This window comes from Lotus japonicus, chromosome 1 (genome assembly GCF_012489685.1).
Source record: "Lotus japonicus ecotype B-129 chromosome 1, LjGifu_v1.2".
Classification (NCBI taxonomy): domain Eukaryota; kingdom Viridiplantae; phylum Streptophyta; class Magnoliopsida; order Fabales; family Fabaceae; genus Lotus; species Lotus japonicus.
Window position 1 is genome coordinate 42088932 of NC_080041.1, and position 72089 is coordinate 42161020.

The 72089-nt window shown below is 38.6% G+C and overlaps 3 protein-coding genes and 1 long non-coding RNA gene across 17 annotated transcripts; 2 read left to right on the forward strand and 2 right to left on the reverse strand.

The window, feature by feature from the left end:
- Window positions 1-23528: 23528 nt before the first annotated feature.
- On the forward strand, window positions 23529-24110 carry LOC130731845 (uncharacterized). Its single transcript, XR_009016846.1, has 2 exons — window positions 23529-23585; window positions 23678-24110. It is a non-coding gene; the product is annotated as an uncharacterized LOC130731845 (long non-coding RNA).
- Window positions 24111-25402: 1292 nt separating this feature from the next.
- Window positions 25403-26125, reverse strand: LOC130736027 (uncharacterized). Its single transcript, XM_057587888.1, has 2 exons — window positions 25694-26125; window positions 25403-25588 (listed from the first exon to the last, which is right to left on the reverse strand). Exons 1-2 carry the CDS (start codon window positions 26123-26125, stop codon window positions 25403-25405), a joined length of 618 nt encoding a protein of 205 aa, XP_057443871.1.
- Window positions 26126-29219: 3094 nt separating this feature from the next.
- On the forward strand, window positions 29220-45976 carry LOC130733987 (transcriptional corepressor LEUNIG_HOMOLOG). Of its 13 annotated transcripts, none has more exons than XM_057588010.1 (19): window positions 29220-29584; window positions 29688-29745; window positions 29873-29970; window positions 30041-30067; window positions 30279-30388; window positions 30503-30783; window positions 30868-30943; window positions 31037-31151; window positions 31992-32041; window positions 32121-32384; window positions 33129-33206; window positions 33352-33579; window positions 36262-36403; window positions 36477-36586; window positions 39632-39781; window positions 41959-42114; window positions 42204-42320; window positions 42432-42629; window positions 45422-45976. In XM_057588010.1, exons 2-19 carry the CDS (start codon window positions 29714-29716, stop codon window positions 45563-45565), a joined length of 2376 nt encoding a protein of 791 aa, XP_057443993.1. In that variant the 5' UTR covers window positions 29220-29584; window positions 29688-29713; the 3' UTR covers window positions 45566-45976. The 13 variants fall into 13 exon arrangements, with proteins under 13 accessions (XP_057443993.1, XP_057444391.1, XP_057445246.1 ...); XM_057588408.1 differs by having other exon boundaries at window positions 33129-33200; window positions 36256-36403; XM_057589263.1 differs by having other exon boundaries at window positions 33132-33200; window positions 36256-36403.
- A 12865-nt stretch (window positions 45977-58841) lies between these two features.
- On the reverse strand, window positions 58842-66136 carry LOC130741130 (amino acid transporter AVT1A-like). 2 transcript variants are annotated; one of them, XR_009021127.1, is made up of 13 exons: window positions 65851-66136; window positions 65072-65325; window positions 64462-64676; window positions 64032-64055; window positions 63759-63939; window positions 63464-63677; window positions 63237-63372; window positions 63116-63139; window positions 62870-63011; window positions 61342-61413; window positions 60635-60678; window positions 59936-59998; window positions 59112-59132 (listed from the first exon to the last, which is right to left on the reverse strand). XR_009021127.1 is itself a non-coding variant. In XM_057594301.1 (12 exons), exons 1-12 carry the CDS (start codon window positions 66036-66038, stop codon window positions 59040-59042), a joined length of 1578 nt encoding a protein of 525 aa, XP_057450284.1. In that variant the 5' UTR covers window positions 66039-66135; the 3' UTR covers window positions 58842-59039. The 2 variants fall into 2 exon arrangements, 1 of the variants encoding a protein (XP_057450284.1); XM_057594301.1 differs by lacking the exon at window positions 61342-61413 and having other exon boundaries at window positions 58842-59132; window positions 65851-66135.
- Window positions 66137-72089: the final 5953 nt, after the last annotated feature.

The following is a 72089-nucleotide window of genomic DNA, read 5'->3' on the forward strand; positions in this document are numbered from 1 at the left end:
TCCAAGAACTGACACCGCTTAAGTCAGGAGGAGACGTTGGCTTTGGAGGAAACCAGAAGGGAAAATTATTGGAAAAGGTTCCATAGGAGATGGAAAAACTCCAGTTATCAATGATGTACTTCTGGTGGAAGGATTATTTCACAACTTGCTCTCCATAAGCCAAATTGCTGACAAAGGTTACGATGTGATCTTCAATCAAACTGGATGCAAAGCTGTTAGTCAAACAGATGGATCTGTTTTGTTCTCTAGGAAGAGGAAAAATGATATTTACAAAATCAGATCCTCTGAACTGCTATCTCAGAAGGTCAAGTGTCTCATGTCAGTTAATGAAGAGCAATGGATCTGGCACAGACGTCTAGGATATGCAAGTCTCAGAAAAATCTCTCAACTTAGCAAGCTAAATCTCGTCAGAGGATTGCCTCATCTGAAGTACTCATCAGAGGCTCTGTGTGAAGCTTGTCAGAAGGGAAAATTCACCAAGAAGCCTTTTAAAGCAAAGAATGTAGTATCTACAACAAGGCCCCTTGAGCTACTTCACATTGATCTCTCTGGACCAGTGAAAACTGAATCCATTGGAGGAAAGAAGTATGGGTTAGTCATTGTAGATGATTATAGCAGGTGGACATGGGTAAAGTTCCTAAGGCACAAAGATGAAACACATACTGTGTTTACCAACTTCATTACCCAAGTTCAGAAGGAGTTTCAATCTTCCGTGATCACTGTCAGAAGTGACCATGGTGGAGAATTTGAGAACAAAGCTTTTGAAGATTTATTCAACTCTCAAGGAATCTCTCACAACTTCTCTTGTCCTCGCACTCCTCAACAAAATGGAGTAGTTGAAAGAAAGAATAGAACTCCTCAGGAGATGGCTCGCACCATGATGCAAGAATCAAGTATGGCCAAGCACTTCTGGGCAGAAGCAATCAACACTGCATGCTACATCCAGAACAGAATATCCATTAGACCAATTCTGGAGAAAACTCCTTATGAACTATGCAAAGGAAGGCAACCGGATATTTCTTACTTCCATCCTTTTGGAACCTGCTGCTACATGCTCAACACCAAGGAGCATTTGGGTAAATTCGATTCTAAAGCTTTAAAATGTTATTTTCTTGGTTATTCTAAAAGATCTAAAGGTTTTAGAATTTATAATATTATTCATCAAACTGTTGAGGAATCTATTCAAATTAGATTTGATGATAAGCTTGGCTTAGAAAAGTCAAAGCTGTTTGAAAGATTTGCAAATTTAAGCATTGATTGTTCAGAAGCAAATCAACAAATGAAAAGCCCATAGGATGTTGCTTCAGAGGCAGAAGCATCTGAAGATGTTCCAACAACTTCTGATCAACTTCAGAAGAAGAAAAGAATAGTTGCTTCTCATCCAGAAGAACTGATCATTGGCAACAAAGATGCTCCCGTCAGAACCAGGTCTATGCTCAAACCTTCAGAAGAGACTCTTCTGAGTCTGAAGGGATTTGTGTCTCTCATTGAGCCAAAATCAGTTGATGAAGCTCTTGAAGACAAAGGCTGGATTCAAGCAATGCAAGAAGAGCTAGATCAGTTCACCAAGAACGATGTATGGACCTTAATGCCTAAACCTAAAGGTTTCCATGTCATAGGAACCAAGTGGGTGTTCAGAAACAAGCTAAATGAAAGAGGAGAAGTAACAAGAAACAAGGCAAGACTGGTGGCTCAAGGCTACAGTCAACAAGAGGGAATTGATTACACTGAGACCTTTGCTCCAGTAGCAAGGCTTGAAGCTATAAGGCTACTGATTTCCTTCTCAGTAAATCACAACATCATTCTTCACCAGATGGACGTCAAGAGTGCCTTCCTCAATGGCTACATTTCAGAAGAAGTGTATGTCAAGCAACCTCCTGGATTTGAAGATGGCAAACACCCAGAGCATGTCTACAAGCTTAAGAAGTCACTCTATGGATTGAAACAAGCTCCCAGAGCGTGGTACGAAAGGCTCAGCTCCTTTCTTCTACAGAATGAGTTTGTAAGGGGTAAAGGTGACAATACTCTCTTCTGCAGAACCTATAAGAATGACATTCTTATAGTTCAGATTTATGTTGATGATATCATTTTTGGTTCTGCTAATCCCTCCTTGTGCAAGGAATTTTCTAAGTTAATGCAGGCTGAATTTGAAATGAGCATGATGGGAGAACTTAATACTTCCTGGGAATTCAAATAGATCAAAGACCAGGAGTCACCTATATCCATCAGAAGAAATACACCTTGGAACTTCTGAAGAAGTTCAACATGAGTGACTGCAACATCTCAAAGACTCCAATGCATCCAACATGCATTCTTGAGAAAGAGGAAGTTTCCTCTAAGGTTTGTCAGAAGCTCTATCGTGGAATGATAGGCTCTCTTCTTTACTTAACTGCATCTAGACCTGATATATTGTTTAGTGTGCATCTCTGTGCTAGATTCCAATCAGATCCTAGAGAGACTCACTTAACTGCTGTTAAGAGGATCCTCAAATATCTGAAAGGAACCACTAACCTTGGCTTGATGTATAGAAAAACATCAGAGTATTCACTTTCAGGTTTTTGTGATGCTGACTTTGCTGGAGATAGAGTGGAAAGGAAAAGCACTTCTGGAAGCTGCCATTTCCTTGGATCTAATCTTGTCACGTGGTCAAGCAAAAGACAGAACACAATTGCTCTATCAACTGCTGAAGCATAATATGTCTCAGCTGCCACATGCTGTACACAAACCATATGGATGAAGAATCATCTAGAAGATTATGGGTTGTCTCTGAAGAAGATTCCTATTTATTGTGACAACACAGCTGCTATCTCACTCAGCAAGAACCCCATTCTACACTCAAGAGCAAAGCATATAGAGGTAAAATATCATTATATTCGTGATCATGTTCAGAAGGGCACTCTATCACTAGAGTATGTTGATGCTGACCATCAGTGGGCAGATATTTTCACTAAGCCCTTAGCAGAAGATAGGTTTTTATTTATTCTTGAAAACCTGAACATGGATTTTTGTCCAGAGTAAGGTTTTCTTCAGAACTTCTGACCATGGTACCTCTGAAGTCATCAGATGTTACCTCTTTCAGAAGTTACTCGATCAGAAGCACTTAACCCACTGGTTAAACTTCTGTGGTAGACAACAATACACGTGTCACTTCATTTGTGACATAGTTCCTTGTGTCGCGTGGTATATCTGCTATAATGATGATGTCTACTCTCCTCTACTATGCTATTTTCAGACTATATACTTTATAACCGTTGATTTTGCCTTTAATTTCTTAGAAAAACTGTCAACGGTTACCATTAAACCCACTATATGCACTGTCACACACGATCTCCCACTCACTTACACTTACAGTTTTGAAACTACCCGTGTGCATTGCATTCATTCATACTTCTCCCTCCAACATTTCCCCTTTCTCTCTGAACCCTAAAACCTCATCCTCTGAAAATCATGGGCAAATCGAGGAAACCTAAGGCGAATGTTTCTGCTTCTACCACACAAACTGCCAAAGATCAGGAGAAGCAAAGATTCGAGGAAGCTCAGAAGATTCTGAATGCACCAAATGTAGTCACCTGTGCAAAGAAAGTGGAAGAACTGAATGTGTGCTGCGAAGCAAGAGTTGATTTTGATAATCTTGCTCAACATGGGTTTGATATCAGGAACCAAGTCGAGTTGCAAGGATGGTCTGGGTACTTCAACAGGCTCGTTGGTCCAATCTATCACAAATTGGTTGTCGAGTTCTGGAAGAATGCAGTTTGCAATTACTACTACGTCGTCTCCCATGTACTGGGCAAGAAAATTGTGATCTCTGAAGAATCTATTGCAAAGCTGCTGGGTATGAAGTTCCAGGAGGGAAAAAGGATCAAGAATGTTGAAGCAAATGTTGCTAGAATGAGGACCGTTGTCAACAAGGCGCTCTATGATAACTAGTCTTACGAGAAAACCAAGTACAGCTTTAAGGACTTGAAGTCTGAGATGAAGATTTGGCAAAAGATCTTCATGCACTGCATTCACCCTAGAACTGGAGGAACTGATTACCTGAATGCAACTCAGAAGGTAATCATGTACTACATTTCAACTGGTGAGCTTATATGTCTGCCATTCCTTCTTTTCAATTATCTGAAGGAGTGTGTTGAGAAATCAAGGACCACAACTGGTTCTGAGAACAAGAGATTCATCTCCTACATTCCGTATGGAAGGCTACTGTCAAACATCTTCGTCCAAAACAAGCTTGTTAAGACTCTATCAGATCTTGAACTTCACGAAGATCTGGCCACGACAGTTGGTGATACCCTCAATGGCACAAAGTTGAAGAAAATGCAGATCATTGAGAAGATCAAAGTTGCTCCCAAAGAAGACACTTCTGATGAAGTTCGTCGGAGGAATTACCCCATTGATGACTTCCCCATTTGGTCCAAGAAGGACAATCCAGCATGCATTCTGGAATATGTAAGGATGCTCAGAAGACAAGGAGATCCTATCACCCTTACAGAATTTGTTAACACTCTTCCTGAAAGTCCTCCTAATCTGGCTACCAGGAAATCCAGGAGAGCAACAAGCAGCAAGCCCTCAGATCCTAAGGGCAAAGGAATTCTGATAGAGGAACCTGCAAAGAAGAAGGTTGCTTCCAAGAATGTGATCATCAGGGAACCATCTTCTGAAAGGTCTCTGAAGAGAACCTCAACTCAACAACAACAAATGTCTGATTCTGAAAGCTCAGAAGACACATGGGAAGATTCCTTAAGTGAGGAGACTGAAGATGAAGATGAGCAGGATGACCATGAGATCATCCAAAATGTGATTCAGGGTATAAGAGACTCTTCAGATGCTGAAGAATCCACAGATTCTGATGAGGTCCACTTGGTAAGAAGAAGAAAGCTGCCTCTGAAAGGTCCCCTTCAACAGAAAAAGACAGTTGCAGAACAAGCATCTGAACCAACTTCATAAGTACAGAGAGAAAGAAGATCTAAACGCACTTCTGATCCAGCAAGGGCTGCAAGTCTCACCAGAACCTCACCCATCAGAAGCCCCAGTAAGGTAATTACTGAAAGCATTAATTCCGATTCTGCTTTAGTAGTTATACCTGAACAACCCCTGCCTATATCTACTTCCATGCCTACCTTAACCCAAACAGCACCCACTCAACCTGAAACACAACCTCAAACACAAGCTGCACCTCAAGCTCCTACTTCATCCATCCAAACAGCTACCACAGCCATCCCTTCCACTCCAATTTACACTTCAACCACATCCATTTCAACTGAACCAATACCTCCCTTCAATTCCTTCATTCAAGGCATTATTCAAAGTGAGGCAACTCTAAAAACCTTAGTTCAACAATTCTCTCCCAAGCCTGCATCCACTCCACACACCTTTCTCATAACCCAAACTGGTGAGATCCCTGCTGAGAAAGAGAAGGAAGATGATGATGTCCAGATCCTTGAGTCGCCTTTCAATGTGAAGCCCCTTCAACAAATTGCTTCCAATTTTGAAGATCGGATTCCAGACGCTGCTGAGACCTCCTATGTATCCTTGTCTAACTACTCAGCAGTCAACTCACAGGATCTGAGTTTCACTTCACCTGAGAAGACTGTCACCTCAAGGCAAAGGCCAGATACTATCTCTGAAGCTGAGCATATGGATGAATCAGATCACTCAGGCGTCGAGAAGGGTCATGAGATTGATTCCATTCCTTCTGAGCACATGGAAGAATCAAATGCTTCGAGCTCCAATGCTGCCAGAACTCCTCAGCCTGTTCTGACCCTGGCCACCTCCTTCCTCCCTCAGAGTCTTCCTCAACTCATTCAGGAGTTTTCTGCAGAAGCAATCAGAAGGGTGAACTGGCTGTATCAGTTAACTAATGATCAGTTTGATGCTTCCCTTGTTGATAGTCTATGGTCTGCATTTGAGAAATGGTCAGAAGGCAAAGGTCATGAACTTCAGAAGCAACTTAGCAGGGAGAAAAGACTAAGAGTTCATGATGCATCCGAAAGGGCCTATGAGCAGAGGCAGAGAGTGCTACACAAGGTTTGTGAATCTTTGAGAAAAGCAATGGCTGAAAGACCATGTGTTGTCTCCGAATGTACCTTAGAAGATGCTGTGATGCTCTCAGCAGAGGAAGAAGAAGAAAGCACTGATGGTATAGTCATTCTGGAAGATGCAGGTGCTGATGAAGTTCAGCAGCAAGGGCCAATTCAAGTTGACATTGCAATGTCATCAGAGGCTGAAGATGCTCTTCATGTTCAGGCTCCAGAAGTTCCTACATCTGATCCAGCTCCAGAAGTTGAAGTTCTTGCTGCTCGAATTGACAGAATTCAGAATGATCAGCAGAGATTGTTTCAGATGGTTGAGAAACAAGGACAAGTTCAGACTGAGCAAAGCAAGCAGATTGCAGAGTCCTCAAGCAAAATGGAAGCCATCATGAAGTATCTTATGGACAATCTTCCTTCCACCTCCAAGCCTTGAATCCCTCATCTCTATCATGCATACATTTAATTGTTATGACTGCATTTATTTTATGCTGACTATGCTTAATTATTCTTATCTGATTCAATGCACCGTCCATTTAGTAACTCACATGTCTTTATGATTTGATAAGTTTTATGCATGATTTTCTGTTACCTTTTCTCCTTATAATCTCCGCAATCCTTCTTCTCCATCACAACGCAATTCACTTCCTCATCTCTCTGTTTCATTCCTCCTTGTTCAAGAATGACTTCTGTCGACTTAATTTCTGAACTCAAGACTTTGGTATTTGACCAAGTCTTTCCATGGAGTGTTAATCTCTCTTCCTCTCAGATCTCTCAAGCTCTTGAGAAGATTGAGCATCTTCTGACCTGTTGGCTCACTTCTCATCAGACTCACTGTCTTCAGAACCTTCAAGAAGTTCTGAATGATCTTCTCTGCCTGACCAATCGCCAGGAGGACATCGAAGCTCAGCTCCAGGGCATTTGCATGCTTCTGGAATACGAGGAAGATCACCATGAAGCGGATCAAGAGGCTGTCCAGGAGAATGTTGCCCTCAAGGAGGACCTGGCTACTCAGTTAGCCTCAATTGATAAGGACATTCGTCCTCTCCACCTTCAACTTCTCTCCATGAAGAATTCTCGAGCTTTCCTGTTTGTCTAGGCTTAGTCTTCTTCCTTCCTCTCGATCCCTTGTACTTCTTCTCCATTCAATAATAATAACCTATCTTATTTGCATCACTTCTCTGTTATTGTTATTGTTGTTTGCGTTTTTCACTCTTTTTGATTATGACAAAAAGGGGGAGTACGTAAATTGGTTTTTGATAAATTTTTATATTACATAAAACCAGTAGAGGAGAACAAGTATCAATACTTATAGCACATAGATATTGTCAAGCGTCTCAGATAAGGAATACATTTTGAACTAATCTTGCTTCTGACGCCTTATTCCAATTATATCAAGACAACTCTATGTTATTATGTGATATACGCTAAGTTCTGAACCATCACTTCTGATGAGTATACATCCATTCAAGCGTAAATTCTGATCACATAACCAGACTCCGAATCTAGATTCTTCACAAATTCATCAAGTCATAGATTCAGGGGGAGTCAGGGGGAGACCCTTGCTCAGAATCCGGTGTTAACTCAGATTCAGAAAGAGCATTGCAAACCGTTACACAAGGATAAGTTTAATCTCTGATCCTTCCTTTCCTGTGTATTCAGTTTATTGTGTAAAAATTGTTCATCAAAATACTTGTTTTGTCATCATCAAAAAGGGGGAGATTGTAAGAACAAGGTTTGATCAGTGGTTGCATCTCTATGTTTTGATGATTACAATTAAGGTTTGTGATGATGAACAATTGTGGTACCCTAACGTTTGTCTTTTTAAGTTGTGACAAACAGGTTCTGAATCTGACCCAAGCCTATTCGTTCAGAAGAAGAAGAACCAAGGGCTACTAAAAAGAGAGCTCATTAACCTACCATGTTCGTTCTGAACAGTGGCAAATCCTTCAGAAGCTCTGAAGATGGAAGCTCTCAAGAAGATCTGAAGAACTCAAGTCAGAAGTTCTGAAGACCAGATGTTCCAGTGGAACGGTCCAGAAGCAGAAGACTCAAGTTCTGAAGATTTACAAGAAGTTGGTTCTGAAGGCCCAAGCTATTCTAGCTCTGACGATCAGAAGTTCTGAGGAACTCGTTCAGTAGCAGAAGTTGCATGGTCAGAAGAATCCAAGCTTCAATCTGACGATGATCAGAAGCTTCATCAACGTTCATCTGAAGCTCCTTCATCTCAAGTCAACTGGTGAAAGGACAGGTCGCTATCACAGTACAACGTCGTACAAGTCTCAGTCTGTCCGCCACCTACCTTGTACAGCCTAGCAGTCTGATATTACAGAATTGCCACTCAAACGGATGAAACCCTAGCAACGGCTACATCACAAGCCTTGGAGTATATAAAGGCTGAAGGAAGAAGAAAGAGGCTAAGAAACTGTGCTGAAAATATTCAACATATACGAACCATTCTCTTAGCATTATTTCTTCACTGTTCTTAAACATCTGAGTTTACTATTCGCTTGTTAGAAGCACTCATTGTAAACCCGAAACCTTTTACATCATATTGTAAAGTTCATCAAGAGACCAAGGTTGGTCGGATCTTGAGAGGACTGAATCAAGGCTGATTCAGTATTTAGCTAGTCTTAAGAGGATCGGTAGATCAGCTTCTTAAGAGGATACTAGTGAGAAAATCAGTGTACTGTTAGTCACTTAGCAGGTTGCAAAGTGCAGTTGTAACACTCATTGATTTTAGTGGATTGCCTTCATCAGAAGAAGGAAGAAATCACCTTCACAGGTGGACTGGATTAGCTTGAGCTTTTATCTCAAGTGAACCAGGATAAAATACTCGTGTGCTTTACTTCCTATCATTCAGCACTTAGTTTTTATCTTTGAGTTTTGAAAAAGGCCAAAAGTTTACCCGAGATTCAAAAACTCTATTCAAACCCCCCCTTTCTAGTGTTTTTCGCACCTTCAGGATTAGTTGTTATAAATGCCGTTAGGATCAAGCTTATCAAATTTATTTTTCGAAATTCCAATTTTGAATTTCCGAGCTAAAAACACTGACCAAAATACCCCTGTTCTAGTTTTCGACCCGATAATTTTTCTGAGAGTTTCCCTGGCCTAGGTGTCGCCTAAGAATACCTAGGAATTAAATTAGATCGAAGAAAAAGTTCGGAAACCCTATTTTCTAAAGTGGCCGAAATTTAGTGTTATGGTGCCTTGTCCAAAAATAATTTTTGGGTCAGTATGGCCTGAGCTATATCGTAGCTCTTTCAATTGTCTAAATTTTGGCTTTGGTTTCGTGTCATTCCGAGTTCTGTAGCTCGAGTTATGCGCGTTTTAGCAAACGAAGTCTCCGTTGTCCGTTCGTGCCTAAATGTCGAACTCTAGAGCTTCGAAAGCTTCTTTTCGGGTTTTGATAGTGTTATTAGTTGTATTGTTTCTTAGCGACCAAGCAATGATACTTTGCTTAAGGTTTGGAACGAGTTGAGCTGAGGAAAGAGACTTTGGAGCAATTGGTGAGGTTTCACAACTGAGGAGGACGCCCGGGGAACTTGCTGAGTTCGGGAGTTTTATTTTGGATTGGACTGGGATGTTGAGCTTGGATGGAGAAATTGGCAAAGGTAATGGTAACTCAGTTTTAGCGCGTCTTTGAGTCTTGCATGCTTTTATCGCACTGCATGCGTTTGAGATGAAGGTGTTTAATTTGATTGGCAATTGATTGAAATATTTGCATGTTTTGCAATGTTGTATGTGTAAGACCCAGGATTTTAGAATTAAATAAATAATTAATTTCCAACTCACGCATATGATTATGTGTAAGCGTGAGAGGAACTTAACTTGTGTGTGATGTTTGGATCAGTATTATGAAGAAGAAAATTTAGGAAAAGACATAGAATATTACTAAATCCGCTATAGGTTATAGCACGAGTTTCATTCACTTCCGCCTTAGGGCGAAAACGTTAGAAAAGGGCTAATCTGCTCTTAAAGCACTGTAGAAACGATATTCAAAAATATTCAGAGGAATATAAGAATTTCTCTTATTCCTTTCCACGACAAGTGTTTCGACACGAAACCCTGAAATGTACGAATGATCGATTTCGATTCTCGGAGGTTTGCCGAAACTGAATCCCTGATAGCTCAAGAACCTTAAAGTAAACTGTCGATGAAGACTTTTTCTATTCGGAGCTTCAAATGAAGATTCCACACACGTACACCCATTTCTTTCGATGTTTCCAATCTTTCTTCAGAAGGAAGTTTTGTCATCCGACATCAACTGCAAAAAGTAACTTTTCGGGTTAAATCGATTAACACCGTTAGTGAATCGTTTGCTTAAATTCTGAGAAACCTGTTTCGAGTTCTGAAATTCTGTCGCCGGATTCTATCTTATGATTCACAGAGGAATGTGCAGGAAAAAGGGAATCGCGAAATATTCATTTTCCCGCGTTTTCCATTTTCTATAAATAGCTTGAAAAATAAAAAAAAAATTAGGGATTGCAGAATAGTCCTTAGACTTTGTTAGGTTACTTAATGTGATTTCTCAGTTGAGAAATTGGGGCGTTACAATTGTGGTATCAGAGCTTTGGTTGAGAAAACCAGAGCTTTTGGGTAGAGTGTCTGCTTAAGATGTTTGAACTCTGAGACCGATTGATGGGGTGTCAATCGGAGGAAGAGTGTGCTTGATTACTGTTTATATAGATTATTTTTGAAGGTTGTTCGTAAGTGAATAACCTTATGCTAGTTATTGTTAATTATACATTTGATATAAGTATATACATAGTTAGTTATTATAGAACTTTGTGTTGTTCTGACCTGAGTGTCTGTTGTGGTCTTTGGCTGTTCATGAAAACAGGAACAGGAGGTTTCCACAACTGAGCGAGATTTAAGGTTCAGACAACATGAATCCGATGGAGCAAGCTATTGCTAATCTGACTGCCCTTATGGCACAACAAGTTACCAACTCCGCTGCAAGGGAGGAAGCTGAAGCTCAACGAGCTGCTGCTGCTGTTATAGTGACTGCACAGAACCAAGCTGAAGAGAATGCTCGTCGTGTTCAGCGTGAGGAGTGTGAACTAGCTGCTGCTCAGACCAGGGGTCTGAACGATTTTAAGCATCAGGATCCACCGAAGTTCTCTAGAGGCTTTGATCCGGAGGAAGCTGACCTTTGGCTCCAAGAGTTGGAGAAGATCTTCATCTTTCTGCGTACTACTGCTGAGATGAAAGTAGATTATGCGACCTACCTGCTGACTGGTGAAGCTGAGTATTGGTGGTGTGGGGCTAGGGCTATGATGGAGGCTGACCATCAAGCCATCACTTGGGAGTGTTTCCGTGGAGCTTTCCTGGACAAGTACTTTCCTAATAGCGCTAGAGCCGCTAAGGAGGCACAGTTTCTGAGACTTCGTCAAGGAAGCATGACCGTTGCTGAGTATGCTGCAAAATTGGAGTCGTTGGCGAAACATTTTCGCTACTTTAGGGGACAAATAGATGAAGGCTATATGTGTGAGCGCTTCATTGATGGGCTGAGTTATGAGCTGCAGAGGGCGGTGCAATCGCTGGGCCTGAATCGCTACCAAGTGCTGGTGGAGAAGACCAAGGGGATTGAGGCTATCGACAACGCAAGGGGCAAGTACCAAGGAAGTGGAGGTCCGTCTAGGGCTAACCAAGGAAGAAATGACAAGGGCAAGCACTTTCAGAAGAAGTCGTACATTCGCCCTCAGGGTAGGGGGACAACTTCTGGGTCCTTTTATCCCTCGGGCGGGAATGCAATTGCACCGAAACCCATGTCAGTGAGTTTGGAGGGTGTGACTTGCTTCAAGTGTAACCAAAAGGGACATTATGCCAGCCACTGTCCCGAGGGTCCTCTGATGTGCTGGAACTGCAACAAGCCAGGCCATCTCGCTAGGGATTGCAGGATTCCTAAGGTTGAGGTTGCTGCACTTGAATTTGATAAAATATTACTTGTATTTCATTGATTAATACTTGACTATAGACTACAATATATATAGACTAACAAAGAGATAAAAACAAACTAAATCTATCTAAACCTATCTCTAATTAAATAGATATCATCTCTATTTAAATAGATACTAATCTAAAATAGATAAACAAATCTTAACAATATCTCTATGAGATAAGACTAATAATAAACTAAATCTTAATAGATATTCAACACTCCCCCTCAAGCTAAAGCTTACTTAGCTTTAAGCTTGTAACAAATCGAACCCAAGAAGAAAAATTATCTTAATAGATATCCCTTAATAATGACAGTCTTGGCAAATCTCTGAATTGAATAACTTTTCAAACTTTTAGTAAATCCATGGCAGCAAAAGACAACTTCTCATACTTCAAATTGAATAATCTTTTGAACTTCTGCTAAATTCATGGGCAAGACAAAAACCAATTCTTCTGGAGTGTCGTAGGGTAGCTGAGCCAGCAAACAAGGGCGAAAAAAACCAGCAACAATACGCCCGAAAACAAAACAAGGCTGAAGCAACAACTCACCAACAACAACCACACAGAAATAAAACATACTTGAGGTCGATCGATTGATGGCTTCTAAGACAAACAATGGTGTCAACTTTGACACAGACAACTCTCAAACATTAGAGAGTGGGCCAGCGCAACTCGCAGCTGAAGCCCTAAACCAGAATCAATAACTCTCAACTAGGGCCAGCGCAACTCGCAGCTGAAGCCCTAAACCAGAAAACCAAACAATCGAGACGAAACAAACGAAGGTGACATTGTCACCTTCAAAACCAAATTGCATAAAGTCAGCCAAGAGCGGTATTATAAGAGCATCTCGATCAATGAGACGCAAACAACAACTCAAGTCTCAAAATCCAATGCGGAACCTGAGCGACAAAACAGAGTTAAAACTCTAAACCAAACCAAACCAAACTAAAACAAACTAAACCAAACCAAACCAAACCAAACTTGGCCAACAATGAGAGATGGCACGAGAAACGTCCAAACAGGGTCAAAATAGCAAACCCACAAACCAAACAGGGAGAGGACGACCGGATGATCACAACTGTGACGACACAACACACGTCAAAACAGAGGATCCTTAAAACCAAACCTGGCTGATACACAAAGAGGACCAGCTAGAACAAAGCAGCGGAGAGAGCGGCGCGTGGACTTTACACGCAGAGAGATGGGAGGCACGTGAGGGCGCGTGGCTTGAAATCCGACAGTGGTGGCTGACCGTAGTCTCTAATAACACTTCCCCTCAAGCTATAGCATATATGTCATATGCATAGCTTGTAACAAATATAATTAAGATTTAACAATATCCAGATCCTCCCCTCAAGCTAGAGCATATATGTCATATACATAGCTTGTAACAAATATAATTAACTTGAGAAGTTGCTGCTGCCGGAGAGAGATATTCCCAATAATAGTCCAAAATTTATACACCAACAAACCACACAATGCAAAACCAATTCTCCACTTTAATAGAGAGCAAAAATCTTTTCCAACTCCAAAACCACACTGTGCCATAAAAAAAACAAGAAACCAAAACAAGAAACTAGAGCCAACCATGTTCTGAATCTTGAGATCCTTAAATTTAGTGTTGAAACAAGTTTTTGAGTAATACGAGCATACTTCCTTGCTGCCAATCTGGACCAATGGACTTCTGGAATGGAACAGGGAGGAGAGGAAGACTGGTTCTGGGCAAGAACCGCCAAAAACCGAGAACTGAAATTCTTATGCCTAAGAATCTGGAGAACATGTGGGCAAAAAGGAAAGAGAACAAGCGTGAGGGCACCATGTGTCTTGCCACAACTACACCAATTGTAGTTTTAAGTCCTCGTTTAGACTACCAAGAGTAACCAAAAGTGATAACTATTGTCCACCAAACCACTGCTCCATCAATAACTTGCAAACGAAACCCAAAGAAGCAAAAACCACAGTAATAAAATCCCACAGTAGCATGGTTCAGACACTTTAACACGAGTCACGGCCACAAACGACACGCAAGAAGGGCAGATATGGAGAAACCAACCGCTGGAACAGAATCAAGAGAGCATGGCGAACCTTTCTGTGGAAGCGGCATCACGAACGATGGCTGGGAAGGCGGCACAGCGAACCGACCGTTGATTTGATAGTGGTTGAACATTACTAGGGCTCCAAGAGAAAGGGAGCCATAATCAGAAAGAAACGAGGCCGTAAGAAAACGGCTAGAACTAACAAGCGGAAGCAAAGTAAGAAAAATAAATCCAAAGAGATTTGGAAAGTCACCATGAGGGGGCTCACGGGGGAGGAGCCCCCTCACAGCGGAGGGATCAAAACTAGCTCTGATACCAACTTGAATTTGATAAAATATTACTTGTATTTCATTGATTAATACTTGACTATAGACTACAATATATATAGACTAACAAAGAGATAAAAACAAACTAAATCTATCTAAACCTATCTCTAATTAAATAGATATCATCTCTATTTAAATAGATAAACAAATCTTAACAATATCTCTATGAGATAAGACTAATAATAAACTAAATCTTAATAGATATTCAACAGCTGCAAATGTTGCTGGGGCTAGGAGGCCTACTGCTAGTGGAAGGGTCTACTCGATCAGTGGAACTGAAGCTGAGGAAGACGATGGTCTGATCCGCAGTACCTGCGAGATTGCGGGTAATTCCCCTATCGCGCTATTTGATTCTGGTGCTACGCATTCATTTAAAGACATAGCTTGTGCGACAAGGTTAAAGCTAGAAGTGTCAAAGTTACCGTTTGACTTGACAGTGTCTACCCCTGCATCTAAGAGCTTAGTAACTAACACTGCATGTTTGGAATGTCCTTGGATGTACCTAGATAAGAAGTTTGTAGCAAACTTGATATGTTTACCTCTCAAGGGATTGGACGTGATCATAGGCATGGATTGGTTGTCCCACCATCATGTTCTTCTTGATTGCGCCAATAAGGTAGTTATCTTTCCCGATGCTGGACTCGCCGAGTTTCCGAACTCGTACTTTTCGAAGCTCTCTTTGAGGAAAGGAGCTTTGAGTTCTCTTTTGTCTACAACCGTGATGGAAGCTAAGGAGAATGGAGTACAAAGAATAGCTGTTGTGCAAGAGTTCGAGGATGTATTTCCCGAAGACGTACCTGGAATACCTCCAGTCAGAGATATGGAGTTCACAATTGATATGGTCCCAGGCACTGGACCTATATCAATCGCACCGTATCGTATGGCACCGGCAGAACTGACTGAGCTGAAGAGTCAACTCGAAGATTTAACCAAGAAGGGGTTTATTCGACCTAGCGTTTCTCCATGGGGAGCGCCAGTGCTACTTGTAAAGAAGAAAGACGGAAGATCGCGACTTTGCGTGGATTATCGACAGTTGAAAAAAGTCACGATAAAGAACCGTTATCCGTTGCCAAGGATTGACGATTTGATGGATCAGTTGAAGGGTGCTGCTGTTTTCTCGAAGATTGATATGAGATCGGGATATCACCATATTAGAGTCAAAGATGAGGATATCCAAAAGACGACGTTTAGAACACACTATGGGCATTATAAGTACTTGGTGATGTCGTTTGGAGTTACGAATGCACCAGCTGTATTCATGGACTACATGAATAGAATATTTCATCCATTCTTGGATCGCTTCGTTGTGGTGTTCATTGATGACATCCTGATCTACTCCAAGGATCAGAAGGAACACAAGGAACATTTACGTCAAGTATTACAAGTTCTTCGGGAGAAAGTGTTGTATGCTAACGCGACAAAGTGTGAATTTTGGCTCGAAGAAGTAAAGTTTCTAGGACATGTCATCTCAAAGGAGGGCATTGTTGTGGATCCTAGTAAAGTGGAAGCGGTACTTGCATGGGAGCGTCCTAAAACTGTGACAGATATAAGGAGTTTCATCGGTTTAGCTGGATATTACCGACGATTCATCGAAGGTTTTGCTAAGATTGCAGGACCATTGACGAAACTCACTCGAAAGAATCAACCTTTTGCATGGACAGAGGATTGCGAGCAAAGTTTCCAAGATATGAAAGAGCGTTTGACGACCGCACCAGTTCTGACTATACCACAAGAGGAGGAACCCTACGAGGTTTACTGCGATGCTTCGTACCAAGGTTTGGGTTGTGTGCTGATGCAACACCGAAAGGTTGTGGCTTATTCTTCAAGGCAGTTGAACTACATGAACAGAACTATCCTACGCATGATTTGGAGTTAGCGGCTGTGGTATTTGCGCTCAAAATTTGGAGGCACTATCTTTATGGGAGCACTTTCACTGTTTTTAGTGATCACAAGAGTCTAAAGTACCTGTTCGATCAGAAGGATCTGAATATGAGACAAAGGCGTTGGATGGAATTTATCAAGGACTATGATTTCACTTTGTTGTACCACCCAGGAAAAGCAAATGTTGTAGCAGACGTTCTGAGTCGCCAGACAATTCATGTTTCATCGCTGATGATTAAGGAATTGGAACTTATCGAGACTTTTCGCGACCTCAGTTTGGGTATGCAAGTGACACCTGGAAAATTGAGCTTTGGGACGGTGACGATCACTAGTGATTTTCTGAACGAGATCAAGGTGAAGCAACTGTTAGATGAGGAGCTGATCGAGAAACGGAACTTGATCATTTTGGGAAAAGCGCCGGGTTTCGAAGTAGGAACCGATGGCATTCTATGTTGCAAAGGACGTGTTTGCGTGCCATGTGACATGGAGTTGAGAAGGATGATTCTTGACGAAGGCCACAAGAGCAGATTGAGTATTCATCCGGGATCGACAAAGATGTACCAAGATCTAAAGTTGAATTTCTGGTGGTCAGGAATGAAGAAGAATGTAGCAGAGTTTGTGGCGGCATGTCTGACATGTCAGAAGGCGAAGATAGAACATCAAAAGCATGCGGGTATGTTACAGTCACTTGATGTGCCGGAGTGGAAGTGGGACAGTATCTCTATGGATTTCGTGGTAGCTTTGCCAGCTACAAGGAAGAGATTTGATTCCATTTGAGTCATTGTGGACCGCTTGACGAAGTCAGCACATTTCATACCGGTGAAGACAACCTATAACGTGGAGGCACTTGCAAAAGTGTATGTCGCTGAGATTGTACGACTTCATGGAGTACCCTCGAGTATTGTTTCTGACAGAGATCTGAAGTTTACTTCGCATTTCTGGAAGGCCTTGCACGAGGCGCTTGGGACGAAGTTGAGGTTGAGCTTTGCCTATCACCCTCAGACGGATGGGCAGACAGAGAGGACGATACAGTCATTGGAAGACTTGTTGCGAGCCTGTGTTCTAGATAGTCAAGAAAGCTGGGATGAGCTGTTGCCGTTGATCGAGTTTACTTATAACAACAGTTTTCATTCTAGTATTGGAATGACACCTTATGAGGCTTTGTATGGAAGGAGATGTAGAACTCCTCTATGTTGGTTTCAAGATGGTGAACATCTTCTCGTTGGACCTGAATTAGTGCAACAAACTACTGAGAAAGTAAAGCAAATACAAGAGAAGATGAGGACGTCACAGAGTAGGCAGAAGAGTTATGCTGACACACGTCGGAGAGAACTAGAGTTCGAGGCGGGAGACCATGTGTTTCTTCGCGTGACACCTACTACTGGAGTGGGAAGAGCGATAAAGTCGAGGAAGCTGACACCGAAGTTCATTGGACCGTATCAGATTATCGAGCGAGTCGGTAAAGCAGCTTATCGGATTGCATTGCCACCATTTCTGTCCAAGATTCATGATGTGCTACACGTGTCACAATTGAGGAAGTATATTCCTCATCCCTCTCACATCATCAAGGAAGATGACATCCAGCTTAGAGACAACTTGTCTTTTGAAGTGGCATCAACGACGATTGAGGAACGTAGGATCAAGCAGTTGAGGAACAAGCCGGTTCCTCTGGTAAAAGTGATTTGGAACCAAGTCACTGGCGATGTTACTTGGGAACTAGAAGAGAAGATGAAGGAATAGTATACGGAACTCTTCAGTGAGCCTTAAGTTTCGAGGACGAAACTTTCTTTTTGGGGGGTAGTATTGTAAGACCCAGGATTTTAGAATTAAATAAATAATTAATTTCCAACTCACGCATATGATTATGTGTAAGCATGAGAGGAACTTAACTTGTGTGTGATGTTTGGATCAGTATTATGAAGAAGAAAATTTAGGAAACGACATAGAATATTACTAAATCCGCTATAGGTTATAGCACGAGTTTCATTCACTTCCGCCTTAGGGCGAAAACGTTAGTAAATGGCTAATATGCTCTTAAAGCACTGTAGAAACGATATTCAAAAATATTCAGAGGAATATAAGAATTTCTCTTATTCCTTTCCACGACAAGTGTTTCGAAACGAAACCCTGGAATGTACGAATGATCGATTTCGATTCTCGGAGGTTTGCCGAAACTGAATCCCCGATAGCTCAAGAACCTTAAAGTAAACTGTCGATGAAGACTTTTTCTATTCGGAGCTTCAAATGAAGATTCCACACACGCACACCCATTTCTTTCGATGTTTCCAATCTTTCTTCAGCAGGAAGTTTTGTCATCCGACATCAACTGCAAAAAGTAACTTTTCGGGTTAAATCGATTAACACCGTTAGTGAATCGTTTGCTTAAATTCTGAGAAACTTGTTTCGAGTTCTGAAATTCTGTCGTCGGATTCTATCTTATAATTCACAGAGAAATGTGCAGGAAAAATGGGAATCGTGAAATATTCATTTTCCCGCGTTTTCCATTTTCTATAAATAGCTTGAAAAATCAAAAAAAAAAAAAATATACCCTTGAATTTTAGGGATTGTTGAATAGTCCTTGGACTTTGTTAGGTTACTTAATGTGATTCCTCAGTTGAGAAATTGGGGCGTTACAGTATGCTTGCTTATGTTGAATGTTTTCTGAGGCTTGTGCCAAATGTTTTCTGTAGGCTTCGGCCGAGTGAACTTACTGAGACGTGTGTCTCCGTTTTTTGAGAGGCTTCGGCCGTTTACTGGTTTCTGTCATTACTGATTTCTAGTGGATAAGACATGGTTATTGTTGATACCTTGATTGTTGTTATAATAAAATAGTGAGGTGAGTTAGTATGCATTTTGATGAGACGTATGTTTGTTGATAATATGAATGACATGTGATTATGTTGATTTGATTATTGAATTTGAGATTGTTGTTTGAGTGACCACTGAGTAGGCATGACATGTTTTGAAAATACTTTAAAGAGAAAAAAATATATATATATACTCGTGTTTACGAATCATTTTGGAAAATATTGCATATTTATTTGAGCAGGTTGTTACCGTGACCCCTGAAATTCGGGGCGTTACAGGCATTCAGGAGTTATCGTGCTCCGTCTGTCCCGTATATCTGGGCGTTATTAAGTGGCAGTTCAGTGGTTATCGTTTCACTTCTGTCCCGTCTTGTGAGACGATATTGATCGATCCATTTTGGTGGCAGCATATAGTTGCATTTTAGGGCACCAACATTTGATTCCGTTGATTCGGTTTATAACTAATTTAATTCTATGTTGTTGATTCGGTTGATATCTGAGTTTAGTTGTTGATATCTGAGTTAAGTCCATGTTGTTAAGTTGTTGATATCTGATTTAAATCTATGTATTTAAGTTGTTGATATCTGATTTAAATCTATGTTGTTAAGTTGTTGATATCTGAATTAAATCTATGTTGTTAAGTTGTTGATATCTGAGTTAAATCTATGTTGTTAAGTTGTTGATATCTGAGTTAAATCTAGGTTGTTAAGTTGTTGATATTTGAGTTAAATCCATATCGTTGATTTTGCTGATATATGGTTTGATTTCATGTTGTTAGATATATGTTGTCATCAATCTTGAATTAAGTTGCTAACTTATGTGCCATGTTATGCACTTAAATTTGAATAGCATGTTTTTCTCTTTTATGTGAGGTAGTTGTATGGAGTTAACCCTTTCTGTTTGCTACTTGTTGTTTGGGCGCTTAACGCTATTAGGCGATGACGAATCTTCGATGGAGTTAACATTTGTACGAGTCGGAGAGGAGAACTTGAAGAATAGTGGAAGACATGAAGAGTAGAGTCGGGTGTAAGGCTAGAACCTTGAGATAGAGAGCTTACCATTATTGGTTAAAGCTTGTTTAAGGATTTTATGGATTTATATTTGAGATTCCAGGTAGGTTCCGGTGCAATTCTTTCATGCGGTTCCTTGATGTGGAAATCGTAGGGAGTATGTCAGATTTATGGTGTCATTGCATAATAGATTCTTTGATGAATCTAATTCTTGTTAGGTTTTGTAGGTTGTGTGCTTTCGTTTTTACCCTCGGGTACTTGCCTTGTTCAACGCTCGATGTAAACGTATTTACAGTTGGGAGAAGGCATGACATGTTTTGGAAATACTTTGAAGAGAAAAAAATATACTCGTGTTTATAAATCCTTTTGGAAAACATTGCATATTTATTTTACTAGATTATTAACTGTGACCCCTGAAAGTCGGAGCGTTACAATGGTGATTGGAGTAGAGCGAGCTTGATGTCATAGCTTTGGAACCCTACTTCAGTGAAGACGCATCTAACAATTGGGTAGTCGAGGATTGAGAGGATAAAGTGTTTGAGCTCAGCTTTCAGCAACGACGTCATTTGGTTCCGATTTTGATTCTCCACCATTTGGAGGAGATGGAGGCTCTCCAGGTGGCGCCGCTGGTTGGCCTGGGCACAACTGATGGCTGCCATGAGCGAGTTCGACACCAAGGGGGGCCCTCATAACCTCCGTCGTTGGTAGTAGGGAAGGTGGTGGAGAAGTGAAAACAATTTAATTTTTAAATTTAAATATTTAAAAAAATCAGAGAACATGTGATAGGAGGTGAAATGACCCTTATGAAACTTGCGCTTAGTAGTGAGTTCCAATTTATAAGCACTTACTTCATGAAAGGCACCCGAAGGGGATTACGGGAATTGGGTTTAACACCCCAGCCCTTAGGCTTCCCGCCCCACTTAAAGTGGGGAAATTACCGGAAAGCCTCTGGATTAATATCGGTAAATGATTTTCCGATACGTATCGGTTTATCATTTTTCGATTCGTATTGATATAACAGCATCAGATAGGTTTTGAAACACATAATTTTCAAAACCCATTTCCCTCCCCAAATCACTCCCTCTTCAAATCTCTCCCAAACTTGCGTTCCACCACTCCAAGCTTCGGTCCCATCATCATCAAAGCTTCCTCAAAGCATCGGAACTCCCATTCCATTACATTCAAAAGGTAAGTTTGATTTTTATTGATTCTCTCACATTGATTGATGATTAGAGGTAGTTGATGGATTATTAGGTGAATGTTGAACACTAGGGTAGTTGATTATTGATTAGAGGTAGATTTTATTGACTGAAATGGCATGAAACGGTCATGGGCACGAGTGGGTCGTTTCCAGTTCTGGTTCTGGGTTACTGTAAAATCGGAAAAACATTTTCCGATTCTGTAATGGAAAATGTTTTTCCGATTCTGTAATGGGAAAACATTTCCCGATTGTAAACCAGTTGAAGCCAGTTTTTTTAAGCCAGTTTTTTTTATAGTTTTCCTCCATCTATTGGGCTGAATATTTTGTACAAATTTTCAAATATTTTAGTGTCATGACACTAGGAAAGGGTGTTGATGGTATCGACTTATTAGAACTAGGGAACTTCCTTAATGTTGCATTTTAGTTATCTAGATTGACAAATTAGAAAGGGTGTTGATGCTATATGAGAGATGTTTGTTGCTATATGAGAGATGTTTGTACAAGTTGTAACTGTTAAAGTTGTTCAAGTTGTAATTTGATGTTAAATTTGTTTGCTTTTCATAGGAGAATGAAGGGCGGGAGGAAGAGGTCTCGATCTTCTACAGTCGATGATGCAGAGGATCGCCACGAGTGCTTGCATGCTTCTACGCGGCGCGGCGACCATCGAGCAGCTAGTCAGGCGGTTGAGGCTTCGGCCCCGTCTCCGTCTCCGTCTGCTTCTCCGGCCGGGGCTCCGTCTCCGTGTCCGTCTGCTACAGCTCCGTCAGGTTGTCCATCTACTACAGCTCCGTCAGGTACTCCGGCTAAGCCTCAGCCTCATCCTACTCCGGTCTCTCCGATGGTTGAGTTACCTCTTGAGGAGACATCTGGCGAGCAGTCTTCTTCGGAGCCCAGTGGCGAGGAGTCTGCTTCTGAGGCCAGTGGTGAGGAGGAGGAGCCTCTTATTCTCCAGGAGGAGATTGATGCTGCTGATGTGGTGCCAGAGGAGGGGGCACAGGGCGGTGCGGATGACGACCTCATCCAGAGGGTGGCACCGTTTCCCGGGGGGCCTGAGGATCTTTCGCTTCTTGCGCATTATCCTGACCACAAGGCTCCTTGGACGTGGCAGGCACTTCTTCGCACAGACCCGCGGTACGTGGACCGTCGGACATTGAGGGTGGCCACTGTTGGGGAGAAGGTATGGAACCTCCCCTGTAATGGCGATTCAGAGGCCCACACAGATGTGGAGACAGACCCAGCTGTCATACTGGCCCTTGTTGAGAGATGGCATGAGGAGACGAGTAGCTTCCACATGCCGTTCGGGGAGATGACTATCACCCTGGACGATGTGTCGGCTCTTCTCCATCTTCCCACAGGGTCGAGGTTCTACACTCCGGGCAGAGGGGAGCGAGATGAGGTTGCAGCGCTCTGCGCCCAGCTCCTGGGAGGATCTGTTGCTGATTATCTGGTTAAGTTTGAGGCGGCGGGTGGCCAGAACATTCGGTTCATTACTTTGAAGACCATGTACACGTCTGCTATGGATGGTATGTCTTAATCATTACTTTATTAAGTTGTATTTATTTTTAGCGTATTATTAATAACTGTTAACTTAATTCATTTCATTGTAGAGGGACGCTATGAGGATGCTGCTAGGATCTGGCTGGTGAACCAGCTTGGTGCCACCTTCTTTGCCAGCAAGAGTGGTGGTTACCACACTACTGTCTACTGGATCGGGATGCTTGAGGACCTCGGTCGCGTGTCGGAGTACGCGTGGGGTGCGATTGCGCTGGCATCGTTGTACGAACAGCTGAGTCGTGCTTCCCGCAGGAAGACAGCGCAGATCGGTGGGTTCACCTCCCTCTTGCTGTCATGGGCGTATGAGTACATATCCAGCAGCGTCATTATCAGGACGGAGGTCCCCGGCTACACACAGGACCAGCCTAGGGCGCAGCGGTGATCGCGCATTCCGGACTCGATGAGAGACGAGTCATGCTCGATGAGCTTACAGTGGATGATATCACATGGACCCCTTTTGAGGACCATCGAGATGTTCGACCGCGGGATCCCAGGGCCCTCTATTCCGGCTACATCAGGACACCTTACGGCCGGTCTGTGAGCCGACATCTACCAGAGCGGGTTATGCGCCAGTTTGGCTTCATACAGGACATCCCTCGACACCCCTCTGAGATCCAGACGACGGGGTCCCTTGCTGAGACCACAGATGCTGCCTATGCTAAGTTTGAGCCGCACCTCCGCCCTCAGGGGATACCTGCTACATATCCGGGAGAGGCGGTGGAGGGTTACATGAGGTGGTATAGTAGAGTGTCCCATGTGTTCATCATCCCTGAGGATAGGAGGGAGGAGCTTAGTGCCGTGGTAAGTTTGGATTCTAAACTTGTATATTATTTTTGTTCATTCAATTGTGATTTTTGTTAATGAAATTATTTTTGTATATTATTTTTATGCAGTCTGCCATACGTAGGGGTGTGGAGTTGTTGGAGCAGTCCCTGGAGGTGCCAGGTGCTCTTGCTCCAGGGACACAGCCCCGAATCCTCACGGAGAGGGCGCTCGATCTCTTTCGACGGAGTTCCTTCGTTGGTACCCAGGGAGTTGCCTTTTCTGCTATTCGAGGAGCCGCAGCTGCGGGAGGCAGAGCTCGTGGAGGCAGACCACGTGGAGGCGGAGCTCGTGGAGGCAGAGCTCGTGGAGAGGGTGATCCTGGAGAGGGTGTTCGTGGAGGTCGAGCTCGTGGACCCAGAGGTCGCAGGGGGCGGGGTCGGGGAGAGTGATTTTATTACACTTGTTATGTGGGATCCATTATTATGTATATGTTAGGACTTTTTATGTTATGTTATGACTCTTGCCTCGTTTTATTTACATGTGTTATATTTTTAGTCTTAATATTATGACTCTTATAATGAAAAAAACAGAAACAACGACAACATATAAATAATTCAAAGCATGTAGTAATCCATGACAATAAGTTAAACGGTTACACAACCAAATTAAACATAAGCAACACCGAAAACAAAATTATTCCTCTGTGATATCGATGAAGTCATGGGGTCCGCAATCTTTTGGGAATACCTTCACTAGGTTGGGCAATGTTATATTAAGATAACAATTAGTTCCTCTAGGTGCAAACACAGCAACCTGCAAGTGAAATGTATACTTTAATTAAACCATGCTTAACTGTCCAAAAAATGAAGCAAGTATCATGTTTAGGTTTCAGACCTTTTGGAGAACGAGAACAGATCCAACAGTTATGTCATTCGCAAATTCACTGTGAGTAAAGGCCTTGCGGTGGATGCTAGCATCAACAGCACCCGTGGGGTCCTAAATTTTTGAAATCGTTTGAGAAGTAAATAAGAACGGTTAGTCAAGGGGGACCAAAAACAAGGCCTTACAAAAGCAAGGACAAGACATACCTTGAGGGTAACTTTCGCATCTCCAAACCCATTGGGAGTGCAAGATTTGATAACAGCAACAACATTCTCCACCCTCTCAACGTTCGCTGTCAGAGAGCCCAGCGGAGTGGCTATTCCCCACTCTTGCAGGGCTGATAGCCAAGCATGTGAGTTGAAATCAGGATCGGTTTCGGTTGATCCATGATCTAGCACACGCCTCACGATTTCCTGGGTCGGAATGAGTGGTGTGTTAGGGGTGGATCTACGGGCATACATGGCAGCCTGGATGGCGCCAGCCGGGCCAGGAATGAGAGGACGAGAGCTGCCAGAGTTGTTGCTTTGACCTTTGCAATGGCGGAGGAATGGATTTGGGTCTTGTTCCATTGTGTAGAATGAGGAGTAAGAAGAAGAGGCAAGACACAATAGACAGGAAGATGAGGAATGAAGAGTAAGAAGAAGAGGCAAGACACAACAGATATTTATAGCTCAGGAGTGCGGTCAAAACATTTAAGGTGTACTGGTGGATGGTAGAAGAGTGGTTGGGGCTGATGGTTGAGAGTAATGTCAGGGTTGGTGGTGGAGGGTAATGAAAATGAAAATGACAAGAGTACATCAAATTAACATTACCAAAAGTACATCAAATTAACATTACCAAAAGTACACGCATGAACCTGCCAATCTACGATGATGTCTAGATTTTCATCATTAACAACAACCTGTGATAAGGGCCACATTCTACCAAATTACAGAGAGTTTACAAATTAATATTACACAATACAAGAACATTCAATCTGTGGTGATGTCCACATAGTCCGCATGACCACTAAAAGCACCAAGCCAAGCTTGGAATTGTGCATCATACATGCCTAAACGTGGACCATATAGGTTGCGCCAGTATTTGGAGGCAAGATCAGCGTGCCAATCCCACTGGGGAGCAATAGTCGGCATAGGATGTCCAGGAGTTAATTGGAGCTGCATTTTAGAGAATAACCATAAAATTAGATAACTTCCACATACAAAATTTAATCGACAAGCTAGTAGGCAACTAAAATATTAGTGTATTTGGTCAAAATATACCTGTACCCAGTGATTTATCACATGTCCAATAGCTATAACAGTATGCTCATCTCGTGGGCCGGCTCCTATCAGTGGAAAGTATGTGTTACAACCCATAGAGGATAAGGATACGAGAACCAATTGGTACTTTGTGGCAACAAGGTATCCCATCTCTGGCAGTTGAAACCATTTGTCAGGGGTGGCCGGGTCACCAATAGGAAGAGTGAGACGATCATGTAAGCCATAAACAACATCTGTGCCCCACATCCTATTATACATTAACACATTGGTCTCAAGTTCTTGTATCAATGAAGCCCTAACCCAAGGCCAACCGTCCCGACCGGCGGAATGCCCTAGTAATGCAGCAATGGATCTATAGCCACAGTTACCATCATCCTCAACATCTGTAACTGTGTCAATATATGGATGGAGAAAGGCTGGAAAGTTACACATGAAATGGCTTGTATCAGACTTCTTCACACGCTTCTTCCTCTTTGCTGGTTGTGAAGACTTCTTTTCCTCTTTAATCTTCTTGTCAGTAAGTTCAAACGCTGAAGGATCACGAGTCAAGGATCCTATTGCTCGACCCTTGGGTTGTTTGCTCTCCTTCAACTTAGCAGTGCGGTTGGACTTTATCCGAAGCTCAGGAGTACATAGTGTACTCCTTTCAGGACAATATATCGCCTGAAGCTTCCTCCTTACCATACTCTGCCCTCCAGTATCCAAAGAATGGAAATAACGTGTCAGTGCCTCAACTTCTGGGTGCATCTCTCCATGGTTTAGTCCGCAAATATCTGAGCTGCCAGTATCTGCAACAGGTACATGCTCCCAACTTAGGCTCTTCCAGAATGGATGAATGGCCTCGTACGGAATCCTCTCATAATCTGCAAGTTCACAGACATGTTACATTGAATCACAAATATAAATAATTGGAAGTAGTTGACAGGAGAGTGGTTGACCGGTAACCTGCAAGTTGACAACCGCAAGGTAGTCCATGAGTCTCTCAATAAGCAATCGCATCTGCCGCCGCAGGCTCGCATTCTTGTCAGTTCAGCATCAATGAGTTTCAGGCATTTGATTGACACAAATCCCCTAATATTTGTGTAGAAAGGGGTCTTGAAAAGGTAATCAATTTTATTCATACTGCGCTCAAACGATGCTACTATCTCAGTGTGACGATTGGTGGTCAAACTATGCGACGCATCCCATGATGTGGCCAGGTCACCCTTACTGTTCCGCAACATCAACTTCAAGCTGGCATGTGCACCTTCAGCCCTGCAAACAAACAACGCACATGTAAGAATTAATACTGTAATAATCTATGAAATGAAATACATATAACAAGTCATAACATAATTTTTGTACCTGTTACTTGTTGTTGTTCCAAAATGCATCACATGATTTGTCCATGCCTTGGCAAATTTCTGCTTGTGGACCAACCATGTAGTAGAACAATAAGTGGCAAATTTCAACTTGTGTTTATGCTTGCACATGTTAAACAATTCAATCCAATGAGCTTCAAATTCTGGAACTGTTGGAGCATCTACCAATTCGGCCCACTTGTCCATAACCTCTTGAGCAAAATCATCCGTGCCAACATACTCTTTGCACTTTGCCAAAACACACTTGTTGATGTGCCACAAGCATAGTAAATGGGTGGTGGTGGGAAGGCTTTGTGAAACAGCACTCAATAAGGCAAGATCTCTGTCCGTCACAATCACTCTAGGCAACCTGGATTGGTCGGAAATCAGAGACTTCATACACTCCAATGCCCAAATGTAGTCATTTGTGGTCTCACTGCCAATGTAACAGAATGCTATTGAGTATGTTTTATCCGTGGAGGTCAGGCCAACAATCTCGAGCAAGGGTAGTTTGTATTTGCTGGTCTTGTATGTGCAATCCATGATCACTACATATGGGAATGTGTTGAAAAGTTTGACGGCATTCGGATGAGCCCAAAATATATCTCTAATCACTTCCGATCCGGGTTCATTTCGTTCGAAGTGAACATACTTCTCACCGTCCAACTTCTTCAGCAAGTATTGTATCTCTGTTAGTGACCCACGAACGGATTGTCTGAACCGCTTGCAAACACCATAAATTTGTTGGATGGTAGTCAAGTTTGAAGGATCTTTTTCCTTCAAGGACGCCAACATCTTTCTAGGTGGAACCCAAGTCTTAGCCTGATTTATCACGTCCTCCTTCGCCTCACTATTCAGTCGACCAGCGTAATTGTGGCCAAGTAGTGACTCAGCTGCGAGATGGATGTGTCTACCGTCCATCACCTTCAACCACCAACCTTTATCATATTTCGTACGTCGTCCTTTTAGCCTAAAAGGACAACCTGTCTTTTGTGTTGACGTTCCTTCAACAAGATCCGGTTCTCTGTAGGGAATATACGCACCATGCTTCTCACACCCCAGAATGACATATTCTTTTCTTCCCTTCGCACCACTATCAGACTTTGTTGTCACCAAAACAAAATTATTTGCCATAGAAATGTCGCGAACCCATTTCATAAGATCATCTTTCAAAGGGAAACGCTGTTTCAGGATAAACAAGGCATAAGACATAAAACAAGGCATAAACAAAGCATAAACAAAGCATGCAAAAATTTGTTCAATGAGTACCTGATCAGTATGATACAAATGAGAGACATCTATAGATATAATCGGAGGTTCAGCTAGTGATGGTTGCTCCTCTGGATTATCATTTTCCAATCCAGCAGCATGTATCAATTGTGATTCACCAAAAAAAAAGGACTCTGTCATCCTGGAACAAAAACGGTAAATCAATAACCGACCCTATAACGGTAAATCATAATCCGATACATTAACGGAAATTCATTTACCGATTCAGTTCACGATACAGCAGCCTAAATTACCAACTTAACTAACTAAACTAACTACTTAAACTAACAACTAACTACTTAAACTAACTATAAATAAAGTACCAAAGCTAACACCACTTACCAGAAGTTAAAAGCTTTCCCTTGGTTGTGGTGGTGTTGGTGGTGGTGGTGGTGGAAATGTGGAGATGATGGTGGTGGTGGGAAGGTGAAATGTGAGGGAGGAGTGGAGTAATGGTAGAATAAGGTAGTTTGGGCGAGTTATGGGGGGCTGGTGGGGGGTTGTTGGAGGGAGGAGTAATGGTGGAGGGGTTGGTGGAGGGAGGAGTAATGGTGAAAAGGTGATCAAACTGCCAGATTACCAATCGGTAAATGATATACCGATATCAATATACGAATCGGTTAATGATTAACCGATATTGTTCTTCGTGTTCTGGGTAATGGGATAAAGGTGTTCATACTGAGGAACAATAACGGGAAATGATTTACCGATTGGTATTTTGACATCGGCAAATCATTTACCGATGGGTAATTTTGGAATAAAAAAAGAAGGCTGGGGCGCGTAGCCTAAGGGGTGGGGCGCCAAACCCTTTAAGAAACTATGTTGTATATATCAGCCGTACACGTGTCTGGTCGATGTGGATTTTCATTATGTTAACCGGGACTGAACTGAAGCTCGCTAATGTCCGAACCTGAACCTCCTCAGCTTCGGTTGATCGAGGAGCCTGAGCTTCGGAACCTCATTCATTCAAACTCACCCATCCTCCACCTTCCACTGTTGTAAACCTCTTGAACTAGTTCAAACTCTCTTGTCTTTCCTTGCTCAAACTCTCCATAATTACCTTCCTTTCTCATCACTCACGATCTTTCTTCCAGCGATCAGTGACAACAGGTGCGAAATTTCTATAATTGGCTTCAACGGCTCTGTCTTTTTCAGCGAGAATCGGTTATTCGTGGTTTGTGATCCGCGATTTTTCTTCCGTGGTGGACTGGTCGTTGCTACATGCATCCATCACCGGATTGCTAATGTAGCAGTTTGATCTAGCTATTTGTTGCGTTTCGAGGTTGATCGTGCATTCTGTTGCTCTATGATATGATCAGTTTTATTTTGAGAATTTGTTGAATTCACTTGTTTGATATATTGTTGAATTTCGTGCTTTGCTGCAGTTAATTTTGCTTCTGATCTGGAAACTATGGCGCAGAGTAATTGGGAAGCAGATAAGATGTAAGTAGATGAATTTATGTTTGATTGATGAGTGTAGGTGTAGTGTAGCCAATCCCAATTAATGGTATTTTTTGTTGTTTACTTCAAGTTTCCACTCAGTGTGTCTTCTTTTGCTTCTGCCTGCTAGGCTTGATGTTTACATTTATGATTATTTGGTGAAGAAAAAGTTGCACAATACTGCCAAGTCATTCATGACAGAAGGGAAGGTTTCTCCCGATCCAGTAGGTGAGAGTTCGTTAATATTGTTGTTTAATGCTCTTTAATATTGATCTCCTGATTTTGTTATTCATGACAGAAGGGAAGGTTTCTCCCGAACCAGTAGGTGAGAGTTCGTTAATATGTAGTTTTTAAATTGTCTTTCACATTGATATCCTGATTTTGTTATTTTATTAAATGATCTTATGACCTGTTTGGAATGCTCTGATGTGTAATCATGGTTGCACACAATGTTAATGTACATCTATTGGGTGTAATATTTAGAGGGTAACTTAATTATACTGCTGTTGATTATAGCTAACACTATCAAAATGCAGCAATTGATGCTCCCGGTGGTTTTCTCTTTGAGTGGTGGTCTGTTTTCTGGGATATTTTTATTGCAAGGACAAATGAGAAACATTCTGAGACTGCTGCAGCATATTTAGAGGTGCATCCCTTCTTGTTCTTTGGCTTCAAGTTCAATGGTCATATATAAAATCATTCAAGTGCCTTTACTTAAAAAGCCAAGTTTGTTTTCTTTTTGATTTTTACTGAGTTGCAGGCTCAACAGATTAAAGTGAAAGAACAACAACAATTGCAAATGCAGCAGATGCAACTAATGCGTCAAGCACAATTACAAAGAAGGGATTCTAATCATTCTTCCCTTGGAGGTCCTGTAAATGCTATCACAACAGAAGGAGTGCTCGGGCAATCTACTGCAAGTGCTTTGGCTGCAAAAATGTATGAGGAGCGGATGAAGCACTCTAACCCCATGGATACAGAGACATCCCAACCACTTCTAGATGCTAGAATGACACTTTTGAAACCAACAAACCATCCTAGGTAATACCATTGGTAACTTTTATTGACTTGAAATATATGTAGTCTTATACGTGTTTACTCTTTTTGTGCCGTTTGCTCAAACAGTCAAATGGTTCAAGGAAATTCAGGAAGTGTGACAGCAGCTTTGCAGCAAATCCAGGCTCGATCTCAGCAAACCCCTGTGCGTGTTTGCACTGCTCAGTTTTCATCTGCATTTGCTTCCTTCCTTCCTTTCTACTCTTTAAAGTGTTGATTTCTAGTTTTTTCTCCTCAGCAGGAGATCAAAAGTGAAGTCCACATGGGCACCATGCAGAGATCCTTGCCTATGGACCATTCTTCAATTTATGGGCAGGGAGGAGTGCAGTCAAAGCCTGGAATCACAAATGCAGGTTGGGATTACTGCAGGAGAAAAACAATTCAAAGATGAACTGAATTTTAATAATTTGGATTTACTACACTTCATATCACGTAAAATAGGAACTGAAACACGTGATAATTTAGTTTAGGCTTAATTGCACTTTCAATCCCTCTACTATAGTTAATGTGTCATGTTGGTTCTTCAATAATTTTTAAGTGAATTTAAATCCTCAATATATTTTAATTGTTACAAATAAGTCCCCCAACACTTTCATTCTACTTACAACTCTCAAATTCTCATTTTCTATTCAAAATATTTACAAATGGAATAGATTAAATCTTTTAAAACCATATTTTACTGAAAACTAAATAGCCAAAATATTAAAGTTCACCAAAATACAAAATCCCGAAATATCACCCTACTCCCAACCCTAATCTCACATCCTATAAGATACTTCAAATGTTATTGATTTTTCACTAAATTTTTAACTTCTAAACTTTTAAAATGATTTTAAATCTCAAATTTATCATAAATCCTCCTATATATTTGTTTAGGAAATGAGATATAGAGGACTTAAGGTAGAGAAGATTGACGATGAGATTAAATTTGCTTAATTTTAAATTTAGAGGGGCTTAAATAGTTAAAATAACTGGGGGGCCAAGATATAGTTGAAAGTTGAAACTAGAGGAACTGAAAGTATCAAGTCCTTAGTTTATTTTTCTTTTTACGGTTTGGGGTATCTGAAAAATTCATTTTAGATATAGTTCTTCAAGATCCTTTCCTAATTTCATGTTTAATAATTATGGCATGATTCTTACACAGTTTCTTCATAATGATCATCTTGCTTGGTTTCTTTCCTCTTCTTTTTCAGGATTAAATCCCGGAGTTGGTGGTCTCACATTGAAGGGATGGCCTTTAACTGTGAGTATTATCACGTGCCTTGAGTTCACCTATCAATGTATGCATCTGATCCAATTTAAATAATTATCATATTATCTAGGGCATAGATCAAATTCGTCCTGGCTATGGAGCACAAGTTCAAAAGCCTCTCCTTCAGAATGCAAATCAGTTTCAGCTTTTGCCACAACAACAACAACAGATCCTTGCCCAGGCACAAGGAAATATAGACAATTCCTTGATGTATGGAGATATGGATCCACAGAGATTAAGGGGATTGGCTAGGGGAAGTTTGAATGTGAAAGATGGTCAACCAATTACAAATGATGGATCAATAGGATCTCCAATGCAATCCACATCATCTAAGGTATCATTTATTCTTACCACTTAGCCTTGTATTACATGAATGTGATATTGCTATTTTTTGAAGGGTTAGGCCTAACTCTTACTCTACCCCAAAATCTAGGATAATAGGTGAGGGTTTATCTACCATTTATAAGGACTCTGATAGGAACTGGATATGTTGAATGTCGAAAAGACACACGGTTGCTGAGTAATTGGAGAGACTCAGCCACTCTCCCTAAGTCCCAAATCCCAAATGATCCAAAAGATGACAAAACTCACCCTAAGCTCTCTACATCGGTTCCTGTAATGACACAATTCTCCACACCTATAACATTGTATCTGCCTGGAACGTCCACCACGACCAATAGCACCACCACAGCCTCCTCGGCCTCCACCACATCCGCCATGAAAGCCTGAATGGGCCGCTATAGCAGAGCTAACTTCATTACCCAATGCTGCTCCACCATTTCACCCTCCTCTTAGTAGACCACGTCCCGTCATGTTTTGTTTTTATTTCTGAATTTTTTTTTATGGTTCTGGTTTTGGTTTCCATTGTTTGGCTAAATGAAGGAAAAGAAAAATTAGAAGGCTCTGATATCATGTGAAGTAGTAAGAGATCTGGGAAAACTGTCCAGGATATGGGTGCAGGTCTCTATTATATTCCATGAATTAGGCTAGTAATACCAAGTCTGTATTAAAAGTCCATTTTATGGTTACAGAAACACTATTTCTTCCCTTTGTTAATATGGTTATTTTATGTTTTAAGAAGATCAACATGCCGCAAATCCAACAAACCACTTCCCAGCAACAACAAGATCCTTTGCATCCACAGCAACTGGTGCAGGTTTTTCATTTATGTTTATATACAATGATATTAATCTTAGATACTTTTAGTTTCCTTTGCCAAAAATATATAAGCTAGAAGTTTCCATTTGTATAAATTGTATGATTCTCTTGCATGTTATGATTGTTTATCTACTATATTTTAGAATTACCGAAAAAGGAAAGGACCTACATCTTCAGGAGCTGCCAACAGTACTGGTACAGGAAATACACACGGCCCTTCTAATTCTCAACCATCGACTCCTTCTACTCATACTCCTGGGGATGGAGTAGCTATGGCGGGTAACTTGCAGAATGTCACTGGTGTATCCAAAGGATTGATGATGTATGGTACTGAAGGAACTGGTGGTCTTACATCTTCCACAAACCAGCTGGTATGTCGATTGAAGATTTTGTAACTTTATTACCTGGGGAACAATGAATGTACTTTTCCTGCATGTCGTTTCCAAATAAAAAATTTGATACAAAGAAACGGTTTACTAACTACCACCCTTTATTTTTTAAGTATACAAATCTACATTTTCCCTATTTTTTGGTAAATTGATATGTTACTGAAAAATTTCTGTTCTTAGTACCTTTGGGAGAACAGCTTGAGAATGCTATATAGATGATCGTAAACATACTTGAATTATATAATATTTGTTGAATGAAAAGAAATCAATCCGTTTGTATCAACCACACAACAAAGGTCATTATATAAAATAGATACAATGAATGTATAAATTGTTTCCCTATTTACAGTGAATAGGTTACCTAATTATAGTTAATACATGTTAGAATTAAGTTACATTGACACACCACCACAAAACCTTAGGCTTAAGGCAATGGATGTGTGTGTTCTTTATTATATATACCTACACTAGGTAATCTGCCCAATGTGGGACTTCTTTGAGTCTCCGCTTGGTATTTCTTTAATACTCTCCCTTCAAGTGGGACTCCATTTTTCTTCTTCTTCTTGCCTGGGCTTGTACTTGTTTGTCCGAGTCTCAGAGGCCTTACAGCTTGCTTTGCCTTGGCTTGTACTCTAGCGGGAACTCGTCTGAGTCTCAAAGGCCTTACGACTTTCTTTGTCTGGGCTTGTACTCCAGCGATGAACATCGGTGGTCGTCGGACATGTGTTCCTTCGTCTGAATCTTAGAGGCCTTACAACTTGCGTTGTCTTAGGCTTGGGCTCAGTGGAACGTCATTAGGTGTTAGACTTCTGTTCTTGAGTCTCAGAGGCCTTGTACTATATATACATCTTTCTTTCTTCTTCTTTTTTTCGGAATTTAGTTTTTTTTGTTATATTGCATTTTTTTTATTTTTTTTATTTATTTTGGAGCGGAAGCCATGGCTGAAGATCGAAACCAGCTCATGATACCATGTTAAAATTAAGTTACATTCACACACCAACACAAAACCTTAGGCTTAAGGCAATGGATGTGTGTGTTCTTTATTATATATACACTTGTACACTAGCGAAGCTGCCCAATGTGGGACTTCTTTGAGTCTCCACTTGGTATTTCTCTAATAATACAAGATATCCTACCTATTTACAAGAAATCTAACACTCCCCCAGTCCGTTAAGCTGGAGCATATATGTCACATGCACCTAGCTTGTTAGAAATATAATTTACTCGAGGACCTCGCGAAGACTCGGTAAAAACATCAGTCAATAGATCATTTGAGTTGACGAATCTAATGCTGATATCTCCAAATAAAATCTTCTCTCTAAGACTTAGTAAAAACATAAGTTTGGCATTGGGATCCATAAGAGTGTTGACTGGCTTGGCATTTAACAATCCTGTCTCCTCCAAAATAACCATAGCATACTTCCTCTAAGAAATCACAATCCCTTGTTTAGATTGTGCAACCTATGCCAGGAAATAACGAAATCTGCAAGGTCTTTTGTCTGGAAGTGATGACCAAGTTGTTGCTTACTTGTGTGATTACTTGATGACCATTTCCCGTGATAAAAAGCAGGAGTTGAGCCACGATAAAAACTGAGTGATCAGCCTCACTCCGAGTCATACCAAATTGCTGAATGACAGTGTTAAATCTCGCCAACCATGCCTTCGGAGATTGCTTGAGACCATATAAGGATTTCCAAGACCAAACACTAGTCTAGATTATAGAAGACTCCTCCTGAGCAACAAACCTAGGAGGTTGCTCCGTATACACTTCTTCAGTAAGATCACCATCAGGCGATCAGCAAGAGGGAGGGCGCACCATTTGATGAACAATTGCAACTATTTAGGAGTAGTTGTTAGGAACCCAGAAAAATGGAAGAAATAGAGTGAAATAAACTTATATTATTTACTGAGATTCTGGTGAAATCACCAAGAATCTGTGTAGCAGTAGTTACAGATAGAAGAAGATAATAAACGAAAAGATAGCAGAGGCAAATTAGAGAGTGCCTCTATTATCTCCCAAGTCCAAGCCTAATCCCAATTCAAGCCTAACCCCTCTCACACACAATACATGCTTATATAATCCCCAATCTCTCTCTCTCTCTTTCCCACTACCTGCACAGCTCATGCCACCTCAGCAGGCGGTTACTCCTCTCATGGGAATTGATTTGGTGCATTGCACCTCTTCCTCTTACTTCTATGGACTCTAGTAGTATTGGGCCTATCCCTAACAATTGGGTTCCTATCAGTAGTTATGTAGCGTCTATAAATAGGAATTAAATTAGATTGTTTTAGGCATTGGGAAATTGGTCTTTTGGGACTTGAGAGAGAACTAGACTCTCGAATTTCCAGTGTTTATTTAATAAATTCTATTTCATCTTTCAATCCTTGTCATTATGACTCCCATATGATGATGTTGAACCAACATTTTTATTGTGAATGCTGCAGTTGGTGCTATTTATTCTAAGGAAATGGATTATTAAGTATATTGCTAATTTTGAAAATGTGTCTGTAATTTTCTTGATATTCCAGTGAGTACAGGACTTGAAACGTTTTGCACTATTTTCTTAGAATTTATGTTGTTTCCCTGTATCATTTGATGCCTCTTCTCGTTTTAAGTTGTAGATGATAACTACTACTTGATAATTCACATTCTTTTAGTTGCAGGATGACATGGAACATTTTGGAGATGTTGGCTCCTTAGATGATAATGTGGAATCATTTCTCTCACAGGATGATGGTGATGGAAGGGACTTATTTGGCACGTTGAAACGTAACCCTTCTGAGCATGCTACAGATGCTTCAAAAGGTAATTTAATGTTCCTATGCTTCTATACATTTTTATTTTGACTGTAGTGGTGACTCCATTGGTTCCATTTCAGCCTTTTCCTTTAGTGAAGTTGGTTCTATACGCAAAAGCAACAGCAAAGTTGTTTGCTGTCATTTCTCTTCAGATGGGAAATTATTAGCTAGTGCTGGACATGACCAGAAGGTAAAATGGATTTCATTCTTTAATTTCACTGCTTTAAGGCAGATAGCATAGTTTCAAAATCGTTTTAACTTGCAAAGCAATTTATATATTAGCTAGTGAATTGTAAATTAAAGATTTTGTTAGAATAGAAGCTTTTGGGATAAGTTGTTGTTTAACATGGTATCAGAGCCTCTATGACCGAGAGGTCTAGAGTTCGATCCTTGCTCCCCTCACTTTATAATTAAAAAGTGGAATTTGATTAAGCACATGGTAGGTGGGCCTGTGCATTCATCCACGCTTCAAGCCCAAAGGGCTCTTGCGTGAGGGGGCGTGTTAGAATATAATATAAAACCATTAAACTGGCCCTTACCCAACAGCTTAAGCTTTTGGGATAAGTGGTTGTTTAACAGATTTTAAATTGGTTTCCTTTTTCTCCATATTAAAAACTTGACAAGAATAATTATTTTAAATAGTTTCCATTAATGTGCATAACTACATATATCAACTGCAATCAGTTGTTCCATATTCATCTGGTAGTGGCTTTTAAGCCAACTTTAGGATTTGTGGCTTTTAATCAAGGTTTATAGCTATTGGAGTGATTTAGTTCTTAGTGAGAAAATAAGTACTTGGTGGAATGTGTAGTAGACTAGTGGAGTTTTGTTTTTTTTTATAGCCACTAGTGGAGTTTTGTAACTAGTGGACCACCAAGTGTATAGATAGGAGGAACAAATTACATCAATGGAATCAGCTTGGATTTTGCTCAAATCATTTGGAACTTTGTTTCCTTGTGAGAGAGGATTCTCTCTTAGATTCTTGATTGAACCATTTATCGATCTTATCAAGAAATCCTTTTCTTGTGACGATCCTCATTTGGCTTATCAATCTTTGATTGTGCTGCCTTTTCCATCTCTTTCCTTTCCATCCTTTTCCCTTTGGAATTTTGTCCAGTTTTTGAGTCAGTTTTGTTTTGCCTATATCTCGAGTTATATTTATCCTTTTTGGGAGATTCTTGAGTCTAAATTGAAGCTCTGAAAGTCATCTTTCACCTCATTTTGGAATCACTCAATTCTGATTTTGGTAGCTTGAGTTTTATCCAATCCTAGATGATCCAAAAATTCAAGATGAGGTCCATAAATGCTTTGATGCCAAATGATGAGAAATCACATTGAACCTCTTGAATTTTCGAATCGGCTAGGATTGGAGGTAACTCGAGCTACGGAACTCGGAATTGAGTGATTCTAAGACGAGGTGAAAGATGACTTTTTGAACTTCAATTTAGACTTTACCATCACCCAAAAGGGACAAGTATAACTGGAAATATAGGCAAAACAAAACTAACTCAAAAACTGGACAAAATTCAAAGGAAATTATGGAAAGAAAGAGATGGAGGAAGGCGCCACAATCAGAGATTGATAAGCCAAGTGAAGATCGCCACAAGAAAAGGATTTCTTGATAAGATCGGTAAAAAGGTTCGCTCAAGAACCTAAGATAGAATCCTCTCTCACAAGGAAACAAGTTCCAAATGTTGAGCAAAATCCAAGCTGATTTCACTGATGTAATTTGTGAGTACATATAGGGCAGCCACACTAACTTACATTAAAATCACTCTAGTTCATATTCAAAGCACCTCTTCATGATAAGGTTATGTTCCCACCAAAATGACTCCACTACTATAAACCTTAATTAAAAGCCACTAATCCTAAGGTTCGCTTAAAAGCTCATAATAGATACTAAAATCCAACTTGGGGATGTATAAAGTCACCAGAAAATTTCACCCCAAAATACATACGAAAGTTGAAATAAAAGTAGATAAATTCTGATGTGCTTCTTTGGACTTCAATCTTCGAGTGCCCCCAGGCCATTAGGGTTTGTTTCTTGGAGGTCCAAGTAATTAAGTTAGATTCGAAGAATATACAAAAGCAATCTTCGGTCATCTGGATTGAATATGTTCTTAGATGCATAGGATTAGTGACACAGCTTTCTTGTAGCAACAAACCATGACGGGTGGTTCCCTTGAGGCACCTTAGTATATCCATTTGACTGCCTTCAAATGTTCTTCAAGAGGTCGGGCTAGGAAACGACACACTTTATTCACAGCTAAAGATATTTCTGGCCTAGTAAGAGAATATTGGAGATCTCCCACCGTTGACTTGTAAAGAGTAGGTTGAATATTTCCTCTTTGCAGCAGATCAGTGACATCTTTAAACTCTCTTTAAACTGGTTAAGCAGCAGCGAATCATCCTTTTTTCTTGGACTTCGATACCTAAGAAATAGTCAAGGTCTCCAAGTTCTTGATTGAAAATTCTGAATTCAGCTTGGTGACAAGCTGCTGAATGTGCGTAAGAGAATCCCTGTGATAATAATATCTTCTATGTACACCAAAATGTAAAAATAATGCGGATTAAAATGAAGTGTGAATAAAGAATGGACATATACCTACCTGAAGTGGATCCAAACTGAATGAAGGAAGTTTTGAGTCTCTGAAATCATGACCTTAAGGTCATACAAGGCCTTAAGAAATCTGCAAAGGAATTATCATCAGCCCCAAATCCTGGAGGTTGCAGCACATAGGCTTCCTCCTCAAGGCCTCTATTTAGAAAGACGCTATTGACATCCAATTGTTGGCTGTACGAACCTCTTGGGGACAGCAATGGTGAGGATCAACCTCTTAGTTTTCTGCTGCTGCTGCTGCTGAATCTCCTGGCTGCTTGAGGTGAAAGGACTGAAGGAAGTTCTCTGTTTTTCTATTTTTTGTCTGGTTTTTGGTGTTATTATTCCAAATGGTTGTCTATCATGGGTGAATCTCGATTTTGACTACCTTGATAATTAGGGTAACTATTGACTTTGGTATTTATGGCATGTATTAAATATAATTTTCTCGTGTTTGAAATTTGAATTGCATAAAATACATGCTTTAATTCTGTATTCACTTGGTATTGGCTATATATCGGATAAGGATGTTATCAGAAATTTACTTCAGTATCAATTCCAGAAATTTACTTCATAAAGAACTGACCCTTATGTTGTAACATGTACAGATACTCATCCTATTCCTTGTCATTTTAGGTTGTTCTGTGGAACATGGAAACACTGCAAACAGAGAGCACACCAGATGCACACTCTCTTATTATTACTGATGTTCGTTTCAGACCGAATTCAACTCAACTGGCAACGTCTTCATTTGATACTACTTTGCGGCTTTGGGATGCTGCAGATGTAAATTCCTTTTTGCTAGTGATTTTCTTTTGACTATTATTTAACCTTTCCTTAGTATGATATTTTGATGTTCTTTATTGAATGAAGTGCTCTTCCCTTGGTGATTATAATATTGGTTACTAATAGATTGTATATGTCTAGGCAACTGCAAATGTCTAGGTTAAGTGTATCGTGCAAATATAGTAATTAGCAAAGTTATATTTTTGCATTGTTAATATTCATTAATCATTATCTAAATGTCGCGTCCACTGTGTATTGTAGACAAACTTTTTTCAACATATGCTTCTCCTCTCTCAACAATTACCAACACTTGATATATTTCATGTCATGGAAAAGGATATTGTTATGATCCTGCCACTATTTTGGCTCAGTGATTTTTTGTTTTGGATTGTTAGAGATAAGTACAATTAGTATTAGTATGCATTCTGTTGAATGCTAAGCTGGCATCGGGTTATGGCCGAAGTACAAGTAGTTTGTTAGTTTCTTGCTCAATCCCTTGAAGATCACTGGAAAGCTTTAAAGAGAATCCTGAAGTATCTCAACGGGATCATCAGTTATCGCCTAGTTATGCAGAGAGGTCCCTTCTTAACTAACCCAATCCCAGCTCCGCATTCAACATAATGCATACTAATACTAATCGTACTTATCTCTAGCATGGATTATTATTTGAGGTTTCTGAACCTGTACAATTAAAAGACATTGTTTACAAGTCTTGATTTTAATTATTTGTTTATGTTGGCTTAGTTCCAATACATTTCGAATCTTCAGCAAAATATAATTCATTAGTTCTTGTGTCCAATATTATGGACCTTGATCCTATGTATCACTAGTTTAGATATTTGGAATTTTGGATACCTATGTAAATAAGTAGTTAGTTGTAGTTTGATTATTCTGTAAGTTAGCAAGTGATTAGATCACTTATTGATTGTTATTTGTTAGAAGTCCTACATTGGCTAGAGATATGACATAGATAGCCTTTATAAAGGGTAGATAAACCCTCAACTCTTGAGCTAGCTTTTGGGCTGAGTTAGGTCTCCCAAATTCTGATATGGTATCAGAGCCTATCCTAGATCCGTTTGTTGGAGGAGGAGACCTCCCATATTGGGTCACCCAGCAAATGTCCAGTTCTGCAAATTCCACACTCAAGATGTTCATCCCTGGGCTTGAGGGGGTGTGTTAGAAGTCCCCCATTGGCTAGAGATATGACATAGATAACCTTTTTCTAGAGCAACCCTCAACATTTGAGCTTTTGGGTTGATTTATGCCTTGCAAATTCTAATATAATTGTATTGTAAATAAGAGATTAGAGTGCAAGGAAAGACATAACTTTCACTCAAACCTCTCTCTGTTTTACTAGGCGTGGAAATATGAGAATGGAGAAGCCCAGGTTATTTTACAAACTTGTGTCTTAAAAGTTGGAACCTGATAACACTGGTAAATTCCTCTGATTATTATTGATAAGAACAGAGAGATTACAACCTAGAAGCTCAATTGCAATTTGAACTGGAATCTAAGAAATACAGAGAATCTGAGATGATTTGGGGAAGAACAATGGAGATTAGGATTTTGCCTTGAGATCCCACGATCTCAACTGGTTCCACAACCAGAACAAGCTCTAATTTCCAGAGTGACTTCACCAACAAGCTATCTCCTATTTATACTACATAATTCTGCTAACTGTTTCTAACAACCTACAGCTGGCAACAACTGTTTATTTAACCAACTAATACTAATTACATCTTAGGTCCCCAATCTAATTCACTTCACATTAGAACCCCTTCTTCTAGAGTAGACATGCTTGAACCTATCAGAACCCTTCTTTGGCCATGGGGTGGATTGCTTCTTCATGTGGTTGTTACCTTTTCCGAGAGAAGTTTGAACCCCAAGTCCCTAACAGGAACTAACCACTTACTGGAGGATAATGTTTGGCTGTTATTGTTTTGTGTTTGTTGAGAATTTTCTTTTTGCCCTGAGAGATAAATAGTGTTTTGATGGATATTTGTCTATGGGAAATATCGCTTGTGTTTTTTAATTTTTGTCATTTGTTACTTAGCTTGAGCACGACATCAAGTGTTAAAATCTTATCTTATAGTCCCTACTCCTTATGTCACAGACAATCTATTTAATGTGTTGGTTTTTAAGCTACTGGACTTACGTTTGGCTTATAACTTTTGCAGCCTAGCTTTTCTTTGCAGACATATAGTGGTCATACTTCACATGTGGTGTCCCTTGATTTCCACCCAAAGAAAAATGACTTTTTCTGTTCGTGTGATGATAACAATGAGATTCGCTACTGGAATATTAATCAATGTTCCAGCACTCATGCTTTTAAGGTCACTTGCAACACTTACTTGATTTAATTATCACAGAAGTGTATTTGACTTATCCTCTCTTCTTAACCTAATTAAATTAATCAAAGCAGGGAGGATCTACCCATGTAAGGTTTCAACCAAGGACTGGACACCTTCTGGCTGCAGCATCTGGCAGTGTTGTGTCTCTCTTTGATGTTGAGACTGACAGGAAGATGCACACATTACAGGTATAGACAAGGAAACCAAACTTCAGGAAATCTAATGAAAATAATGCAATTCTATAGCCCTATTTTTATTTCAATACATCTAGTACTAAGTAAGATTTTATGCAATTCTAGGGACACTCTGCAGAGGTACATTGTATATGTTGGGATACAAATGGAGATTTCTTGGCATCTTTGAGTCAAGATTCTGTCAAAGTGTGGTCACTTGCTACTGGGGATTGCATTCATGAACTTAATTCCAGTGGAAACATGTTTCATTCTTGCGTGTTTCACCCAAGCTACTCTACACTCTTGGTTGTTGGAGGATACCAGGTATGTTTGTAAATGTCAAGCTGTAATGTTGGTCTCAAGCACCTTTTCATTGTTTTTTCTCTGTTGCATTGTTGTTTAAATTCCATTTACTACTTTATTTTCTGTTTTCTGTTCAGTACTGATCTGTACGGTTAATGTAGTTACTATTGTTAGAGTCCCACATTGGCTAGAGATATGGCCAATCAAGTGCTTATAAAAGGTTGAGCAACCTTCAACTCTTAAGCTAGCTTTTGTGGTTGAGTATAGGCCTCCCAATTTCTAATATGATATCAGAGCAAGCCCTAGATCCATTTGTTGTGGAGACCTCCCATATTTGGGCCACCCGTTGATATTCATTCCACGCTCAAAATGTCCAACCCTGGGCGTGAGGGGGTGTGTTAGAGTCTCACATTGCTTAGAGATATGACCAATCAAGTGCTTATAAAGGTAGAGCAACCCTCAACTCTTGAGCTAGCTTTTGTGTTTGAGTATAGGCCTCCCAAATTCTAATATGGTATCAGAGTCTATCCTAGATCCATTTGTTGATTGTTGTGGAGACCTCCCATATTTGGGTCACCCATTGTTGTTGATTCCACGTTCCTGTTTGTTCAGTCCTAGATGTGAGGGGTGTTAGAAGTCACACGTTGACTAGAGATAGAGCATAGATAACCTTTATAAGGTAGTGCAAACCTCAACTCTTGAGCTAGCTTTTGTGGTTGAATATAGGCCTCCCAAATTCTACAACCATTATTGTTCTGTTATCTATCAACCTAAGCTTGTGGGAGAGTTAGTTCATGATAGTAAACTCACTTCTGCCTGTAACACATAATTTGAGTAAATACTGTAGCAGGAGAAATACAAATAACCCAAGGTAGAAATTCGTTTCTCTTATTTTATCGATCCATAATTATAATTCTTTCATTTTTTTGTTTCCTTTTTTTAATATTTCCAAGTATTTTGCGTTTATTCCCATATTTATTCATCTACTTAGAGATCATTATGTATTAAATTTGAGTCAACATTCTCAATTCTCATGAAGGTTCATTATTTTCAAAAATATCAAATGGAATCAAAGTTTGAAGTAAATGAATGACTTAAGGCTTACCAAAAAAAAAAATGAATGACTTAAGACACTTATCTTTTATTCAGTTTCAAGAACTGATTGAAAAAGATTAAACGTTAATAAGATGGTATTTATGCAAATGAAATATAAATGGAGTTTGACTTTTATTTTAAGTTTTAAGAAGCGGAGAATGAGAGTAAATGTTATTCAAGTGAGAGTTAATATTTGTCAAGAGAAAAGTTCAAAAAAAAAAAAGTATTTGTCAAGAGAATATCTTGATTATTGAACCGTTTTGCATATTTTAATTTTAATTTCTGCATCTTCATTAAAACATAAAAGGGTTAGATAAGGTTTTGGTCCCTGTATAATACGCTAAGTTTGAAAATGGTCCCTTTCCGGAGCGAAGTTTGAACTCACTGTGTACTTTTTGAGAAACTACATGGTTTCGGTCCCTATCGGAGGTGGTGGTCCGGTGACATTTTCTCCATGACTTCACCGATCCTACATGTAATTACCACATGGCTTCATCGATTCGGTCGAGGTAATGTTATTAGTGAGTTAGTGGCAAAGGTCACCGGTCCACCACCTCTGACAGGGACCAAAATCTGGTAATAATTTCTCATATAGTAGGGACTGAGTTCAAACTTTGCTCTGATGATCTATCTTTATCATATCTCAATCCTGTAAAATTAGGGATTGACTTAGATTTATTTTAGGAATGAATTCATGATTTATGTATAGAATAAATCTTGTACAAACTCTATTGACAATACACAAAATTTCAGTAGTGGTTGTTTGAACCCCCTAGGTAGAATGTTCGATCCTTAGGACTTGCACACTTGGGGAGGCCTTTGGCGTTAACCATATTCTAGTGGGAATTGCAAGAGCAACTTAGTACACCAAAAAAAAAATTTGGTGGCTCTTTAATTTATACATTGAGAGAGAAATTGTTCCATACAATAACATAAATTTAGTACTATAAAAGAATGAATATTTGAACAATATATTTATTTAAAATATATTTATTTATTATTGATTATATATTCTATTGAGAGAGAAATTGTATACACCCTATGTGGGTGATTGGTTGGATTTGTGTATAGAGAACATCTACCTTACCCTTTTGTTTTGCACAATACATCTTTACTAACTTTAAGGTTCCTAAAACTGTATTACATATCAACATAAACAAGTGATGCTGTAAGTTTGACCACTTGACGAAAAGCGATGTACTTAACGTAGGGATATATTAGTAGCTTCCTTCAGAAATATGGTTTTGGGAGAAGATTTACTTTTTTGCTATGCCAACAGAATTGGTTAAAATATGACTCTAGAAAAGAGTGCAATATTGCAGTGTGCAGATAAGTCACAGATAAAATGATTAAATCATGTGATGTAGGTTGTAAATGGTTTGGTGTAAACAAAGAAATCCAGGTTAAAGGCCTTAAGAATGGCAAGTGGAAAGCATAAGGGAAATATGGCTGACACTCGATAGGTTGATATATTGAAACTCTGGAATCCAGAAAGGATTAAAAACAAGACTGTCAAATTGATGTATAGGATTCAAGTTAGGCTCAATCTGGATTTCATAATTTAGTTTGCATTTGGATGTCTCTGCTCTCCATGATTTCTAATCTTTCATTGGAAGCATCATCTTGTTAAATATATTGGCTGACTTGCGTTCAAGTTTTGCAGCATATCACACAATTTTGAAAAACACGTTTTCATTTGATTCATTAATGATTTGCAGTCACTGGAGCTGTGGAATATGGCCGAGAATAAATGTATGACAATACCAGCTCATGAGTGTGTAATATCGTCTCTAGCACAATCACCACTGACAGGGATGGTGGCTTCTACCAGTCACGATAAATCAGTAAAAATTTGGAAATAAAATTGATTGTTCTGGAGTTACAAAACCAGGCCAAATAAAGAACAGGGATGAATAAATCAGAGATATACATGGGATAGAAGAATCCTCCCCCCTCAAAAAAAAAATTCAGTTTCCTTCATTGTGTGTGGTATGGGGTATTTGCATTTTCTCTGTTCACAGGGCAAAGATTGGCTCATTTTTCTGTGCTTTAATTTTATTTATTTGCTTTCAGAAATATCACATTAAAATCATGGTTGCCAACCAGATATTGGGGAAGCGAGAGTTTTTTCATTATTATTGTCTCCTTTCCTATAGATGTCCAAAATGTATGGTTTTGTAAGTTCATTGTATTTTTACTAGGCTTAAATATGCTTGGGGTCCCTAAGATTGTAAGAGGAATCAAATGGGTCCCTGAAAAAAATTTCTTTGAAATATTATCCGTGAGAAATTATTTTTAATCAAATTAAGTCATTTTGCTTACATGTCATCAATTTTGACTAGTCAACAACCCAGTGGCAACCTAATCACCTGGGAAGTGACCATGTAGCGTATATAGCATCAGTTTTTTCCCAAAAAAATTATTTTCCCCCCAAATCCCTACCACAACCAATTTCCCAAACAAACCTAATAATAGTAGCAGCAACAAACAACAATATCTAAGAACCCAACGGTTATCCCTTAACAAACACATGATAGTTTCTAGCAAAAAATCCATATTCCTCCTAGTGCCTCCTCTTCATGGCAGCTTCAATTTAGGATCACTTGACCCATTACCTAAATTTATTCCCCATCGAACAACAAACTCTTCACCTCCCACCCGTACCCTCACCCCTTCAACATTTTCCCAAATTTCAAACAATCACTTGTGCTTCTCCATATCTACTACTCCAGATATGCCTCTCGATCTCTCCTCTCGTTTCCAAATTTGCTTCTTGATATCCTCTTGTTTCCAAATTTGCTTCTTGATATCTTTCTTGATTCCTCGATCTCTTTCCCTCAGATATGTTCTTGAGAAGTTCTTCAATATTCAAAGTAGAAAATGATTTAGATAAGAGGTTTGATCTTGTGAAACAAAAGTTTTCAATTTTCAAGGATTTGGGATGGGATTCTTGAAAATCACAAAGGGGCTAGGGTGTATTCTTGTTTTGAATAGCTTAGTTAGTTATGCTACTCTGTCAGTGTGATTAGGGTATTTTGAGCATACGATTTCCCGCCGAATCCAAAGATCCAAGTCCATTTCAACTACCAATCATGGTAAGGGCACTTCGACTTCGGCCTAGAGATCTTGATTGTGTTTGGTATGTATGATTGTGAAATGTTATGGATCTATATGATAGACGAACTTGCTAGTAGGGGAACTTCGGTCTAGAGGTCTTGATTGTGGTTGTTTATTGATGTTATATGATCATGATATATGTATATGGTAGTAAGATGTTATTATGAACATACCTTATATGATACGTGATACGCAATCCGCAAGTGTGTGGTACGCTCGAAGTAAGTCGGACCAAAGGGATTGTGGGAATCACCGATTCAAAAAATGTAAGAGTTGTTTAGAGCACAAGAAAGTAAAAGATAATATAAATTTGGTTAGGAAATGAACTAGTTTAAGAAGTAAAGAAGATATTATGTTTAAACACTAGCACTTGGGTTTCATGGAATTCATTCTATGGTTGATCTAGCCTAAGCCTTTAGATGGTTCAAATAAAGCTTTCAATCAAATCCCATTAGTCCAATTCCTTCGTACCTATGAATAATTCAATTGAAGATGAATGTTGTAACGCCCCGAATTTCGGGTGTCACTTTAGTAACCTATTAAAGTAAATATGCAATATTTTCCAAAAGAATGTATAAACACGAGTATATTTTTTCTTTTCAAATGTATTCAAAACATGTCATGCATACTCCCAACTACAAAGGGATTTACATCAAGCCTTGAACAAGGCGAGTATCTGCAACCCCAAATATAAATTTCTAAACTCATTATGCAAGCTTAAACCAATAACGGTAAGCTCTCTAACCCAAGGCTCTAGCCCTACACCCGACTCTATTCTTCGAGTCATCCACAGTTCTTCAAGCTCTTCTCTCCGACTCGTACGAAGGTCAAGCTCCATCGAAGATTCTCCATCGCCTAATAGCGTTAAGCGCCCAAACAACAAATAATAAACAGAAAGGGTTAACTCCATACAACTACCACGTATAAAAGAGAAAAGCATGCTATTTAAATTTAATTGCATAACATGATGAATAAACTAGCAACTTAATTCAAGTTAGATGACAACTCGTCCAACAATATGAAGTCAAATTACCTATCAACGAAATCGACAATAGGGATTTAAAACATATATCAACGACTTCACAATATATAACCACAATAGATAAGCTAACAATATAATCCAAGAAAGATATCAAGAGAAGCAGCAACATAGAATTAAACCAGATATAAACAACCTCAACAATATAGAATCAAATCTTATGACAATAACTTCAAATCAGATATCAACAACCTTAAAAATATAACATCAAATCAGACATCAACAACTTCAACAATATAAAATCAAATCATATGACAATAACCTCAAATCAGATATCAACAACCTTAAAAATATAACATCAAATCAGATATCAACAAACCAATAACTAAAATCCAACAACATAGGGTCAGGTGTTAGTTCCCTATAATGCAACTATATGCTGCTACCAAAATGGATCGATCAATAACGTCTCGCAAGACGGGACAATCACGCGGGACCACACCCCACCTCATCGCCACTTTAGAACATCTCGCAAGATGGGACAATCACGCGGGACCACACCCCACCTCATCGCCACTGTATAACGTCTCGAAGGACGGGACAATCACGCGGGACCACACCCCACATCATCGCCACTGTATAACGTCTCGAAGGACATGACAATCACGCGGGACCACACCCCACCTCATCGCCACTTATAACGTCTCGAAGGACGGGACAATCACGCGGGACAAACCCACCTCATCGCCACTTCAAGCAAACCAAAACATCTCATCTAACTCAGTGGTCACTCAAACAACAATCTCAAATTCAATAATCAAATCAACATAATCACATGTTATTCATATTATCAACAAACATACGTCTCATCAAAATGCATACTAACCCACCTCACTATTTCAACATAACAACAATCAAGGTATCAACAATAACCATGTCTTATCCACTAGAAAGCAGTAATGACAGAAACCAGTAAACGGCCGAAGCCTCTCAGAAAACGGAGACACACGTCTCAATAAGTTCACTCGGCCGAAGCCTCCAGAAAACATTTGGCACAAGCCTCAGAAAACATTCAAAATAAGAAAGCATACAACATTGCAAAACATGCCAATATTTCAATCAAATTAAATACTTTCATCTCAAACGCATGCAGTGCGATAAAAGCATGCAAGACTCAAAGACGCGCTAAAACTGAGTTACCCTTACCTTAGCCAATTTCTCCATCCAAGCTCAACATCCCAGTCCAATCCAAAATAAAGCTCCCGAACTCAGCAAGTTCCCCGGGCGTCCTCCTCCGTTGTGAAACCTCACCAATTGCTCCAAAGTCACTTTCCTCAGCTCAACTCGTTCCAAACCTTAAGCAAAGTATCATTGCTTAGTCGCTAAGAAACAATACAACTAATAACACTATCAAAACCCGAAAAGAAGCTTTCGAAGCTCTAGAGTTCGACATTTAGGCACGAACGGACAACGGAGACATCGTTCGCTAAAACGCGCATAACTCGAGCTACAGAACTCGGAATGACACGAAACCACAGCCAACATTTCGGCAACGGAAAGGGCTACGCTATGGCTCAGGCCATACAAACCCAAAAATTATTTTTGGACGCGGTACAGCACCAAAAAGTTTCGGCCACTTTAGAAAATAGGGTTTCCAAACTTTTTCTTCGATCTAATATAACTCCTAGGTATTCGTAGGTGATATCTAGGCCAGAGAAACTCTCTGAAATATTTAACGACTGAAAATGCGACTTAGGGGTATTTTGGTCCAGAATTAATGACCAAAAACTCAAAGTTGAAATTCTGAAAAACAAAATGGATGGGGTTGTTAACAACGACGTTTATAGCACTTAATCTCAAGGGTACTAAGCTTGGTTGCGAATTTTTGATAATAAAGTTAGAACATGTGAAGAAAATGGGTTTTTAGTCAGTTTTTCAGATCTACGGCGACTCGGTGAAAATCCGAACGATCCAATAGTGATTATAGCATGTTGGGTTGCAGTAGAAGATAGTTGGAAAGAAAAATCGAGGTAATCAGACATTTTTACAAAAAGCTCAAAACTTTGAGCACAGAAATAGATAGAATAAGCCGACAGAAAGCAGAAATAGAAGTAAGATTAAGCATCCTTACCTCTGTGCCTACGCGTAGCTTCTGAAATCAGGATGATCGGACAAGAACTCGCGAAGAAATCCTCTCCCCCTCTCTCTACAAACCTGCGGCCTCTCTCTCTAGTTGGTGGGAAATAAGATATTTTCTCATTTCCCGCCTTTTATAGCGGACGTCGAAAAAGTAAACTTCGAGGTTTTCCGAAACCGGTCGTTCTGGTACTTCCGTCTAACAATAAGAAGTGAATATCTGGCGACAGAATGCCAGAACTCAAAATGAAGTTCTCAAAATTGAAGAAAACGATATAAACGCAGTATTGGACAAAATACGCCGGAAAACTACTTTTTGCAGTTGACGTCGGATGAAGAAACTTCCTTCTGAAGAAATGTCGCAATTGCTGAAAGAATTGTGACAACGCGGATGGAAACTTCGTTAGAAGCTCCGAATAGAAAAAATCTTCATTCAGGATCTTAATTAAAATCCCCAAGAAGTTAAAGTCTAGCTTCGACGGACTTCCGGGAAGCAAAACCTAACAAGCGTACAGTCCAGGGTTTCGTATTGAAACACTGGTCATGGAAAAAAAATACCTAGAGGTTCTTATTCTCCCTTCAATTCTAAAATTCTCTTTAACAGTGCTCTAGGAGCGGATATAGCCTTTTTCGGACACTCTCGACTATAGTCGGGTGCGAATATGACTCCTGCTATTACTTAAGCTGACTACAGTGTCAACCTTAAACATAATCTGAACTTAATTATTATATAAATAGTTTTCGTGACTCGTAATAGGATTCGAGTCATGAAAATAACATAAAACAATAAAATATAATTACTTGATTAATCAACACGACTAAAGTAAATAAATAATCTAATTATTTAATTCGGGGTCTTACAAATGTAACGCCCCAATTTCCGGGGGTTAAGGTTGTAACCTTTTTCGAATAAATATGCAATAACTTTCGTAATTAGTTCGCAAATGCGGAACCATAAAAAAAATACACATCCAGCTTTGACCAAGGCGACGGGTGCCCATAACATATACTCCCTCCGTTCCTAATTATAAGATCTAGTTTTAAATTTTTCATGTTCCTAAATATAAGACCAGTAACAATAATCTAGCAAAAAGTATTATACTCTTCCATATATACCCCTCACATTAATTGTGTGTTTTCAATTCCAAAGTTTTAATTACCACCTACCATTAATTAGTGAGAGAAAATGACAAAGGGTAAATATGGAGGAATGTGTGCAGTTTTAAAAAACCAATACACTATTTAGACACATTTAATGTTTTCTTAATAAGCGCAATTTTTTGTATTAGGTCTTATAATTAGGAACGGAGATAGTAAAAACATACACCCTCTGTTCCAAAACTATTGTAGTTTTAACTTTTTTTGTTTTGTTCCAAAACTATTGTTGTTTTCCATATCCAAATCACTATATCTCATTCTCTTCCATACATGCCCTTATTTAATATTATATCTCTCAAGTACCACATCTTCTTTCCACCAATCACAATTATCACCAATTAGTTGAACAATGATTTACATTTTATCCCTATAACTCATATTAAATAAGGGTGTTTTAGTCAAATTATAACATCAATTAATGAACTCTTAAACTTCGTGCATAATCTTTAAACTACAATAGTTTTGGAACGGAGGGAGTAACAAAATGGGATTAGATTCAACAAAATAATCTAGTATGCAATGACCTCATAGATCCGATATTCTCCTTATGATTTCCACACCAGAGAACTGCAGGAAAGCAATGCACTAGAACCTACACAAATCCTCAAATATAAATTCATGAAATCATCCTACATGCTTTAACCAAAAATGGTAAGTGCTCTACCCAAAGGCTAGCCTTACACCTGACTCTACTCTTACAAGTCTTCTATTGATCCTCCATCAGACCCTTAGGATTGTTCTACTCATCTCTTGAGGAACACTCCTCGTCTATCAGCACAACAACATCCTCCATGTAGTGTAGCATCTGCTCACTTCGTCACCTGTCATCGTCTGACAGTTTTCTAACCGCCCAAACACAAACATCCACACAAGGCATGCAAGGGTCAACTTCCCAAAATAATGTATCATACATAGCATTATATTAGATTATAATTATAAATAATCTTTCTAAACATAATCAACAACAACATATATTATAGCATATTATTCATTCAAGTCATGTTATCACACCACAAGTTCATCATCAACATATCAACAAGTATAGTTATTGCATGGTGTGCCAATGCAATGTATGCACGATAAGTGATAATCTGGATAAACGCAACCCTACCAGTGACGGGGAAAGACAACAGAATTGCCACTTAGGTTGGGCACCTTCAAGTCAGTCTTACACATGACTTGTGTTTAACCATTTCCGCTCGGATGTCGCTTGCTTTCCTTGACATAGGCAAGTCGATCCAACCTTCTCGGTTGACCATTTCCCCTTGCTATGGTCGACATGGCAGGTCGATCCAACCCTCCCGGTTGACCATTTCCCCCGCCATGCCCAAAAGTACTCTTCGGTACTTTTCCAACAGGTGAATGCAAGAGTGCATTAAGGTTAGCCAAACAACGAATGTCGTCACAAGGATACGTGTTTCTAGCTAGTAAACATTGTCTCTACGGTACCCTAAGGTAAACATTGGTCCTTGAACAACTTGTTCTAGCAGCAAGGAGTGCCTCCCGCACCCCAGTGATTTTTCCCGTAACGACGACCCATCCTCTTGATGTCCGCAACTCAGGTTCTCTTTCTTTTCCGCAAGACTCGGATCGTCTACCCTTCCTGTTTTCAAAGCTCATTTCAAAATCCTAAGATTCTCTTTAGATTGTAAAAAAATGTTATTACTTGGATTAGTTTCATTATGAAGTCTTGATGACCCTGGTTTTAAGGTTATTTTCCTAGTTTATTTGCATGTAGTTTAATATAATTTTTAGAATATTTCAGTCATTTTAGGACATTTTAGGCTTATTTCATGCATCTTAATGTTTTTAGTTATAAAAAGTATTTTTCTATATTTTATATTTATTTTCTATATTTTGTTAGGATTTAAATGATTTTATTTTAGCACAAATAAGTTGTTATCTTAATCTATCTTTTATCGATTTTATTTTATTATCTTATAGTTATTTTTTCCTATTTTTATTGTTATTCTAGGAGATGATTTGGAAGAGATAGTGAAAATACGAAATTAAAAAAGAATTGTGGAGGCTGGGTTCCTGTGCATTGCAGTTCACGTGTTCCTGCACCTGGGGCGGCTGAGATTGCGCCACGTGTTGAGTCGTGGGAGTAATGCACCAGATCTGTGAAGCTCCGCTACAGTGCGTCGCATAACAGAGATTACCATACACCAGAGACGCCAGATACGCATCCAACGCACCAGATTCGCGAGGGTACACAGTTTTACGGTGGGCGTGACTATACGTGATCATTTTTTGCAGCAAAAAAGACAAAAATGTATTCCCTCCGTTTCAGAATAAGTGTCCACTTAGAGAAGATGCGCACATATTAAAAAGTGCAATAAACATTGTTAACTTTTAAAAATATATTATTTGTTTTCATAGTGTGCCCCTTAAGGTGTATTTCTATCTCTCCTCATTTATTGTTCTCGTAGGGGTATGATATGGAAAAATATCAATTAATGCAACCTTGGAATTCTAAGTGGACAGTTATTATGAAACAAATATTTTTACTAAAAGTAGACACTTATATTGAAATGAAGGGAGTTACAGATTGCGAAAAATCACTACAAAAGTTTTCAGTTTTTAAGGATTTGGGATGAGATTCTTGAAAATCACAAAGGGGCTAGGGTGTAGTCTTGTTTTGAATAGCCTAGTTAGTTATGCTACTCTGTCAGTGTGATTAGGGTATTTTGAGCATACGATTTCCCACCGAATCCAAAGATCCAAGTCTGTTTCAACTACCAATCATGGTAAGGGCACTTCGACTTCGGCCTAGAGATCTTGATTGTGTTTGGTATGTATGATTGTGAAATTTTATGTATCTATATGATAGACGAACTTGCTAGTAGGGACACTTCGGTCTAGAGGTCTCGATTGTGGTTGTTTATTGATGTTGATGATGTTATATGATCATGATATATGTATATGGTAGCAAGATGTTATTATGAACATACCTTATATGATACGTGATACGCAATCCGCAAGTGTGTGGCACGCTCGAAGTAAGTCGGACCAAAGGGATTGTGGGAATCACCGATTCAAAAAATGTAAGAGTTGTTTAGGGCACAAGAAAGTAAAAGATAATATAAATTTGGTTTGGAAATGAACTAGTTTAAGAAGTAAAGAAAATATTATGTTTAAACACTAGCACTTGGGTTTCATGGAATTCATTCTATGGTTGATCTAGCCTAAGCCTTTAGATGATTCAAATAAAGCTTTCAATCAAATCCCATTAGTCCAATTCCTTCGTACCTATGAATAATTCAATTGAAGGTGAATGTAACGCCCCAATTTCCGGGGGTTACGGTAGTAACCTTTTTCGAATAAATATGCAATAACTTTCATAAGTAGTTCGCAAATGAGGAACCATAAACAAAATACACATCCAGCTTTGACCAAGGCGAGTACCTGGGGGTAACAACAGATGCCCATAACATATACTCCCTCCGTTCCTAATTATAAGATCTAGTTTTAAATTTTTCATGTTCCTAAATATAAGACCTTTAACAATAATCTAGCAAAAATTATTATACTCTTCCATATATACCCTTCACATTAATTGTGTGTTTTCAATTCCAAAGTTTTAATTACCACTTACCATTAATTAGTGAGAGAAAATGACAAAGGGTAAATATGGAGGAATGTGTGTATTTTTAAAAAATCAATACACTATTTAGACACATTTAATGTTTTCTGAATAAGCGCAATTTTTTTTATTAGGTCTTATAATTAGGAACGGAGGGAGTAAAAACATACTCCCTCCGTTCCAAAACTATTGTAGTTTTAACTTTTTTGTTTTGTTCCAAAACTATTGTTGTTTTACATATCCAAAGCACTTTATCTCATTCTCTTCCATACATGCCCTTATTTAATATTATATCTCCCAAGTACCACATCTTCTTTCCACCAATCACAGTTATCACCAATTAGTTGGCCAAAGATTTACATTTTCTCCGTTTCATATAACTCATATTAAATAAGGGTGTTTTAGTCAAATTATAACATCAATTAATGAACTCTTAAAATTTGTGCATAACCCTTAAACTAGAATAGTTTTGGAACGAAGGGAGTAACAAAATGGGATTAGATTCAACAAAAGAATCTAGTATGCAATGACCTCAGAGATCTGATATGCTCCTTATGATTTTCATACTGGAGAAATGCAAGAAAGCAATGCACTAGAACCTACACAAATCCTCAAATATACATTCATGAAATCATCCTACATGCTTTAACCAATAATGGTAAGTGCTCTACCCAAAGGCTCTAGCCGTACACCCGACTGTACTCTTACAAGTCTTCTATTGATCCTCCATCAGACCCTTAGGATTGTTCTACGCATCTCTTGAGGAACACTCCTCGTCTATCAGCACAACAACATCCTCCATGTAGTGTAGCATCTACTCACATCGTCACTTGTCATCGTCTGACAGTTTTCCGACCGCCCAAACACAAACATCCACACAAGGCATGCAAGGGTCAACTTCCCAGAATAATGTATCATACATAGCATCATGTTAGATTATAATAATAAATAACCTTTCTAAACATAATCAACAACAACATATATTATAGCATATTATTCTTCCAAGTCATGTTATCACACCACAAGTTCATCATCAACATATCAACAAGTATAGTTAGTTGCATGGTGTGCCAATGCAATGTATGCACGACAAGTGATAATCTGGATAAACGCAACCCTACCAGTGACGGGGCAAGACAACAAAATTGCCACTTAGATTGGGCACCTTCAAGTTAGTCCTACACATGACTTCTGTTTAACCATTTCCGCTCGGATGTCGCTTGCTTTCCTTGACATAGGAAAGTCGATCCCACCTTCCCGGTTGACCATTTCCCCTTGCTATGGCCGACATGGCAGGTCGATCCAACCCTCCCGGTTGACCATTTCCCCCGCCATGCCCAAAAGTACTCTTCGGTACTTTTCCAACAGGTGAATGCAAGAGTGCATTAAGGTTAGCCAAACAACGAATGTCCTCACAAGGATACATGTGTCTAACTAGTAAACATTGTCTCGACGGTACCCTAAGGTAAACATTGGTCCTTTACCAACTTGTCCTAGCAGCAAGGAGTGCCTATCGCACCACAGTGAAATCTCCCGTCACGACGACCCATCCTCTTGATGTCCGCAACTCAGGTTCTCTTTCTTTTCCTCAAGACTCGGATCGTCTACCTTTCCTATTTTCAAAGCTCATTTCAAAATCCTAAGATTCTCTTTAGATTGTAAGAAAAATGTTATTACTTGGATTAGTTTCATTATGAAGTCTTGATGACCCTGGATCTAAGGTTATTTTCCTAGTTTATTTGCATGTAGTTTAATATAATTTTTAGAATATTTCAGTCATTTTAGGACACTTTAGGCTTATTTCATGCATATTAATGTTTTTATTTAAAAAACTATTTTTCTATATTTTATATTTACTTTCTAGATTTTGTTAGGATTTAAATGATTTTATTTTAGGGTAAATTAGTTGTTATTTTATTCTATGTTTTATCGATTTTATTTTATTATCCTTTAGTTATTTTTTCCTATTTTTATTGTTATTCTAGGAGAAGATTTGGAAGAGATAGTGAAAATACGAAATTAAAAAAGAATTGTGGAGGTTGGGTTCATGTGCATTGCAGTTCACGTGTTCTTGCACCTAGGGAGGCTGAGATTGTGCCACCTGTTGAGTCGTGGGAGTAATGCACCAGATCTATGAGGCTCCGCTACAGTGCGTCGCATAACAGAGATTACCATACACCAGACACGTCAGATACACATCCAACGCCCCAGATTCGCAAGGGTACACAATTTTACGGTGGGCGTGACTATACGTGATCATTTTTTGCAGCAGAAAAGACAAAAACGTACTCCCTCCGTTTCAGAATAAGTGTCCATTTAGAGAAGATGCACACATATTAAGAAGTGCAATAAACATTGTTCACTTTCATAGTGTGCCCCTTAAGGTGTATTTCTATCTCTCCTCATTTATTATTCTCGTAGGGGTATTATATGTAAAAATATCAATTAATGCAACCTTGGAATTCTAAGTGGACAGTTATTATGAAACAAATATTTTTACTATAAGTGGACACTTATATTGAAATGAAGGGAGTACCAGATTGCAAAAAATCACTTTAAAATTCGTTTTTGACTTATTTTTTTGGGGATCCTTTCATCTTTCTCTTCTTCTAAACCTAATAAACATTTTTGGGAACTCTTGGAGGCAATTTCTTAATGGAGAGAAAGGTCATGCCCTTGAGGGCCGGTGTCAAGACCCCATGGAGGAAGGTGGCAGCTTTTTCGGACATTCATGGCTCCGTTTTAACTTAGGTCCCACACTTCAGGAAGAGAAGCAGCTTCAGGAACTTGAGAAGAAGATGATGATGTCATGACGCTGGGCAAGAAGATAGTTGAAGGATGACGTCACGCCGGTAGCGTTGGTGAGAAGACAAGTAATGTAAGGTGGTGTCGGTGGCGGTTAGGACTTTAAAAGAAGTTGCAGAGATAGTGATGAAGAGCTTTCAAGGTTTTTCTTAGCAACGGTGTAAGGTTGAAGAAGAAGTGGAAGTGAGAAAGTTTTTCATCTATTTATAGACTTTTGGGTAAACTAGATGAATGGCTGAGATCATATCGGATGCCAAATGTTATTAAATTGAGTTGACAAAAGAATCCGTTTGAATTCTTAGTGGGGTGTAGCGGTTTTGTTTTCATGATTCACCTAGGTAAACGTGTCTAACATGATTGGACATTTATGGTAGTGGAGTAAGGTGGAAGTTATTAAAGAACAAAAAGGACTTTTGATATGACATGAGCAAAAAGGTATAGATTGACTCCTAGTGTTAGTCGAAATTATTCGATATAAAAATATCATTTTTCTCATAATGGTATAAGGTGTCGAAAATATGATATTTTGGGGGGCATCTGTTAACTACACATTCGAGATAATTTCGACTTATAGGAAAATTCGATTACGAATGATGGAAGTCGAATGCATGAGGTATTGGGCGTAAGAATTGCTAAGTGTCAGATGAAGTTGGTAACCAAGGTCGAAGATAATAAATAATTTTCGACTCAAGGTTTAAATTTCGATGCACGGGAAGATTTGATGTTAAGAGTCGTTTACTAGCGGCATGACGTAAAGGAGACACGTGTAGGATGAGAAGACGCTTCAGAGGACACTTGTAATTATTTCATGAGAAGACCGTTAGAAGCAGTTATGTTTTAGGTCTATAAATAGTGGATTTGTACATTAGATCGGGGTTCACGAATTTTCTTACTCGAATGTACTCAAAACGCTTACAATCGAACGCAATGATTACAAGCAAACTTAGAGGAAAAGAGTATGAATCTCGTGCAATCCTTGTACTTTAGATTCAATTATCATACATAAATAAAGTTTCAGAACTTGTTTCTTTAACTTTTGTTGAATTTATTCGTTTTGTTTACTATTCTTATTGAATTTTCTTAAGTTTTTACAAATTAATACTTAAACGTTTTCACCAAAGAACCCAAAAGGACTCGAATCCAGTCCCCAGATTGATCTTTGGATTCTCATATTTGTTTACCAAATTTTGGCATAAACACAAGTTATATGCTATTGTTGCAAACTAAATTAACCACTTAAATTTTCATTATAAACTTAAATAACTAAATAAGGTTCCATACATCTTAAGTAATGCTCATTCCATGACACTTAAATCAATGTCTAAAACACGTCATAACCAAAAAGCAAAGCACCAAATGACCTACCACAGGGTTAAGTATTTCTTAATTACTTAGCAACACAATTCCAAAACATACAAATTTTAGTAGAAATATCAAACCAGGAAATGCAATTTTTGGGAAAAAAGTCATATTATTACCACAAAATTCATTTGTCTATATTTGTGACTAGGTTGACAATCCATCATAATCATCCAATGAAGAAATACTGAAAGTTTTAATAACTATCTGCAATATTCAATATAGAGGAATATGTTCCAAGGAGTCCACAAATGATTCCCAGCACAGCAATTATGATACTCAGTGCAACCTAGCAGTACCACAAAAGAAAAACTTCAGTAAAATAGAAGGACAGCAGATACTAGGTAAGGGGATAGTGTTGCATTACTATTTATAAGTTGACTTATATTATGAGAAAAGAGAATGCAAATTAAATTTAAAGAAAAAAATACATAGGGTGGTTTCCTCTTGCAATAAATGAGAAGAATGTCAAAAAAAAGGCATTCATTTATTTGTCTTAGGTTATGAAATACTTACAACAAATAATGAAATATTAATTTTTGTAGTGTGTACTACAGCTTCACTACTTTCTCTTGTATTTGATGAAAGATTAATATTACATTTCAAACCAAATTAAATCTAACCAAGTACTATCTTTTACTATTTTTCTCTCTCTTGACTCTCAAAATCATCATAGTTAGCTTTGAAACCTTGCTATTGACTTAAACACTATTAAATGATATGAGACTTGAGGTGAAGTTATTGGGAATGGTTTCAACTTTATTTTATCTTTTCAAGTTCTAGAATAAATAGTAAGAGTTTCAGTGAGAGACATATCATATTTACACACACTCTTACGTTAGTTTACATTAACATGTTTTATATAATGGGAATATAATTTTTAATATTAAAGCAACAAATAGTGTTATTTAAACATCTCATATGGAGTTACCTAAAAATTAGAATTCAATACAAACATCAAGTCCGAAACTAAACTTTGTTAAATGTAAAACCTCTACCATAAAAATTCCATGAATTCTAGGATACTATGATAGAAAAATAAATAAAAATACAATCAAATATAAAATATGAGGTCAGTAGAATGATCGTTACCTGTGTATTCGAAGCCTTTTTCCCCACAATTTTTAGAAAGCATAAACTTGGCATTATCACGGACTGAAAAGTTAGCATTCTCAAAATTAGATAAGTTTCAATGGAGTTCCTTATAAAACACTGAAGCTATAACAATAAAGGAAAGTACAATGCACTATAGATGAATGTAGATCAAGTTTGCTTTTCCAAAGAAATAGAATGTAGATCATGTCAAATTGTTGCCAACAAATATTAAAGGTAGATCAAAGTTATATATACAACAAAAGAATTAGGAAACAATTGTATATGTATTATTCTCCAATCAAGAACCATCATCGGTCCATCAAAGTCAATCTCAGAAATATAGTAAACTCCAGAAATATTGGTCTGTCCTTTTCCATACAAAAATTAGAGAAAAGATTGGGGTAGTTACTAGTTCCAATTGTAGAAAATATGGTAACTACGTGGTAGAGCATGATGGGTTGATGTAATAAACCATCTATCTCTCCCTCGCTCTCGTTGTGTGTATAGGAACTGACTAATCTAAGCATAATTATTAGGTGAAAGTTTTTGAGCTTTCACCTAATAATTTGTGGTACATGTTATAAGCACTACTAAGCATAAGTTGTTTAGACAAAAGCACATGCATGATTTTAATTATTTATTTCTATAATAATATATATTTTCTCTCACACACACGTATAAAAGTGATTTTCTTACCACAAGAATGCTGAAGAGAGAACCAATTAAAGCCATCACAAGCCCTGAAATTAAAATAAAATGAGATTAGTCATATTGTTCATTTGACACACATTACCTTCATATTTAACAAAACTCTGTTATCAAACTATTTGATGTATATTTTTTGCTGGAAATAAATACAGAAAAAAGTAATTAGCTTTTCAAATGAGGTGAGAAGTACAAGTGGTACAACTGTCACAAATTTACACATTTCTGCAGTACTTGTGATACATATCTTCAAAAAATACATAACAAGCTATGAACCAATGAATCTGGCGGTACGATAGTAATCCTAGGCTGGTATGGTCTTTTGTATACTCCCCATGTCCTAACATGCACTGAATTAATCAGATATTTTTCAGCAATGAACTGAAAAATAGTGACTAGCTCTAGTTATAAAGTAATTATACTTATAGGAACATGTATGACTGTTAACAAGCTTAGAGGACAATGTACTTTCTCCTGTCAAACCTATACATGATATTTGCGGTCACCGGTTTAGAAAGTAAATAAGGTACGCTGTAGGATTTGGGAAAGGGAGGGAAGAAAAGAAAGTTTTCATTTTTAAATTAAGAGAATTATAAAATTCCTGTAAAACCTCTGCCTATGCTTTTGCATAGCCGGTTCTAAGCTCGGACAAAGGAGGAAAGTTGTATTAGGCTTTCGGCAGATAACGTAAAACTCACCGATATTTTTAAAATGGATCTGTCATCATATTGCCGACCTCAACTAGTTGGATAAGACTTCGGTTACAATGTCTATAAAAATAATGAAAGGATTAGCAATTTAAATTTATGTGATCTACCATTTTGTTAACTTATATTCTGAAAATTTAACAAATTGGGGAACATTTATTTGAAAAATGAAAAAATTTCCCTCTCTTTCTTTCCTCCAAAGTCGTCCATATGAACATACCCTTAAAGGCTTCAAAATAAAGCTTTTTATATGTTGAATTATCTATGTTATCGCAGAAGTTATTATACACTCCTGAAACACCATTCATTAAAATAAAAACAAGTTCAAGGAAAATTGATTAATTGAACCAAATAAGACACATGACTTGAAATTATGTCACTATAGGGAATATACATCAATTGTGGTAAAAGGGACCAAGTTCATGGGCTATATACTATGAAACAATTGGGTAGAGAGTAATGGATCGAAGATGAAGAAATAGACTCACATATCAGAAATGAGAGGCAACCTAAAGGATCAATTATGAAGAAGCCCTTAGAAAAAAGGTACTTTAGTGTTAAAAAGAGACAAATGTTTATCTAGGATGGTAGCACCCCTCAACTTGTGCCTAAGGCTCTCCATAGTAAGGAGAAAGATTTTATGTGGAGAGCTTAGGTCTAATTGCTAACTTCATAGGCTCATCTTGTGTACTGTGAGCTGGAGGTTCAGATTCTGAGAAAGAGGCTCTATGGAAGGCTCTAGTGGTGGGTCTACAGGTTTGTATGCTGGGACTGGGGTGGCTGAGGTGCTTGAATTGGAACCAGCCATCGCTGTTTTCACCATTGGTAATGTCAAGGTTCAAAGCTTTGAGCTCTGATACCTTGCAAGAGAACAGATAATATTTTTATTTTCTCTCATTAATTTAAGAACGACAGGTCTGCTAATTTATGCACAGCCACAGACTAAGAGTTGCTCTAGAATAGTAAAACAGTCAGATATAAATCAAGAGGAAAACAAGAAACATAACAAACACAAATCAATCACAACAAACAGGCTATCTCCTATAGTCTGATTCTGATTCAGATTTTATTATAATATGCTAAGAAAGCATCTATTACATGATTACTAGAAACTTACGACAATATTCAGCATATAGTTTAGCTAGGAATTGGCCAGCTCTACTTAGGTTAATCATGACAGTAAATTACAATATACTTAGGGCCAGCCGGGCAGATAATTGTAATACAGCATATATACAAGAAACTCCCAACCATCTATTTAGACAAATTTACTATTTCCTTAGATGGTTGGGAATTTCTTGTATATATATTGTATTATAACTTGTGATAGATAGATACATATGAAAGACACTTCTCCAGAGATTGAAAACTAAATATGACAAGAATCTCAAGTACACAAATAAATGCAAAAGAAATATGAATATCAATATATCGACAGAGAGCCAAATTATCTTGTTCTTGACTACATGAGAGTTCATATTAAAATCAATGTATTAAAGAAACAATGTCCAAGACTTACCAAAAAAGGGAATCAGAAAAGCAGCACAAACTGTAGATGCAACAAGTGTTGTTCTCAGAAGAATGAAACACCAATAAGTACTTGAAATTCTATCTGGCAGCAATTCCTCTAGACTCCTTGCCAGTGGATTCATCAACAAAGCATATGTGTTTACTATTAAGGAAAAGACGAATTAAAATGACTCCACAATTTGATCAAGCCATCTCCATTTTTACTTTCATAAACAACTACTCTGTGGCAAAAAGGATATTTAGTGAATGGGTTAATTACCTGAAAGAAGAGAAAGGAATGCCAAATTAGAATAAAACAATTTTTCCCTAGAATGAAACTATTAAAATATCATCAAGAGACCTAAAAAAAAACTTACTGTTGTCCACAGTGCAACTGTGGAAGCAAATGCACCGGGTGGCATATTCAATGTTATCTGAGACAAAGTGCTATCACCAAACATGAGAAATCCCACGACTGCAACGCTTCCATACATCAAAATGCACAAAATGAAACTGGATACAAAGAAATGAGTTGATGAATCAGAGATGAAGATAGAAGAAATCAGATATGTTTTTCCAGCAACAGAAAAGTTTGGCACCATACCATGTTATTACTGCGTTAGTAAATTGTCTTTTGTCGGCCATAGACTGGTATATATTCGGAAAAACTGAATGGCCTGCAAAACAAAAGCCATAGACCCCAAGAGCGAATGGAATGCCATTCAAATTTACCAATTGACCACTAGGATGGAATCCAACAGTTGTCCCAACACAAAATACACAGATAATGATGATTAATGTCGCAGCAATCCCCCCAGCTGCAGATTGAAATTAAATTTCCAATTAGAACATACTGAGTTGTGAGAATTGAAAACATAAGGAATCTAGCTGTAAAGAACCTGATAGATAAGAGATTATTCGAAGATCCTTCAACCATACAGTAGGGAGAATAATAAGTGCAGTCAAAACTCCAAACAAGTGCATGGAGTCTAGCTGTAAACTACCCAGATCTAAGGATGTTCCAGGAAACATACTAGAGAGGTTATCTCCTTCCAAGGTGATGAATTCCACACAATATGACTGCAACCATGCAAAGAGATCTAAAATATACAATGCAGAAACAAGAACGATGTATTTTCAGAAGAAACATTAGAAATGGTTACAGTACTTACATATAATTCGGTGTACAAAATGATCTGCATTAAACAACATTATCAGTAAACATTGATTAGTTGAACCACTAATTTGTGCATCGGCAGAAAGCACTATATCTCAGCATTCTTTCTCACTACTACACTAAGAATTAGGAAGAAACAACAAATAAAGATAAATCATTTTATGGTACATTTTTCCTGAGCCTTGACACAAATTAAAAAGATCAAAGATAAAAATCAACAAAAACTGACTATGATCTCTTTAAAGAACAGAACCAAAACAAATATCTAGCAAGAGAAAAATAGATTTTGAGGTCCACACAATGTCCAAAACTAGATCTGAAAGAGAGGAGTTTAAGCTAGGAAACTACCTCACGTAAATATAAACCCCGATAACAAGTATAGCACAAAAATATTCAATTAACTTAAATAAAGAAATAGAACTCACTGATACGAAAATACGACCATATCTTCCAAATGCAGCCTCCCCTATATCTGGGTAGCTAGTGATTCCTTCTTTGCTTTCAAAGCAGAGTCTCATAAGGTTGGCTGTGTAACAACAAATAATTGCAAAGAGCAGCATCAGGCCCATGCTCACCCACCCTGCTTGTTTCACTGTATAAGGTGTAGATAGAAGGCCAACTCCAGCCATCACATTAATCCCTGGCATGACACATCATAACCTCATAAACCAGGTAGAAATAGAAATTAAGGACGTAAGGTCAGATATTTGTGGACAGAATAAAACCCCCTAAATCTGTTTACAAAATTTTCAAACAAAAGAATCAACCTTGCCATCCCTTGTATTATTACGAGGTAAAAATACATAAAAATGTACGTATAATAGCAATCCTTGTTTTATCATAAATGGGGTAAGACTGCCCTGGCTTTGATTGGTACATTGTTTATATGTAGTTGTACCACTATAAGCCCAAATGTGGCAGATACATTGCCTAACTGGAGAATGCTTTTGCCTGCAGCTGAATTTAAGTGTTTACATGCACATATGAAATGAAATGTTCAAGGATACAGCAACAGGTTGTAATGAAATAACATACCATTGATAACTGTTTGAGTGAAGCTGCACCCGTACGAAATGGGAAATTCACCACTAATTTGTCTTTGCACTGAATCTTTATGCCACCATGTTGATTGAGTAATGCCTTCATGACCTGATAGAAAAGGAGTCTTTCCATCTATCTCTAAGTTGCTCTTTGAACGATTTTCAAAACTCGAATAAAGATAACTCGGCCCTCGTAGAATTGACTCAAAATTTGGAGCTGTAGCAATGGTGTAAGAATCTGTAGTCTCTCTGTGCAGCAACAATAACAAAATAAATATCCGAGATCACTCGCAATTCTAGCCAAGTCTATAACCTATTGAAGACGATTTCATGAAACGATTTTCCCTGCACAGTAAACCTAATATGGCCTCTTCACTTAGTCATCACATCAGTACCAAGAATTTCAAATTCCCTCATTCCATTTAGCCACAGTCAGGGGCAAATGTCCCCGAAGGATAGCTCAAGTGGTAAGAGTTATGGACATAAGGGTTGAGTGGAATGAAGGGCGAAGGGTCTAGGTTCAAACCTGAGGAGGACTAATTTACTAACATTACTAACAACTAACATTTGTCTATAAAAAAAAACTGAGCAAATGTAATAAAACCTAAGAAATGTGATTTAGGGATTTGAAATTTATATAGATACAATCAAGGAAAACAAGTTCTCTAGAAAATTTGAAGAAGCAAAACAAGTTCTCTGTAAAAGCTTAAAATGTTGAAATTATGATCAAGTTTTGAAATTGAAAGCAGAAAGATGAATGAAGAAGGATTTTACTTGTAACTTTGAGGCCATTGATGAGAAGTGAAAGACTCAGGCTGTGTTGTGCGATTCCCTTCATTATCACTGCCACCTTCATCGCTGCTACTATCACTCTCGAACTTCACCGCTTCAATATTATCACCTTCGTCGTCAAACGAAAGCTCAAGGTCTCTCTCGTTGCTGTTCTTGTTATCGCTGCTCATTGTTGCAATTGCACCAATCAGAAACGGTACAGTCCCTCCTCCCTCTCTCACTGCACAAGAAGATGAATTGTAGAATTTTGTTTTTTTTTGTGTATTGTGCCCAGGTGTTGTTTTGTTTTATACTCTCAGTCTCATGCGTAAGCGTATATTTCACACCTTTTGGCTTTTACTTCTTCCTTATTTTTCTATTTGCTTTTATTTTTTTAGTTTAATTTAAAAACAGTTTTACACTACCTACCAATTACACGCTCTCGTCACTATTATAATAAGCAAAAAAAAAATTAAGTTTTTAAATTCACTCAATAGATGATGTATCTAGTCTATAATAATGACTAAATACATCATTTATTCAATGAATTTAAAATGTTGTTTTTTTCTAATAAAAGTGACCGGATTGTGTACATCGTGTCATATGAACTTAGGATGAACAATACTTTCATTTTAAATTTTAATTTGGCAACGTCCTCGTAGGATAACTCAAGTTTTTAAGTGGTAGGAGTTGAGGGACATATAAATTGGAGGTCTAAAAATCGATTCTTGAAGATGCAATTTATTTTTCCGATTTAAAAAAAAATACTTATAATGTGAATTACCCTAAATAAAGTTTGTTTGAATCACTTTAATTTAGATGAATCAATGGTAAAAAAAATTTCACGCGCGATTAAAATAAGTGCACTAAATATTTCATATTCTAAATATGAGAAGTGATTCAACCAATATTTAGATATTATCAGATCAATTCTCAACTCAAGTACTCAACCGATATACGGAACTAATAAAGTTAATCATGGAATCAATGAGTCACCTTTTCAGATTTTTTAACACTACTACTTTTGCCCAGGTGTGTGTACATTCTTTTAACAGCACAACTGCACAACTGCACAACTATACACTACTACTTTTGGCGTATCTGATAGTTGAAATAGTAGGAAAGAAAATGAAATGGTATTGAGTGTGGGCCAGAATGTATTTGAAATGTGATGAGATGGCACCACTATTTTGCGGCAAAGATGGATCGAGAAGGTGAATGAATGTAGGCAGCAACTAGCAGATGAGTTAAAATATGAAATGTCAGATCCGAGAAGCTAAACGTGGCACTGTCAACATTGGTGAGAGAGAGAGTCTCTGACTGAACTCGAAATATATATCTCCGGATTCAGATTTGCTGCAGTTAGAATTCACTGCACTTACTGAAGTCACACACTTTATACACCATTTGATCAATTTAAAACCCAACATTTTGCCACCCCAGGTATTCTCAATCTTGAAGCAAGAAACGGTAACAATTCAAGTGGCACCCACCAAAACGTTTTAATGTTGTCTTCTTAATTTTCTACTAGTACTAGAATTGAACTCGTGTGATGCACTATGAGAATACGAATGACGCAAATTTATAATATAAAGATAAATCGAACACATATGTACGTAATAAACACATTCAAGTTTAAATTTTATTTCGTGATGTCTGATTATCATTTATTTAATTATCTTTGGGTGAACTTCATGAAGAATCAAATGCTCGGATAATCCATGTCCGAAGAAACTTGCCAATAGTGACACATTTATTCTTCTTGCTTTGCTTTGTCCTTTGTTAAAACACGTAATCTTGACTTTGCAAAACTTCTACAAGAAGCTATTCTAAGCTATTTTTTTCTTTGTATTTTGGGTGGTCGGAGAGAGAGAGAAGAAAAACACTTAAGGATTTGAAAATATGTGTGAGTGAGAGAAGTCATGGAAGACGTATGTGAGAACGTGAGTAAATAATGATTTTCAAAAGTAACCCCTGAGTAGTTGAAAAATCAAAGGCAAAAGTAAAAAATCAACGGTTAGAAATTAATGTGACAAAACAATAAATCCTGATAATACGCGGTGGAGTATTAAGCAAATGTGATCATTACAACAGAAATTCCCGAGAGGCACAAGGAACAAGGTATTAGAATAAATCTGACACGCGTTTAATGTCTTATCACAGAAGGAATACCAATGGGTACCCATCTACTGATTAAGTGACCTTCTGAACTAGACAACTTCTGATAAGGAAGCATCATAGTCAGAGGTTCTGAGCTATCTTCATGCTGGACAAAAGTCCATATTCAGATTTTTCAGAATAAACTTAAATCTATCCTCTGCTAAGGGCTTTGTGAAGATATCCGCTCATTGATGGTCAGTATCCACAAACTTCAGAAGAAGTACGCCCTTCTAAACACAATCTCTAATAAAATGATACTTTACCTCAATGTGCTTGGCCCTTGAGTGTAAGATAGGATTCTTACTTAGAGAGATAGCAGCAGTGTTGTCACAATAAATTGGAATACTGATCTCAAAGATTTAATAATCTTCCAGCTGATGTTTCATCCAGAGCATCTGAGTACTACAAATAGCAGATGAGATGTATTCTGCCTCTGCAGTAGATAAAGCAATTGTAGATTGCCTCTTGCTTTCCCATGAGACTAAGTTACTTCCCAGAAATTAACAATTTCCAGAAGTACTTTTCCTTTCAGTTCTATCTCCAGCATAGTCAGCATCGCAATAACTTGAAAGCTTATACTCTGATGTCTTTTTATACATCAAGCCTAGGTTAGTAGAACCTTTCAGATATTTGAGAATTCTCTTACAGCAGTTAAATGAGTTTCTCTAGGATCTGATTGGAAACGAGCACATAAATGAACGCTGAAAAGAATATCTTGCCTGGATGCAGTCAGATAGAGAAGAGAGCCTATCATACCACGATAGAGCTTCTGACAAACCTTTGAGCTTGTGTCTTCTATCTCCAGAATGCATGTAGGATGCATTGGCGTCTTAGCAGGAGTACATCCTGACATGTTAAGCTTCTTCAGAAGTTCTTTGGTATATTTGCTCTGATGAATGTACCTTGCATTTGGTTGTTGATCTACTTGAATTCCCAGAAAGTATTTGAGTTCTTCCATCGTACTCATTTCAAATTCAGCCTGCATTAGCTTAGAAAATTCCTTGAAAAGAGAGGGATTAGCAGAACCAAATATAATATCATCAACATAGATTTGCACAATCAGAATATCATTATTGTAAGTTTTGCAAAAGAAAGTTGTATCCACTTTACCCCTTACGAAACCATTTTGTAGAAGGAAAGTACTGAGTCTCTCATACCATGCTCTTGGAGCTTGCTTGAGACCATAGAGAGATTTCTTTAATTTGAAGACATGGTCAGGATGTTGAGCATCTTCAAACACAGGGGGTTGATGAACATACACTTCTTCAGAAATGTACTCGTTGAGGAACGCGCTCTTGACATCCATTTGATGAAGAACAATAGTGTGATTCACAGAGAATGAGATCAACAACCTTATAGCTTCTAACCTTGCTACAGGAGCAAAAGTTTCAGTGTAATCTATGCCTTCTTGTTGACTGTAGCCTTGAGCAACAAGTCTTGCCTTGTTTCTGACTACTTCTCCCTTCTCTTTGAGTTTGTTTCTGAAAACGCACTTGGTTCCAATAATATGAGTATCCTTGGGTGTCTTCACAAGATTCCAAACATCATTTTTGGTAAATTGATTCAGTTCTTCTTCCATAGCCAGAATCCAATCTTTTTCTTGAAGAGCTTGATCAATAGAAGTTGGTTCGATCAGAGAGACTAAACCTTTTAAGCTTAAGAGAGTCTCTTCAGAGGGTTTGAAGGTAGATCTGGTTCTGACTGGTTCATATTTGTTCCCCAGAATCAATTCTTCAGGATGAGAGACAATTACTCTACTCTTACTTTGTCGAGGTTGGTCAGAGGTTGTAGCAGCATCCTCTGATGTAGTTGTTTATGAATTAACAACTTCTGATTCTTTGTCTTTGTCTAAGATGGTTATACTCATATCTGCAAACTTTTCAGCTAGCTTTGACTTGTCAGAGTGAAGCTTATCATCAAATCTAACATGAATAGATTCTTCAATAGTCTTAGATTCAATATTATAAACTCTATAACCCTTAGAACGTTCAGAATATCCTAGCAGATAGCATTTCAAAGACTTAGAATCAAATTTATGCAATCTATCCTTAGAATTCAACATATAGCAAACACAACCAAAAGGATGAAAGTAAGAAATGTTGGGCTTTATATTCTTCCACAATTCATAAGATGTCTTATTCAGAATTGGTCTTATGGAGATTCTGTTCTGAATATAACACGTTGTGTTTACTGCCTCAGCCCAGAAGTGCTTTGCCATGTCAGTTTCTTGGATTATGGTTCTTGCCATCTCTTGAAGAGTTCTGTTATTCCTTTCCACAACGCCATTTTGCTGAGGAGTTCTAGGACAAGAGAAATCATGTGATATCACTTAGGTATCAAAGATGTTCTCCAACTCCTCATTCTCAAAAACTCCACTATGATCACTCTTGACACAGACAATTCTGCAACCCTTCTCGTTTTGCACTTGGGCAACAAAGGTAGAGAACACAGAATGCGACTCTTCCTTGTGTCTTAAGAATTTTACCCATGTCCAGCGGCTAAAGTCGTCAACAATGACCATCCCATATTTCTTGCCACCTATAGACTCAGTTTTCACCGGTCCAAATAGGTCAATATGCAGAAGCTCCAACGGCCTTGAGGTGGAAACAACATTCTTTGTCTTGAAGGGGACTTTTGTAAATTTGCCTTTTTGATATGCTTCACAAAGAACATCTGAAGAATACTTCAGAGTGGGTAAGCCCCTAACAAGGTCAAGCTTACTTAGCTGAGAAATCTTTCTCATGCTAGCATGCATTAACCGTATATGCCATACCCATTGCTCCTCGTTAACAGAAAAAAGACACTTTACTTTCTGAGTTTCCAACTCAGATAATCTGATCTTATAGATGTTGTTCTGCCTCTTGCTGTTAAACAGAACAGAGTCATCGATATGACTTACAGCCCTGCAAGACTTTTGATTGAATATAATGTCATAACCCTTGTCAGCTAATTGACTTATTGACAATAAATTATGCATTAAACCGTCAACTAATAAAACATTATCAATGCATGGACGCTTATCAATATCGATGGTTCCAGAACCAACAATATTACCCTTCTCGTTGCCTCCAAAACCAACTTCACCTCCAGGCTTAAGTTTTAGGTCTTGAAACATACGCTTTTCTCCCGTCATGTGACGCGAGCATCCACTGTCCAGATACCATGATTGGAGTCTCAGTGGAAATATCAAGGATATCTGCAACATATATAATCTTTTCCTTAGGTACCCATTTTCTGGGTCCTTTCTTGTTAGTTACCCCAGAAGTTCTGACAACTTTGGGTCTTTCAACAAGATAATGCAAAGGAATCAGAGCATGATATTTTGACATAGAAAATGTACCTTTCTTAATAGGTAAAGACACTTCAGAAGATAAGGGTTCAGGTATTATGGTGCCAGAAGGAACAAAATGTTCATAAAGAGATTTATGTTTAGGCATAGGAGGCTCACTTCTACTGGGTCTAGAATAGGCAATACCATTCATTCCATTTCTGCTAACGCCATAGATCCTTGAAGCCATTAAACTTCTATCTACGCTTTTAGCTAGGAACCTCTGAAAAGATTTTTCATATTTGGTCTCATTTTATCATCAGAGGTACTAGATGCAGTAATTTCTTCTAACTTTGAAATTTTATTTTTAAGAACAGAGTTAGAATTAACCAGAGAGAAGTTGTTTTCATTTAATTCTGAAATGGTTTTCTCATATCTAGCAGAGACTTCAGAAGCAACAAGAAAATCCTTTTTCAACTTTTTATGCTTAGTCAGAAGAGAATCATGATTACTCATAATTTCAGCTAAAGCAGATTTAAGTTCAGACAATGAGAAAGATGTGAATACCTCATTTTCATCTTCAGAGTCTGACTCAGCTTCTGATGTTGGATCAGCATTTGATTCAGCTTTTGACTCTGCTTCCTTGTCTTTGACAATGACCATGAGTCCTTCAACAACTTCACCATCAGAGTTCACTTCTTCTGAGTCTGAATCATCAAGAGTTACCATGAGACCTTTCCTAGCCTTGAAGTGTTTCTTAGGCTTCTTGTCTTTCTTCAGCTTAGGACAATCACTCTTGTAATGTCATGGCTCC

Excerpts from the sequence above, each read along its gene's own strand:
- LOC130736027 (XM_057587888.1), bottom strand. The coding sequence starts at position 26,125 with ATGTGTAACTTTCCAGCCTTTCTCCATCCATATATTGACACAGTTACA. Across the intron at positions 25,589-25,693 it reads TGATAAATCACTGGGTACAG|CTCCAATTAACTCCTGGACA; the intron begins GTATATTTTGAC and ends TCTAAAATGCAG.
- LOC130733987 (XM_057586591.1), top strand. The coding sequence starts at position 29,714 with ATGGCGCAGAGTAATTGGGAAGCAGATAAGAT. Across the intron at positions 29,971-30,040 it reads GGTTTCTCCCGATCCAGTAG|AAGGGAAGGTTTCTCCCGAA; the intron begins GTGAGAGTTCGT and ends TATTCATGACAG. Across the intron at positions 39,782-41,958 it reads GGCTTTGGGATGCTGCAGAT|CCTAGCTTTTCTTTGCAGAC; the intron begins GTAAATTCCTTT and ends TAACTTTTGCAG.
- LOC130741130 (XM_057594301.1), bottom strand. The coding sequence starts at position 66,038 with ATGAGCAGCGATAACAAGAACAGCAACGAGAGAGACCTTGAGCTTTCG. Across the intron at positions 64,677-65,071 it reads CACTCAAACAGTTATCAATG|GGATTAATGTGATGGCTGGA; the intron begins GTATGTTATTTC and ends GTGTCATGCCAG. Across the intron at positions 59,133-59,935 it reads AAAAGGCTTCGAATACACAG|GTTGCACTGAGTATCATAAT; the intron begins GTAACGATCATT and ends TGGTACTGCTAG.